Below are 72089 nucleotides of genomic sequence, written 5' to 3'. Positions count from 1 at the left end.
TTCTGCCTGGATGCCCAGGTCTCCCTTTCTTTCCATTGTCTCTGGTTGGTGTCCAGGAATAAAGGATACTTAACATTTAAAAAGGCAGAATTGTTTGCAACGCAAATACTTCCCCTGACTGGCACTCCCAGACAACTTGAAAGACACAAATGAGGACCGTCACTTCCTTTGGAAGCAGATTTATTTTCATGCATCTTTTTGAGGCAAAAAGTTATCCTTTTTTTGCTCCTTCTGCTCTTCATAACTTTGGCTTGCAATTCATGAGAACTTGAAGAAAAAGGATTTCTTAATTCAAAAGGCCTTTTATTGAACGGGACCTTTTAATGCTGATTTACCTGGCAAGCTCTCTTTTGTGTATAAAAAAATCGAAGGTTTTTTTCTCTAGCTTCTTATAACCTACTGAGCCCTCACATTAGAACATGCATTCAACGGTACTGAAATGTGAATATTTTCAAATATGGCTTGTTGTTTTGTTGATAGAGGGAACTGACCAGGAATTAATTCATTTCAGCCTGCGTAAGGGTTTGTAGCCATCAGCAGCGTTGGAAGGCTTAAGGAACCTTGGCTGCCTTGGTTTTAAGGGTGGCATATCTAGAATCTTCTTTGTAGCAGTGTGCAAGTTACACACCCGTGTAGATTGGCCTCAGAAGATGAAATGCCATTGCACTGCCTAATTTATTTTAGGCTGAGCATCCGCAGTGAGTTTCAGGGAAGGAGGCTTGTGCTGCTGAGTGGGGGTGTGCGTGTGCGTGAGTGTGCCTGTGTGTGCCTGTGTGCGTGCATTGTTGTCCACGGGGAGAAACTAATCTCTTGGCTTAGATCCACTTTGGTATTCGCCTCGGTTCTCTCTCCTTTACTCCAAGTCATTATTAAGTTTACGACTTCTTTCTTTGGCTGGAGAAGTTGAATGGCTTTTCCTAGGCAGAGCGCAGCGGCCCTAGGAATAGCACCTGCGGCTAATTCCCTGTGCCCGATTATCTCCCAATACATCTTGGTCTTTAAACAATTTGTTCAGAAGGGGAAAGCTAAGGGTCACTGTGCACTTTGGTGTGGCTCAAACTGTGTTTTATGGACAGTGGGTTTTTCTCCAGGAAGTTTGGCCTGGCAGTCCCGGCACTTCCCCGGGGGGAGGCATGCCTCACTAAGCAGCCTCGGAAGACTGTCACAGAACCTGCCGGACCTGCGGGGGCGGTGCCACGTGAATAGCTTTGGCCATTAACTCCCCTCCTCCATCCCCCATAATTTCTAATTTCTTCTCTCCCTGTGGATCTCGGGCTAAGACAAGTTGTTCCAATAGCCCAGGGGAAGCTGTGACCTCACGGAGTCATAAAACCCAAAAAGGGCAAAGGCTGGGAGAGTAGCAATGCTATGGTTCCGAAAACAGTTGGCTCCTGGAGAGCACAGGGGGTGCAAAGGCCCCCTGCTCTGTGTGCTAATGCCATCTTGTCTCTTGACTGGGGGGAGCAGGAACAGGAGAGCACCCACCCACCTGGCACTGGGCAAACGCTCCACAGCTCTTTGCTGAATGAATGAATGAATGAATGAATGATTTTTCCTGTTTAACAGCTTTTCCTGAGTAGGACAGATCACTCATCAAAAAGGGCCAGTTAGGGGCCAGCTCTGTGGCACAGCAGGTAAAGCCTCCTGCCGCCTGTGAGGTCAGCATCCCATATGGGCGCCAGTTTGTGTCCCGACTGCTCCACTTCCGATCCAGCTCCCTGCTAACATACCTGGGAAAGCAGCGGATGGTGGTCCAAGTCCCTAGGCCCCTGCACCCGCATGGGAGACCTGGAAGAAGCTCCTGGCTGCTGGTTTTGGCATGGCTCATCCCTGACCATTATGGCCACTTGGGGAGTGAACCAGTGGATGGAAGATCTCTCCCTGTCTCTCTATAACTCTGCCTTTCAAATAAATAAATGAAATCTTTAAAAGGGGGTGGAGCTGGCAGTTAGGTCATGCCACTGGTATTTTGCTGGGCACCCTGACCACAGCACCCAGCGTGCCCTCTCTGTCTTATGAATGCACAGTCCTCCTTCATTACCTCCCCTCACTCTTCTGTGGTTCTGTGTAACCTTGAGAGTAATGACCTCTTCTCTCATTTGCATGTTCAGTGAAAGATCTGAGGATGCTCCTCCGGCCTTGACCCTGGCACCTGGGAAGACTTAAGCCCTTGTGTTCCAGCTAACGGCACGGATGGACATTCGAAGCTATCATTCTCAGAATAGGATTCCCATCCCGGTCCCAGCCAACCCTCTGATGGAGGATTTTTGTTTACTCTTGCCATAAGCAACACAGGCACTTTCTCCGTCTGTCCACTCGGTCCGTCCATTTCATTAGTGTTATCGTATCATTTCACAAAAGCCCCGCACAGCCGAGAGCGTCTGGGGAGACGACGTGGAATGGTCGTTGCTTTCTGCAGGTGAAGAAATGGAGTCCTGGGGGGATGAAGCTCCTTGCCCAGGGCCACTCTGCTGGGAACGAGCAAAACCGGATGAGGGTTCAGGCTCCCCGTCTGCTTGGGTAAAGTTCTCCTCACTCTGCCGCACCTGCTGGTCACACCCACAGAAGTGCTGCTTCCTGGTCTCCATGGTGCCACTGTGAATTCCTTACACCAGGGCTTTTTAAGCTTTTAAGAAAGGGCTTCTCGAATGGATACATTGACAGGCAAGACACTGAGTGCTGTCCCGGAATGGAAGAGGGCAGAGGTGAGCTTGGAGACTGGAAACCCAGCTTGGTAGCAACCCTGAGTCTCCCCAGGCAGGCCCTGAGGCCGCCCAGGGCACCCAGGAGATCAGGAAATGGTCTCCAATCGCACTACATTTTTTTTTTTCAAATTTGAATTTCAGGTAATAATGGATCTTTTTTATTATAAAAATATTCCAAACATTGCATGGGACATGCTTATACTGAAACAATATTCATTGTTTATTTGAAATTTTTTTACATGTTTCTTTTTTGCCTTTTTTATATTTTATTTATTTATTTTTATTTAATGAGCATAAATTTCCAAAGTACAGCTTATGGATTACAATAGCTTCCTCCCCCCCGTAACTTCCCTCCCACCCACAACGTTCCCCTCTCCCACACCCTCTCCCCTTCCCCTTCACATCAAGATTAATTTTCAATTATCTTTATATACAGAAGATCAATTTAACATATATTAAGTAAAGATTTCCACATTTTGCTCCCACACAGAAACATAAAGTGTAAAATACTATTTGAGTACTAGTTATAGCATTAATTAAACACCTAAGAGTAATTGTGTATTAATTACAGAGTTCAACCAATAGTTTTAAGTAGAATATAAAATGCTTTTGTATTGTTGTGGCTTCCCCCGACAACCTCCCTCCCTCCCATGGCCCTCCCCTCACCCACTCCCTCTCACATCCTGCCCTTTATCACATTTCATTTTCAATTACCTTCATATACTGAAGATCAACTTAGTATATACTAAGCAGGGATTTCAACAGGTTGCACTCACACAACCGAACCAGGTATAGGGTATTGTTCGACTAGTAGTGTTGTTTTTGAGTTTCATAATTAAACACATTAAGGACAGAGATCCTATGTGGGGAGCATGAAGCCAGTGACTCCCGTTGTTGATTTAACAATTGGCACTCTTATTTATGACATCAGCAATCACCCGAGACTCTTGCTATGAGCTGTCTAGGCTATAGAAGCCCCTTGAGTTCACCAGCTCTGAATTTGTTTAGTCAAGGCCGTGTCACAGTGGAGGTTCCTTCCTCCCTTCAGAGAAATGCGCCTCTCTCCTTGATGGCCTGATCCTTCTGCTGGGGTCTTGTTCACCAGGATCTTTCATTTAGATTGTTTTTTGCAACGGCACTACTTTTGCACAAGGAAAGCCACTTTCCCTGCACAGAGGAAGGTTTTCAACCGCGAGTGTTCAGAGGCCTGACTGTACCCCACTGAGATTGGAAGGCCGGGGCTCGGAGAACGTCATCTCCCCGCAGCACGGAGCTGGCCACAGCGAGGCCATTTGTTAGTTCTTGTTGAATAGACAGTGAACGCCAGTCATTCAGTCCTTGGGAACACGTAACTACCTCTCACGGCCAATTACTCTCTCCTCCTTCTGTGGTGCCAAAGTGCATCGTACATGTACGTGAGCATACTTCAAAAAGTTCATGGAAAACAGAGTTGCCAGATAAGTTCTTTTGGTGCAAAAAAAGGTGAGAAATCTGTTCGTGCGAGGGGGCTTGCAAACGTTCATGTTCATGGAACCTGCAGGCTATGACAAAGCCAGGCATGGATTTCAAATCATGTTTGCATGAAACCAAACTTAGGTTTTAATTCCATTTTCCATGACCACCAGGTTTTCTGGGGCAGGACTGTGAGCTCAGAGAACTTGGGGGACCCTGGGCACACAGGAAGCACCAGCGAGCTGACGGTGAAGAGGGTTCAGAAGTAGCACAGGCCTTTAAGGCGAAGGCAGGGCTTCTGAGCCTGGGCACGGCTGCGTTTGGGGCTGGACAGTTCCCTGTTGTGGGGGCCGGCTGTGCATCCCAGTGCGCTTGGCAGCTTCCATGTCAAGTGTGATAACCACAGATGCCTCCAGACACTACCCAGTGCACCTGGAGGGTGAGATCACCCTCGTCCAGGACCACAGGGCCAACGAAGTGGTTTTGTTCCTCTGATGGACTCGCTGCAAGTGCAAAGTGGCTTGGTAAATAAAAATAGTTGTGTTGCCTGCACCTAGGAACTTAATAATTAATACTGTCAGTGTCATTTCACTCTCCATGTGCTTTGCTTTGAGGGAATTTCAGTGGAGGACACCATGTTGACTAGTTTGAGAAGGCCAAGTTCATTGGCTCAAGGAACATACAGCCATTACGTTCTTGAATTGTTGGCCTGAGGTTGGCCTCAGTCTGAGGACAGAGAACAGATCTGCAGCGTCATACATTCTGCCATCAGCAGGAAGCTGGAGTGGTGAGTCAGCTGTTTCTCCCACGTACTCCCCCCTTCCGGCAGTTCCATGAAAGGCCCTTGTGAGGGGTCAGATGCCCAGCCCGGTTCTCATGCCTGTCTACCCCACCCTGGGTGCCCTGTGGTTCCTTTTTTAGGTCAAGTTTTTTTTTTTTTAAGATTTTAAAGATTTATTTATTTATTTGAAAGTCAGAGTTACACAGAAAGAGAAGGAAAGACAGAGAGAGAGAGAGAGAGGTCTTCCATCTGATGATGGTTCACTCCCCTATTGGCTGCAACAGCTAGAGCTGTGCCGATCTGAAGCCAGGAGCCAGCAGCTTCTTCCAGGTCTCCCATGTGAGTGCAGAGGCCCAAGGACTTGGGTCATCTTCCGCTGCTTTCCCAGGCCACAGCAGAGAGCTGGATTGGAAGTGGGGCAGCCAGGTCTCGAATTGGCAGCCATATGAAATGCAGGCACTTCAGGCCAGGGCATTAAACAGCTACACCACAGCAGTGGCCCCGGTCAAGTTGACTTCTATTTGAGACAGATGAGACATCACTGGGTATCTGTTCTCACCAGTGGAAGCGGACCTCTCTGTTGCAGATAGAACTGAGAGTTTAAAGAAACACCTAAGAACATTCTCCCGCAACACTTTCGCAGCAAGCCGGAAGCAAGACGCAAGAATACAAAGCACAGCTCTCAAGAAGCATCTTCGGGCTGGCGCAGTGGCACAGCAGGTAAAGCCGCCACCTGCAGGGCCAGCATCCCATATGGGCACCAGTTTGAGTTCTGGCTGCTTTCAATCCAGCTCTCTGCTATGGCCTGGGAAAGCAGTAGAAGATGACCCAAGTCCTTGGGCCCCTGCACCCACATGGGAGACCCGGAAGAAACTCCTGGCTCCTGGCTTCAGATCGGCCCAGCTCTGGCCATTGCAGCCATCTGAAGAGTGAACCAGCAGATGGGAAATCTCTCTCTCTGCCTCTGCCTCTGCTTCTCTGTAACTCTGCCTTTCAAATAAATAATTAAAAGAAAAGAAAGTGGCCAGATGCAAGCAGCAAAAACACATAAAGCAGGCAGAGTGTTCAGCCTAGCGGCTCTACTTAAGATGCCCACATCCCATAACAGAGGACAGTGCTCCTGACACCAGTTTCCTGCTAATGGACACCTTGGAAGACAGCGGTGATGGCTTAAGTAACAGAGCTCATACAACCCACGTGGGACTCCTGGTTTAAGTTTCCAGCTCCTGGCTCCTGCCCCTGGCCCTGGGGCTGTAGTGGACTTTTGGGGATTGAACCAGGAGCTAGAAATCTCCATCTCAAATAATTAGTTTTTAAAAAGATTAATGCATAAAGCACAAATCACCATGGCTAGAACATGGGGCCTCTGGACCAGTGTTAATGTTATTAGCATTCTCAGGGTGATGATCGTAAATAAGTCATGTGCGTTTGTCTGAAAAAGTCAGGCGACGAGGCCAGATTTGGGAAAACACTTGGAAACTCATTTCAACATGCTATTTTTTTTTACCAAATCATAAAAATTTGGCTGACCATTTTTGGAACTGAAATTACTTTCAAACTTCCCAGGTCTTAAGAACTCTTGAGCCATATTTATTCTTTCAAAAATATTGTGATGCATCTATTTGTTTCAACCAAACTTTGTTGAACATTTTCATGTGCAAACAATTATACTGGGACTTGCAACTGCCAACCTTCACATTCTATCGAGGGCAAAGAACTAGCTGAGCAAATAAGTGAGGTTCAGAGTGTACCCACACGTCTCATTTCAGGACAGAACAACGCTAATGCAATCACAGAGCACGTGACAGCCATGGAAGCCATCTTTTCTGCTTTTGCCTGTAACGGGATAGGGCGGGACCCGCTGCGCTTAATAGAAACAGCCACAGGATCAGATCAGAATCTTAGGTTCAGGAACACTAGATGTCTCACCCCAGGAAAGCAATAAAGATGATCTGGTTTTCAAAATAAAGTTAGAAAGTCAAGACAGTAAAACTGGAAGCGAATTCATGTCAAGGGAGCGGACGTAGCACAGCAAGAAGCCACCTTGGAAGTCGGGTGTGGCTGGGAGGTGAATCTGTCTGGCATCACAGGGGAGGCTGCGGGCCAGGTTCTTCTCCCGGAGCCTCAGTGTGCTCATCAATAAATGGGGATAAGAATGAGTGAGCGCCTCTGGGACCAGCACTGTGGTGTAGCCGGTAAAGCCGCTGCCTGCAGTGCCGGCATCCCTTATGGGCGCCAATTCTAGTCCCAGATGCTCCACTGCCAATCCAGCTCTCTGCTGTGGCCTCGGAAAGCAGTAGAGGATGGCCCAAGTCCTTGGGCCCCTGCACCTGCCTGGGAGACCCGGAAGAGTCTCCTGGCTCCTGGCTTCAGATTGGCTCACTCAGCTCCAGCTGTTGCGGCCAACTGGGGAGTGAACCAGTGGATGGAAGACTTCTCTCTCTCTCTCTGCCTCTCCTCTCTCTGTTTGTAACTCTGACTTTCAAATAAATAAATAAATCTTAAAAAAAAAAAAAAGAATGCTTCATAGGATTGTTGTGAAGACAAAAGCTGTGCTGTGGATTAGGCCTACTGAGTATTGGGTCTATAGCACATTTTCAATAAATACTATCTGTTTCTAAAAATTGGCACTAAGAGCAGAATTGGTTCATTAAAAGAAACTCAGCACCAATACATAATATGGTGTTTAAGTAAAGAACAATATTCACTTGTTTAAAGAAAGGTTTATTTATTTATTTATTTGAAAAATAGAGTAACAGAGAAAGGGTGAGACTCACACACACACAGAGAAATCTTGTAGCTGCTGATTCACTCCTCAAATGGGTGCAATAGCCAAGACTGGATTGGGTGGAGTCCAAGAGCCAGCAGCTCCAGCCTGGCCTCCCACACGGGTGGTAGGGACCAAGGCACTTGGGCCACCGTCTGCCGCCTTCCCAGGCACATTAGCAGGGAGCTGGATCGGAAGTGGAGCAGCCGGGAGTTGATCTGGAACTCTCATACGGGATGCAAGCAGCGGCTCGACCCACTGCAGCACCAGGGCGTCCACTTTGATCACGCACACGCACGTTGTGACTTATTTACATCCCTGCTTTGTGCACATGCCTCGGTGCCTGCTGGAGACAGCAAGGAGTTAATGCACTCCTCGCTGGACTCATTCATATATTTATTTTCTACCTACACAGAAGTAGATAGACAGACAGACAGATAGATAAATGGTTAGATAGATAGATAGATAGATATTCACACTCTCATCTTTGACCCATTCATTGTAACTCCCCCTTCCAGGAAAATCCATATTAAAAGGAAAAACTCAGTTGACCTGAGGTGCAGCTCCATGTATTTCCTTTGTATAATTGGTACAAATAATTTATTTGTGTTTGGGGACAAAAATAAAGGGAGAAATGATTACACTCAGTTAATAATGCAATGGGAATCTTTTTAAAGTTACCCCTGGGCCTTTGCACAGGACCAGGGAAGAATAAAATATTTGATGACTGCCTTTCTTCTATGTTTGGAGATTGATGGATTGGGCAAGAACTCTGCTTAACAATATGAACTGGACAGTAAAATTAGCAAATTTCGGTTAATATTTGCGCTTGTGAAGGATGTAGGATGGTTTGCGTAGGAAAAAACTTTTATCGGCTTTCTTTCGTAGCTCAGCGTTTGGGAGATGGTTGGTGCAGAAGGCCCAAGAAGCTGACAACGTTTACAAAAACAACGAGGAGACGTCCTCGGCAGCCAGAAAGCCAGGGCGCTCTGGAGTGACTTCTCTAATCGGGACGAGGGGAGAAGAGGGACCAGCGTCCGGCCAGGCAGACAGCGGGTTCTGGGGAGGAAGATGGACAGGGAGATGGTTCCAGGCACAGGGACTTTTTTTTTTTTAACTTTTATTTAATGAATATAAATTTCCAAAGTACGATTTATGGATTACAATGGCTTCCCCCACATACCGTCCCTCCCACCCACTACCCTCCCCTTTCCCACTCCCTCTCCCCTTCCATTCACATCAAGATTCATTTTCGATTATCTTAATATACAGAAGATCAGCTTAGTATACATTAAGTAAGGATTTCAACAGTTTGCTCTCACACAAAAACATAAAGTGAAAAATAATAGATGATTTTTTTTTAAATGATGATGAAATCAGATCAGACCTATTGTCATGTTTAATCCCAGTGAGAGTCAAGTTGGGAGTTGACAATTTTTTTTTTTTTTTTTTTTTTTTACAGAGGATCAGTTTAGTATACATTAGGTAAAGATTTCAACAGTTTGCACCCCCATAGAAACACAAAGTGAAACATATTGTTTGAGTACTCGTTATAGCATTAAATCTCAATACACAGCACATTAAGGACAGAGATCCTACATGAGGAGTAAGTGCACAGTGACTCCTGTTGTTGACTTTACCAATTGACACTCCTGTCTATGGCATCAGTAGTCTCCCTATGCTCCGGTCATGAGTTTCCAAGGCTATGGAAGCCCTCTGAGTTCTCCGATTCTTATCTTGTTTAGACAAGCTCATAGTCAAAGTGGAGGTTCTCTCCTCCCTTCAGAGAAAGGTACCTCCTTCTTTGAAGACCTGTTCTTTCCACTGGGATCTCACTCGCAGAGATCTTTTGCCAGAGTGTCTTGGCTTTCCATGCCTGAAATACTCTCATGGGCTTTTCAGCCAGATCCGAATGCCTTTAGGGCTGATTCTGAGGCCAGAGTGCTATTTAGGACATCTGCCATTCTATGAGTCTGCTGAGTATCTCACTTCCCATGTTGGATCACTCTCCCCTTTATTTATTCCATCGGTTAGTGTTAGCAGGTACTAGACTTGTTTATGTGCTCCCTTTGACTCTTAGTCCTTTCATTATGATCAATTGTGAACTGAAATTGATCACTTGGAATAGTGAGATGGCATTGGTACATGCCACCTTGATGGGATTGAATTGGAATCCCCTGGTATGTTTTTAACTCTACCATTTGGGGCAAGTCAGCTTGAGCATGTCCCAAATTATACATCTCTTCCCTCTCTTATTCCCACTCTTATGTTTAACAGGGATCACATTTCAGTTAATTTTTAACACTTAAGAATAACTGTGTATTAATTACAGAATTAAACCAGTCATATTAAGTAGAACAGACAAAAAAACTACTAAGAGGGATAATGTATTAAGTTGTTCATTAACAGTCAGGGCTATGCTGATCAAGTCACCGTTTCCCATAGTGTCCGTTTCACTTCAGGAGGTTTCCTTTTTGGTGTTCAGTCAGTTGTCACCGATCAGGGAGAACATATGGTATTTGTCCCTTTGGGACTGGCTTATTTCACTCAGCATGATGTGTTCCAGATTCCTCCATTTTGTTGCAAATGACTGGATTTCGTTGTTTCTTACTGCGGTATAGTATTCTAAAGAGTACATATCCCATAATTTCTTTATCCAGTCTACCGTTGATGGGCATTTAGGTCGGTTCCAGGTCTTAGCTATTGTGAATTGAGCTGCAATAAACATTAGGCTGCAGACCGCTTTTTTGTTTGCCAATTTAAATTCCTTTGGGTAAATTCCAAGGAGTGGGATGGCTGGGTCGAACGGTAGGGTTATCTTCAGGTTTCTGAGGAATCTCCAGACTGACTTCCATAGTGGCTTGACCAGTTTGCATTCCCACCAACAGTGGGTTAGTGTCCCTTTTTCCCCACATCCTCGCCAGCATCTGTTGTTGGTAGATTTCTGAATGTGAGCCATTCTAACCGGGGTGAGGTGAAACCTCATTGTGGTTTTGATTTGCATTTCCCTGATTACTAATGACCTTGAACATTTTTTCATGTGCCTGTTGGCCATTTGGATTTCCTCTTTTGAAAAATGTCTATTGAGGTCCTTGGCCCATCTCTTAATTGGGTTGTTGGTTTTGTTTTTGTGGAGTTTCTTGATCTCTTTGTAGATTCTGGTTATTAACCCTTTATCTGTTGCATAGTTTGCAAATATTTTTTCTCATTCTGTCGGTTGTCTCTTCACTCTCCTGACTGTTTCTTTTGCAGTACAGAAACTTCTCAATTTGATGCAATCCCAAGCACAGGGACTTTTAAGGAGCCGTGACTGCCTTTCATCAGAAGCTGTGTCTCATGCAGGGGACTGCGTCTACTCTGAAACCATCAGTCTCCTGTAAATGTCTACATATTGAGCGGCTGTGTGTTTATGGTGCATAGGAGAAAGGAGAAGGGACAGCGACCCTGCAAGAGGTCAGACAGACAGACAGAAGACAGCAGCCAGCAGAAGTAAGGTGGGGATTCAGTGGGAGCGGGAATCTGGAGTGAAAGCCTAGTACAGCGTCGTTATACAGCGTCAATACGAGGAGACTTCAAAAAGTTTGTGGAGGGGCCGGTGTCGTGGCTCACTTGGCTAATCCTCTACCTGCAGTGCCGGCATCCCATATGGGTGCCAGGTTCTAGTCCCGGTCACACCTCTTCCAGTCCAGCTCTCTGCTGTGGCCCTGGAGTGCAGTAGAGGATGGCCCGAGTGCTTGGGCCCTGCACCCGCATGGGAGACCAGGAGAAGCACCTGGCTCCTGGCTTTGGATCGGCATAGCTCTGTCCGTAGCAAACATTTGGGGGGTGAACCAATGGAAGGAAGACCTTTCCTTCTGTCTCTCTCTTTCACTGTCTATAACTCTACCTGTCAAATTAAAAAAAAAAAAGTTAGTGGAAAATGGTCTGAAATGATAGTTCATTTTGGTGCCAAAACTTTTTTTTAAGATTTATTTATTTATTTATTTATTTTAAAGTCAGAGTTATACAGAGAGAGAAGCAGAGAGAGAGAGAAAGAGAGAGAGAGAGAGGTCTTCCATCCGCTGATTCACTCCCCAGTTGGCTGCAGTGGCTGGAGCTGCGCCCATCCAAAACCAGGAGCTTCTTCCAGGTCTCCCATGTTGGTTCAGGGGCCCAAGGACTTGGGTCACCTTCTACTGCTTTCCCAGGCCACAGCAGAGAGCTAGATCAGAAGTGGAGCAGCCAGTTCTTGAACCAGCGCCTGTATGGGATGCCAGCACTGCTTCACCCACTATGCCAAAGCACTGGCCCCCAAAACTTTTCGAAATCCATGCATAGTTTTTTCTTTCAAAATATGCATTTTCTGTGAACTTTTTGAAGATGCCTTGCACATGTTTGTTGAACGCATGAAAATATTGAAATATAAACACTTGATTCCCAAGAGCCTGGCATTTGTGTGGGGGTGGGGGTGGAGTCACTGTATTTGAATACCAATAAAAAGAATGTTCTAGGAGCTGGTAGGATTTTTGAGGACATCCAGGCTACAAATTGTAATGACCTAAACATTGGAAAATCATCAGTGAAGCTGAAGACAGTTAAAGGTTGAGGATTGGAAGTTTGAAAAGTTGAGGATGCTTATTCTTTATTTTTTTAAAAAAGAGATTTATTTATTTATTTATTTATTTATTTGCAAGGCAGAGTAAAAGAGAGGCAGAGAGAGAGGTCTCCCATCTGCTGGTTCACTCCCCAGAGGTGGGATGCCTGCACTGCAGGTAGCGGCTTTGCCCACTGCGCCACAGCAAAGGAAGTATTGAGACAGAAGACAAGGAGGTAATGTGATCACAGAGGTAGAGGTGGGGGTGAAGTGGCCACAAGCCCAGGCAGCCCTGTAGCTGGCAGAAGCTGGACAAGGCAAGGGAGCCTGCAGAGCGACCGTGGCCGGCCAACAGCCAAGTGCAGACTTTCGGCCTCCGGGACGGCGGCGGAATGCAGTTCTGTTCCTACAAGGCACCTCGTCTGTGATCTTGTTCACAGCCGCCACAGGAAGCTAATAGAGCCGGTTACACCTGAAACCTGTCTTCTGCTGAGTGCTGCTGTGACGCTGGTAGGAGGACGTTCAGGGAGGACCCCTGTGACTTGACCTAGAGCCTTGACTCGCGTCAGCACGCACACAGCTCACAGACTGGGGCGCCAAACACACTGATGCTCTGTTTTTGGAAGAGGGCTGGGGCCCTGGCCTCACACCCTGCTTTCTCCACTGTGACTTGGCTTAGGGCTGGGTGTGAGGGGCAGCTGGTCCTTGATGGGAAAGCCCAGAGCGAGAAGGAGTGAAACAGCGCCCAGGGCCCCCCTTGCAAGACAACCACCAGCTGCTCCCATTGCCAAATCAAGATTGGAGCGGAAAACTGGTGAGGAAGTGGGCGCCCTGCCAGTGGGGCAGCAGAGGCTCAGGGTCTGCAGTGTGGAAAGAGATCCCGGAGGCCCAGGCCCAGGGTGGAGAGCACTGAGGGCTTCTGGGTAGGCGAGGGTTTGCTCATGGCTGAGCAGGGCCCCAGCTTCTACAGACAGGATCCTCGGTCTCATGCAACTGCTTAGCGATCGCTAGAATTTCCTCCACAGCCCAGTCCTGTCGCTGCTCGACCTCTAAATCTCACCATTCCTTCTCTCCTTTGGGCATTCAGGTGTTCCATATTTGAGCGCCTTCCATGGGCCTGGCCACAAGAACAGATCTGACCAGGCATGGGGCTTTTGTAGTCAGATGGACTAGGAGGAGGTGGCTGACCGTGGCCCAGTACTGGGGCAGCGAGGATGGAGTGGACTCTGGGCTGCCATTGTAAGGGTGACGTTGGAGCTGTGTCCTTGGCATTCAGCAGTGGTTGGCCCCAGGATAGCTCATTTCCTCCTTAAAAAGTCCTTCCTTACACTGAACCAGAACCTGTGCTCCGTTAATGTTTGCCCAGGCTCTGAATGGTCGTTATCATCCAAGCCCTTGACCCTTGGGGACTTTGATCTCAATGGTGGATGGACACCAGGAATGTATGGAGCTTATTTTTAGTCCCTACTGATGTAGGGTCTTTTGGAAGGAAAGAATCTTCTCATTTCTTGGATAATAAATTCCTGAGTGAAACTTTTTAGGGATTGCCTGAGGAACCTATTTAGGGAGTTAATGTTACAGCAAATATGAATTCTTTGGCCAATGACCCATCTCCCTGCTCCGTATTTCCGGGTAGCTCACAGAGAGAAGATGGAGAGATAACACGAGCCATGAGATCCACGCAGTGCTGGGGCCAGAGCCCTGGCACAAGGCAGGGACCCGCGCAGGGGTGATCGTCCTCCTCACTTCCTCTTGCCTCTCCTCTGCCTCTGCCCCACACCCTCCTGCCCCCAGTCTCTCTCCCAGGAATGGCTGCCACAGCTTCCCATCCAATGTCTGTGCTTCCATTCACGCCCACCTTCCTGCGGCCCAGGCTCTCTCCCACGGTCAGGGCTGCTCATCCTACCAGCCGAAAGCCCCCAGCACTTCCCACCCCCGAGAATCAAATCCACACTCTTCCGTGTGCTGTGTAAGGCCTGCGGCCACAGCTCCTCTTCCTGTTCTGTGGCTTCTAAGCTCTTCCCAGCTACAGGGCTGGGCTCATCTCAGTTCTTCGAGAGCACTGGGCTTTACCTCTTGCCTTGGCCTTTGTATAAATTTTCTCCTGGCCAGAACACCACCTCCCCTGTCCCTCCCTTCATTTGCCAGTGCTCTCGTCTCCACATAGCCTCTCTCATACCTCCACATTCTCTCTCTCTCTCTCTCTCTCTCTCTCTCTCTCACACACACACACACACACACACACTCACTCACCTCCTTAGCCTGCCTAATTCTTGGTTCTCCTCCATGTTTTGTCTTAAATGGGATCACCTGCAGGAAGTCAGTTCTCCCCTAACTTCTTTGGCCTCCCGCCTACCATAAGCTACCCCAGTGCCCTTGCATATCTTCTTCCAAGCATCCCCCACTCTTGATTTTAATTCCTTGGTGAACGCTTGTTCTCCCAGTAAGATCAAGAATACCACAAGAGCAGGGGCTATGTCTCTCTTGTTTAGTGAGAGAAGTACTAATACCTAGTAGATCTTCAGTAAATATTTGTTGAATAAATAAATGACTCCAATGATTGACATATACTTATGAATTATTTGGGCAAAACACAACTTAGACAAACCAGGTAAACTCAGAGGGTGATTATATTATTGCAAAAGAGAAACAGAGTGTCATCTTTCAAGAAATTGGCTCTGGGGAACAAACACAGTGTTAGAAACTGGAAATGGGGCTGCTCAAAGCAGGGCGGTGCCAGGCTTTGACACCTGGGGGGCCCATACAAAGCAGCTGTTAGGATTCTTGGTTGCACTCTCCTCCTTCCTACGGCGGCCGAGAGTGGTCAGTAGCTTGGACAACTCACGCCGAAGTCAGGTCCTTCCTGGCAGATGGTCTTTTGTGCAAACTTGGTTCCAGAATCTCTCAGGACGGCCCATTTCCTAACCCCTGCACTTTATTTCAGGGGCCCCCTAGAATCCACTCTTATCTGACTCCTCCTCTCCCCTGTATCGCTCTCTGTTAAACACCCTTAGTGTCAGCGATCAGTACCTCTACAGTTGGAAATGCACCAGGCAGCTCGTTTGTAAAGACCCCATATTAACAACTTGAGAAGTGCGAAGAAGACCCACTCAGCCAACGAGAGCAGTGAACAGCGTGGGCTGCCCAGCCTCTGGGTATCTTCTGTATGCTTCCTCCTGGAGTTGTACGAAGAGCAGATGAGATAATGCATGTAAGTGCTTGCCTGGCTTCCCAGGTCATAGGAAGAGGTCAGCAGGTGTTACCTGGGCGATGAACACTGCCATCACCACCGTCATCCTCATCAGCCGCAATTCTTCCTCCGCATTAGAGTCAAGTCGTGGCCACGTACAAGCTAACAATAGAAGTGAGCATTTGCCCCAGGGAGTAAGACACTAGCATCCCAAATTGGAACATGTAGGTCCAACACCCCGCTCTGGCTCCCTACCCAACCCGGAGGCCATAATGATTGGGTTCCTGACACCTATGTGGGAGACCTGGGTGGAGTTCCTGGCTCCTGGCTGCAGACCAGCTCCACTGTTGTGAGAATTTAGAGAATGAACCAGAGGACGGAGCTCTGTCTGTCTGTGTGTGTCTCTCTCTCAAAACACAAACAAGCAAACAAAAACCTAACACCCACAGAAGCAACAGGATGTGTACTAAGCATCAAATGTCACATGACTTCTTCTCTCCATTTTTTTTCACTTTCTTCTCCGCACATTCCTTTCTCATTTCTCCTTCCTTCAAAGCCAAGAGTATTCAGCCTGATCAATTTGCTTCTTTTCCAAGAAGTTTCCCGACTTTTGCATCAATAGTGACCTCATTCTCTCCTCTGCACTCATGGCTTAAGTCATTCATTTGATTTTTAATCAAATATATTACCTTTCACTTCTCCACTGAGTCTTGTCATATTGTCAATATTCCCAAGTATTAACTTCTCAAGGACAAGATCAGGTCTTGGTTTTGCTTGGATTCCCCAGAAACCAAAAGCAAGCATTTCTTGGGTGCCTGTTACCACGAGCACCGAGGGTGTGTGCTGTGGGCACAGCAGGTGTGAAGGCAAAGCCTCACTGGGAGATGCTGAGTGAGTATCCGGTAATAGACGGATCTAGCAGTGTTTGAGAAGAGCGTATGAAATTCACACACGTTTTTGCAAGGAATTAAATGATTTAAGCACCAAGACAGTATGTAGCTTACAGCAAGTAGTCAATTAGGTTACTTAAATTAATTTTTGGCCGCCGCTAATTGGAGCCTGGAGTCTTTTGTCTTTAAATAGCTAATCCAAAACAACAAAATAAAATGATTAAGTGTTTCTTGAACAATATTATTCACAGACTTAAAATATAACATTTAATTAAATTTGAGTTGTTAATCTTTTTATAGAAATTAATTTGAAATTCATTCATGAAAAAAAGGGGCCATGCCTAGCTCAGGATTCTGAAGACAAGCATTTATTACTTGGGCCATCAATCACTTGGGCCATCAATCCCTGTGAAATCTGGGGGCGGGGCCAGGGACTGTCTTTAGGTCCCTCTAATGGGAAAGATCTGGGATTCAGTCTTCTAACAATTTTGTAGGCATTTCAATTCTCCAGACAACAATATAACCCAGCCTCTTAACCCAGGGGTGCTGAATGCATCAAAAATTTGTAAATAATCAGTGCCTTAAAGGGATGGTATTGACTTAATCATTCATTTCTAAAATAATATGAAATTCACAAGTCTGCATTGTCCCTGAACATAAAGGCTGCATATTACCTGGAAGAGGAAAACCTCAGGTGTTTATAGCCACCCCTCCATGCACGCTAGCACGCATGCTCACCTGTACACGTACACCCGAGCTCTCCTGGAAAACTCTCGTCGTCCAGGATGGACGATTTCAGGCCTTGGAGTGAAACCTCCTCTGTAATTAACCAGCGGGGACTCAACTACTCCCCTCCCTAAGCCTGGGCTTCCTTGGCTGCTGAAAGGGTTAACAATGTCTCATGAGTGTGTTTGAGCATTAAAGGTGACAACAAATTTAAAGTCCATAAAATAGTGCCTGGCACATTACAAGGACTCAATAATGTCCAGTTCTTCTCAGATCCCCCTTAAAAAGTTCTTAACATTTCCTTGCTAGTCCAACAGCACGAACGTCTCCTTCCAGAGCAATCCGCGGCTCTTTCTACATCTCTCTTACAGAATGGAACAGGCGGCCTTTCAGTTACGTGCGCATTTGTGTCTCCCCTCAGCTAAGCTTTTGGCTTCATTCTTATCATCCCTCAGGGGTTTATTTATTTTATTTTATTTCTGAGAATGTGAATGCTGACTGGGTATTTCATGAAATCAAAACCTCCTTGTTTTCAGGTGCGGTCATGGTGTTTTTTAAAAGCAGGTATATATTTATTTTTTACAGGCAGCGTGGACAGTGAGAGAGAGAGAGACAGAGAGAAAGGTCTTCGTTTTGCCGTTGTTTCACCCTCCAATGGCCGCCTTGGCCGGCGCGCTGTGGCCGGCACACCACGCTGATCTGAAGGCAGGAGCCAGGTGCTTCTCCTGGTCTCCCATGGGGTGCAGGGCCCAAGGACCTGGGCCATCCTCCACTGCACTCCCTGGCCACAGCAGAGAGCTGGCCTGGAAGAGGAGCAACTGGGACAGAATCTGGCGCCCGACCAGGACTAGAACCCGGTGTGCCGGCGCCGCAAGGCAGAGGATTAGCCTAGTGAGCCACAGCGCCGGCTAAAAGCAGGTATATTAAAGTTGAACATGGAAGTCTTAAGTGCTAGAGGCTTGTAAAAAAAAAAAAAAAAAAAAAAAAGTTATCCCCAGTGTTTAAACACAGGCCCTGGGTCCCAGTTCAGTGGAAGGAAGAAAGGGAAGTTGGGTGGATGAGACGCAAGCTAATTCCAATTCATGATCTGCTTGGGTTTTGCTTTGGTATGGGACTAGAAATGCCCAAAAGATGGTGAATAAGTGGTCATGGAAGAAAACCTCAGGAACACCCGTGGACAGAGGAGCGAGCGTTGCTGGAGTGACTCTGCATGGTGGGCGTGTGGAGTAAACAGGGGTGAACATGGAAACACGAAGGGGAGGGCAGAGGGAGGGATCCGCCCGGAGGGCACAGGCGCCGGGACGTGTGGCCGGCTTCCCGGGCTGCTGCTGGGCACAGAGGGCCACACTGCTGCCCGGGAGTCCCCGCCACCTCTCTGATTTGAAGGAGGCCGGGCTGGACTTAGTCTGGGGGTGGGGGAGACAGAGAGCCCCTGCAACCCGGAGCTCTGTTCCCCGCTTTCTGAGGGTCAGTGAGAATTCTTGCAGGCCCCCAGGGGACGGGGGAGCTGGTTGATTTCTGAGATAAAGAAAGGGCATTGTCCCAGGGTCGAAGGTGGAGGGTCGAGGGTGGTCCAAGGACCTCCAAGCCGGCTCAGACGCGGCCAGGGCGCCATCCCTGCCAGGTGCAGATGGGGGTGCTTAGCCCTTTCTCACACGACAGGGGTCCGAAAGACTGGCTCTTGGGCCAGCGTCAACAGGAAACTTAGTGAAACTATACCTCCCCAGGACATACTGCCAAGCCACTCAAACACTCTGCTGGGAGATCGCAGCCTGCAGGGTCCTGGTGCAGGGCCAGAGTGAGAGCCGCCCCTGTATCAGGAGCCTGGAGGTGGGGCGGAGGCACACGTGGGCAGAATCGGTTGTTTCTGACCCTTTTCTTTTTTTCTTTTCTTTTCTTTCTTTCTTTCTTTCTTTTCTTTTTTTTTTTTTTTTGACAGGTAGAGTTAGATAGTGAGAGAGAGAGAGTTGGTTCACCCCCCAGATGGCTGCTACAGCCGGTGCGCTGTGCCAATCCGAAGCCAGGAGCCAGGTGCTTCCTCCTGGTCTCCCATGCAGGTGCAGGGCCCAAGGACTTGGGCCATCCCCCACTGCCTTCCCGGGCCACAGCAGAGAGCTGGACTGGAAGAGGGGCAACCGGGACAGAACCTGGCGCCCCAACCGGGACTAGAACCCAGGGTGCCGGCGCCGCAAGTGAAGGATTAGCCTAGTGAGCTGCGGCGCCGGCCGGTTGTTTCTGACCCTTTTCAAGTCCCACACAGGCGACTCAACAGCGTCACTCCGAATGTCCAGGCATCAAAACTCAGAGGGATCTGGAAGTCACATAACACAAAATTCAATATGGAACAGAACATTAAATGTGAAGATACTTTTTTAATGAAGAGGGTAATATAGGGAATATTCGGATAAATATGTTAGTAGAGGGAGTTTTTATACATATCTCCTCAGTGCTTTCTTTGGGTCTAAATAAGCAAAAGCAGTCATTTGGGGGCCTAAGCATTGTTGCCAATTGCTCAAAAGATATGAATATCCACACACCCCATTTGGTAGAAATGTAAATTGCTGTACAATTAGACAATTCATATCAGAAGCCTTAGAAACGTGGTTGTATCCTGGTAATTTTGGCTAACTATTTACATAAATAATAACGATATGAACAAAGATGTAGCTTCCATTATTGTAGTATTAGTGGAGGGTGGAAAATTGCACTAACAGGACACATTTGCAAGTGAGCCAAGTGTAGGGTTCTGGACAACAACAGTATTTAGGATACACTGTTCTCCCAACTAAAACACACTTGCCCGTTTCCTGTTTATTAAAATCCTCATTGGGGGTCATTTCAAATTTATTGATTTGCCTATTAATGCAGAGAAGCCGTGGTACTTCCATATCGCAGGCTTTAGGCCCTATCAACACATAGTTACCAGCAAGTTAAAAACACATTTATAAAAAGAATCAATATGTGCACCAAGTGTTTATCTCAATCCTTAGTGGTGTCACCAGCATCATAGAAAAGCAGGCTCAGGGAGGACACGCACAAAGAATGCTGACCCAAGATGGCTGACTTGCACGGAGAATCGCCTGCTGACCCTCAGGCCACTGTCACCACTGCCCTTGGGTTTCTCGCTTCTCCTGGACATCGTTTCTATCTCTGTCACCCAAACTCATCTACAACTTCTAGAGGTCTCCAAGTTCACAACACTTGACTGAGTCCGGACCTTGGCAACAGCAGATATTCCCCGGGGAGTCCGACATGGGCAGCTAACGCTCCGGTAAGACGTTGAAAGGCCTACGGTATTTCTTAAAGCTTACTTTCAAGTCTTCCAAGCTTCCCCTTAGAAGCCTGAGTTATTTCAGGAGTCACAGCTGGCGGTAAAAGCACCCTCTGGGCCCTGAAGTAGGAGCACTGGCCTTAGCCTTGGCAATGGCCTTGCCTTGGTCTCTCCCTCTCCAGCGTGGATGAGATCTTGATTCAACCGTCTTGCCCAGAAGCTGAACCCTCTCTCCTTTCTTGCCCTGTGTCCTCTGTAGTTGTCTTAAATCAGGCATTTTTAGTTTTACCAGATTCTTGCCGTGTCCTCATCATTGGTCCCAAATGTATTCTTCTCATTTATTCCCCATGCTGCTATGGTTTGCCCATTGGTCCATGTGTGAACCCTAGGGTGCTGCTGTTGGGAGGTGGAACTTTGGAAGATGGGGCCCGGTAGGAAGTTTTTAGGTCACTGGGGACATGCCCTCAGAAGAGATTATGGGGTCTTGCCTCCCCCCCTTCTCTGTTTGTGATATAAACTCTTACACACACACACACACACACACACACAAGCACTGTCTCCATGATGTCCCACCGCCCCCTGCCCTCACCAGAGGCCAACCCAGTGTGGCCACCTGCTCTTGACCTGCAAACTTCCCACACGGAGCTCAAGAAACCTCCTCTCTTTACACGCCAGCTCCCTCGAGTATTTCACCCTAGTTACTAAAAGCCGACTCATAAGCCCACCGATGGCCAGCGTTATGATCCTAAATTGCGTATGTCATCATGTAATTGTTGTGTTCCAAAATTTGCCCATGCTGCCCCATTTTCCAAAATGAACATCAGATCTCTTAGCCTGCTCTTCATAGGCCAACCTTTATCTTTCTCTGCAACTCTCCCAAGCCACTTCCAAACCACAACAGCCTTCCCGACATCCCAGGGCCGTGCCGCCAATCTCCCCGTCTGTCTCGGTCCAGTCCTTTCTGCTCGTGCTGGTCTTTCATGCTGGAAGGGACATCACCCTTCAAACGCTGGCTCCAACGACTCTCCCTCCTAAACTCCTCTTCCCTTCCTTAGAATTAATGTCTTCTTGAGCGGCACTCCCGTTTCCTTTGTAGCCTTATCAAGGCACTTAGGACGCACTGCCTTTATTGGGAGAGTTGTTTGCCTCTCCGTCTCCCTTGGTGAGTTATCAGCCGCTTGATGACTTCACTGCGTCTTGTTGGCACTCCCCCACAGCGTCCAGTGTGGTGCCTTCCAGGCTGCGAGGGCTCGCCCGGCTTGGTTCGATGGTGCTGCCTTTAACAGAATCCACAGACATAAAGCAAACACTCGGGGCAGAAAGGGAGGGCAGGTAACTTTGTGAACTCCAAGCTGGTCTCCTTCTCTCCTTCTGTTGTCAAGGAAGAGAACAGTTTTATGGACGTGAGGGACGACCTTGCCTGAAATGAGTCCCTGCAGCTCGGGAAATGATGTGTGATAGGACAGAATTGTCAATTTGTGTGGGTTTTTTAAATGATTTATATAGTCAATGTATTGGGACTTTTAAAATTTCTCAGACTCAAAGGATGATCAACCGAAAGCGATGCGGAGTGAAAAAAAAAAATCTAAACATTGTACAGAAGGCATTTTAACTAGTCAAATGAGAAGCAGATGTCTTAAATTAAAACACATAAATTATGCGAGCTTAAAAATTTCATATATCTTTGTGATGAAAATCTATCACTTAGGACTTAATAAGATAACTTTTGAAAGCTTACATATTTGTATGCTTAGTTAATTGATGATATTCAATAAAATGTCTCTTTAAAAGCCTGCTTAAAATTATATACAACAGTAATTATGTTGTTATTACATTATCTCCACTTCAATATTTTTCTTAATACTTGTTTAACTTTGGGGAATTTAGAAGACACATACACGAGCACTCCAAAGAAAATGACAGAGATCAGCATTTCCAGTACCCAGAACTAATCGCTATTAACAAATATTGGGCTATTAAGAGCAATTTCTATTTTTTTCTAAAAGTAATACATGTTTGTTATGAAGATTTGCATCACTTAGAAAAGTACAAGGACCCGACAAAATATTTTGCCTTCAAAATGTCTGTTACTTCAGAAATTCCTATATTGTCCTTTTGTGTAATTTTCATGTCAATTTGTCTGCTGCCCAACAAAATGTTAGTATCATTCTTGTGGGAAAAGCTTGTTTCGGCCTTACAAGTAGTAGTTAATGGGAAGTAGGTTTTCAAAACTTCGTGTGACTGGTTTCCCTTTGAAGGAATTAATCTGTTTTCATGGCTGGAAAAATGAGGAAAGCTATCACGTCCTATGAATTGGGAGAGGCCAGCAGCTGAACCTCCAACTACGAATATTTTAACTCAGGGAGATCAGTATCTGGGCAGTTGCATCTGATTCAGAAACTTTACCTTGCTTGTTGGCTGCACCTAAACCTATTTCCCTAAGAGCATGAATTTGCCCGAAGATTTGTAACAAGCAGATCCTTTCTTTCCTCAGCGTCCACACTCGATCTGCAGTAGAGCAGCCAGCAGGTGGGTCGCCTCGTGTTCGTGTCTCCACCAGGGGGACAGGTTCTTAAGTCGGTGTCTGATGACTTTCTACTTCGGATCAAAATCCCTGGTAAACAAGACGCTGTTTGGAGCCACCTAAGGAAGCAAAGCTCAGTGTTGGTATAAGGCGACTGCCCCCCACTCCACTGTGTGGGGACACGGATGAGGGCGCCCGGCTCGCCCACGCCCTGCTCTGACTGCAGACCGGCACTCTCATCCACTGTCGTCTTCCTAACGTGCACCTCCTACCCCGGCACTGGTCCCACTCCAGGACAGCAGTGCTGCAGTGACAGCGTGCACCCAGCTTGACGAACGAGGAGGGGGCAATCATGAGGGGACAACGCATCAGGCTGAAATGACGCATGCAGCATCTACGCACCTGTCCAGGTGGAATGAGGGCTGGGTGCCACGTGCTGATGGAACTCAGAGAAACTGGCATGAGATTGGTGTTCTCTACAAACCCGCAGTGAAAACAGAAAACCACGTCCAACTCGCCCACAGCACAAAAACACCGGGATATTCTACTTTCCTCTTCTATCTCATATTATAACCCTGATCTTTAGAAGTCTCAGAAACCAGTGAATTAAACTTCTAAGCCCATCCTGCCTTGATGGCCAGGAACCCCAGTACTGCCACTGGTGAAAACGAATGAAGAGTCACAGTTGCTTCTCGAATTTTCTAGCAACCAATTCCCTGTGTGAAAAGCCATCCGCTAGATGGAGTTAAGAGGCTCCTCCCAGGTCACGTGACTAGGAAGCGGCAGGAGGATGACTTCAACCCCTTCTCCTCTTTAACATTCTTCCTCTGACACCACGGGGCCTGGCCAATGTCAAGAGTACTTTGTTATTCATGTGACAGAAAGAGACATGGCACTGGGCGATGTTATATAAATCAATTCCTTGAGAAAGTTGCCTCAGGAACCTGTGGGAGGAATTAATGTTATCAACCTTATTGTGGGGTTCCATTTCTGACAACCTAGTGATCTGAACTAGCATAGAGCTGTCCTCATGTTAGCATCCTCGGAAATTGAGGATAAAATGCAAACAAGGGGCTCAGCAGGCTAAGCCTCTGCCTGCGGCGCTGGCATCCCACATGGGGGCCGGTTCATGCATTAGCTGCTCTACTTCCAGCTCTCTGCTATGGCCTGGGAAAGCAGTGGAAGACAGCTCAAGTGCTTGGGCCCCTGCACCCGTATGGGAGACTTGGAAGAAGCTCCTGGCTTCTGGCTTCTGGCTTCAGATTGGCTCAGCTCAAGCTCTTGTGACCATTTAGGGAGTGAACCAGCAAAATGGAAGACCTCGCTCTCTGTCTCTTCCACTCTCTGTAACTCTACCTCTCAAATAAATAAATAAAATCTTTTTTAAAAAATGCAAACAAATTGAAACAAGCTAACAAACCAAAAAACACAGGGCTCAACTTGAAAGAAAGAAGGGAGAATCCTTGCATGCAGGAAATCAAGTGTGAATGCCAAGCAAGGGCCAAAGGCCTGCCCTGGTTGTAGGGCTACTGCGGGGGTGTGGACTTCTTGGGTTTTAAGACATGAGCAGGATCAGGAGCTAGAAATTCAGACTTTGGGAGGGCAATTAGACAGAAAAGATCTGGGTCTTAGAAGGGACAAGACACGATGGCTCTCTGCCTAGGGCTCTGGATGGCATTGAGGGAGCCTTCCATGAGAAATCAAAGGGAAGTCACATGTGGATGGGAGCGGAATTGAAGTGGCTCTTTGGTGTGGACTTTCCACACCAGAAAATGACTGTAAACGCTGGTCCTTAGCTGCAAAGCCCAGACGGCTCTGTAGAAGAAAGGCAGCCTAGCCTCTTCTCTATGGTGTTAGGGCTGGTGCCTGCTGCAAGAGACTCATCAAATAGTTAAGCTCTGCTTAACTAATTAAATTATTTAAAAATAAAGAATAAAACTAGGGGCCAGGGCCTAGTGGCGTAGCGGGTAAGACCGCCGCCTATGGTGCCAGCATCCCATATGGGTACTAGTTCAAGTCCCGGCTGCTCCACTTCCGATCTAGCTCCCTGCTCTAGCCTGGAAGATGGCCCAAGTCCTTGGGCCCCTGCACCCATGTGGGAGACCTGGAAGAAGCTCCTGGCTTCTGGCTTCTGATAGGCACAGCTCTGGCTGCTGCAGCCATCTGGGGAGTGAACCAGAGAGTGGAAGACCTCTCTCTTTCTCTCTCTGCCTTTCAAACAAATAAATCAATCTTGAGGGAAAAAAAAAAAAGAATTAAAAGCAAAGAATCCTTACTCAACTCTCCCAAATCCTCTACCAGTATCGTTTTTTGAAAAGGAATCTAGGAACACAGTCAAAGTTACTGCCCAGAAAGTACGTGGCCTTGGCTGTTGATGGACTTTGGAGGCCTGATCACCCACAGGGCTCCATTTTCCCTTCGCCCCTTTGCAGTGACTTCAGGGCAATGTTATTCTGAGGTGGTGGCTTTTTAGGTTGCCGTTGTCATCCTATACAGCTCTCAGTATTGATTGATGATGACAGAGATGGGTCAGTTTTAGGTTTCCAAGAACGGAGGTGTCGTTCAATGGTCTTGAGACTAGATTGACGCACACCTCTTTTCTTCTCCCTGCTAGGGGATCCCAAAGCCACGAGGGCAGCCTGTTGACTTTCACTGCAGCCGCCACCCTTAGCAATGCCCCTGAACCTGCCATGACCTCCGCTGACCAAGCCCCTGCATCCAAAAGGCGGCCGGGGCGCATGTTGTGGCCAGATGTGCGCCCCCACACCCAGCCTTCCTAGGCTCCAATTCACCCGTCCCCTGCTACCTGCACTGACTGCTTCTTCATCGCTAACAAATGCCTCTTTGGATCACTGCTCCCTGACCCAGTCCCAAGGCAGGGAGGCGATTGGCCTTTTCTACAATGACACAAGATCGATGAGGTGTCGTCATCCCTACACCCGAGAGGATGACAGTTAGGCCCCATGCCCAAACCCTCCTCCTTTGCTAGCAAGCACCAGGCTGATCAAGTTATCCTATATCACCTCTGGGTCCAGGAGGTTTCTCCACCCCAGCAACACGAGCTGTGTTTCCATATCCTGTCCACAGGGGCCAGAGCACCATTTTGAACACCCAGTCTCTGTGCACGCACTTCAGCCAGGAGCTCCGGTTTTCTGTCTGGCTTCTCTTCTCTATTGATGCATCTAAAAATGCTTAGCAATGAAAAATCCTTGAACAGAAATGCATTAGCTCCGGGAGCCAGTGTTGGCCATTAATATTTCAGATCTGTCTTTGCTAGAGAGAAGCCATTTATAGCCTTCGGTTCCTGTTTTCCCCGTCTTCAGCCTTTCCCCTTTATTTCTGGGGCCACAAATGAGTTGACAGGGGCGTAACCCTTTGCTAAGGATTTCCATCTTGACTCTCAAGTCTAATCCACTCTGCAGCCTGGAGAGATGGGTTTGCCTGGTATAGGCTACAGATGAGAAAAGCAAGGCTCAGGGTGGTGCCATCCACTCGGCCTACAGGAAACCACACAACCCACACACGCTTGGGCGGTTCTTCCAGCCCAGACCTTTGCCTGCGAAGTCGTGGGAAATTTCGCGGCATCATCGCCAGCCCTTTGGCGAGCATCCGGTCAGTTTTGGTGAGTGGATGGAGCTCCTGGAATTTCCTGACCTTTACCTGCAAACAGGTAATGACGGAGCTGGCAGCGGCCCAGTCCTCTTTGCTTGGTCTCCATCTCCCTCTACTGCCCTGCGCTCCTCCCTGCTGCCTCCCCCTCACCCCCTCCTCCGCTCACCCATGCAGGGTGCATGAATGCCTTTGCCTCCGTCGCTCCTGGAGAAAGTTGCTATGTTGAAGCAGTCCCAAGCTCCCAAGTCTTCGTGACACCGCGTCACCAAATGAAACCCCTGCCACCGCTCACACCCTCTGGTGTCCCCAGCTTCCCTCTTTCTCACTCCAAGATGCTTCCTCAAGACACGTGAGCAAGTTCTAAGCAAGGAGTTACGGGGCATAATGGACGTGCCCCCGCGTCAGGTGAACGAGGCACTCCTCGGGACAACGATATTTCTCTTCCTGTATTTCCCGTCTTCTCATGAGCCGTGATTCCCACTCGTGTCCTGCACGGTCCTGGAAGGCTGGGGGCAGAGTGATGAGTTCTTTATTATCTCTGAGGCAGGATTGTCTTTGGTTTCAACACAATTCCTGGGACACCTTGAGAAAGAACAATCGTATCCGTCCCTCTTCCGTTCCCCCTTGTCCATAGTTCTTTATAGTATATAAAAGCATTGTAGGTCTGCTTGCACGTGGCTCACTAGGCTAATCCTCCGCCTGTAGCGCTGGCACACTGGGTTCTAGTCCCGGTCAGGGCGCCGGGTTCTGTCCCGGTTGCTCCTCTTCCAGTCCAGCTCTCTGCTGTGGCCAGGGAGTGCAGTGGAGGATGGCCCAGGTCCTTGGGCCCTGCATCTGCATGGGAGACAAGGAGAAGCACCTGGCTCCTGGCTTCGGATGGGCACAGCGCACCGGCTGTGGCAGCCATTTGGGGAGTGAACCAACGTAAGGAAGACCTTTCTCTCTGTCTTTCTCTCTCTCTCACTGTCTAACTCTGCCTGTCAAAACAAACAAACAAACAAACAAACAAAAAAAACATTGTAGGTCAATTTTTTTTCACTAATGCCCATTTATAAATAATAAAACCACATCACACAAACCTTAAGGAACTTGCCCAAGATCAAGCAACTGGCACACAGCAGTGCCCGCGGAGTCTCCCCGTCCCCACTGCTGTGTGAGACGCAAGCTACTGCTCACATGCTACAAACCACAACGCTACAAAGACAAACCCTACACATGCCCTGGACACATCTCCCGAGCTTGATAGAGATCACAAGTGTTTATTGGTCCCCTCGGTGCTGCAGGCGGCTCTGGAAGACGCTATCGGGCGTGGTCTTCAGAGGAAACGTAAATTTCATGCAGGGGTTTCCTGCTGTGAGCTACTTGGGATCCTGCTGGGGATCATTCCAAGGAGCACCTTCCAGATATTTCCGAGCAGATGAGAACTGTTTCCCCTAACGTGATATAACGATTTTTTTTTTACACAGATGGATGGAGTCGTAGAGGTTTCCGATGCAGGGGAGGGAGCCTGGGTCGGGGATTCTCTTAAATCTTCTGTGATGCTGCAGTTGGAATTAGCTTTAGGTGTCACCCACCCACACGCACCCATTTGGGCCCAATATCCCATGCTGGTGGCTCTCCACTTTCTGGAACAGAGCCCATGGGGGAGAAACCCACCCTCCCAAGGGGCAGCTCTTGCAATGTTGCCAAGAGCCTGTGCTGTTAGACAGTCCTCAGACCAACCCCGGTTTCTAGGCAGCTGTGGAAGTGAGGGCCAGCCTGGTGAAGTGTCCCGTGTGGACCAGGCCTGCTGAGGGGCTGCCAGCCGCAGCGAGGGCCTCTCCCATGCCAGCTCCCCGCAGCATGAGGGTACGGATGCTGATACACCGCCTGCTTTGTTCTCCCCGTCCGCCGGGGTTGGATCTGGGCAGGGCAAGGCCACGCGGGAGGTGCTGGGTGTTTCTGGGTGAGCCGCACTTCCTAAGCCTTGGTTCTGCTTCCTTGTCCGTGTTTGATTGCTCTTCAGGGCCAGGGGCCATGTCTGGCCGACTTGCTGGCGTATCCTGGGACCTGGCCCAGCTCCTGGGCACATGAACACCTATCATGTACACAAATAAAATTAAGCTGGAATTCCAGCCACCCTTTGGACCTCTGGCCCATTCCCCACTCCGTGAGATGTGCACTGTCCACCACTGACACTCAGAACTTGCCCCCGAGGGACTGGCTTCTCCTCTGAGAAACCGAAGCTTCCTGGACCCATCTGGCCAGCCCGGCGCAGGAGGGCCGTGCAGTGATACCATGCTTGAACTTTCCTTTTCTCGGGCCTCTGCGAGCACTGTCAAATTGTTCAACCAGAAAGAGCCAGGAGGGGAATATTAGACGCAAATGGGACTTGGCAGGCTGAGTGATTGTCAGGCAGCTACAAGAAGGAACTTCTGTGTCCACTCTGGAGGAGAGAGGGAGGCAGGGTTTCAGCTTGAAGTGGGAGATTTATTTTTTTAGGTCAGGTGTTTTTTTGAAGTTTGCAGATGGCAATTTCATTTGCATTTAATGTCCTTCACATTATTTCCTTTCTGTTGTGCTAAACACCTCTCTCAGTTGGGTCTAATTTGATGAGGTCATGCTGTGACCCTTGACCCTTTGGATCTTAAATGAAACCATCTGACCAGAAGGGAGGGAGAGAGCAGTTAGTCTCGCTCACAGACAGTCGGTATTTGCAGATGTGCAGCCAACATTGCTAACTACTCACTTGCCAGTTGAGCTGTTGATTAGAGGTGGAAACCAGTGAATTCCCTGAGAGTCCAGCATTTGAAGAATAAATGGGTCCAATTAATTCTTTGTCACATACTTGTCAAAATAAAAGCACTATGCCAAAGGGAAAGAAAAACAACCGCCTGTACCTACAGAGGGTAATTTGCGACATTAGCAAACAATTAATCTTGGAAAACACCTAAACACTGGGAAACACTAAATATTTGCAGAGTGGCCTGCCAGTGGGTTGATGTTTCCTCCAGAAGACTAGACAAAGACAGGCTCCTGTACTGTAGGAAAAGCTGCTGACTCCAGTAAGTCATCATTGTCACGTGTTGGAAAGGGAGCACTGCGAACTCCTTAATTAAAACTCAAAGCAAAAATTGAGGCAGCAGGTGCATAAGTAGAGGTTTTCCCAAAAGAACAACATTCTATGCTTGACTAGGCATTGCAAGGGCAGCTTCTGGACATTTTTGCAAGAATGTTTATTTTTCCCCTGAAATTCTATGATGCATCTGTCTTCATTGGTATAAAGAACGCCTGCTTACTGTGTCTTTGCTCAGAGGCGACATGATAAAACCTGTAAGGTGTCACATTGGGTACAGACACTGGGACCCAAGCTTCCCCCTCAGAGAGATGTTTGCTTCTGTAGTAGTGACCAAGGTGTTGCCTGGGTGGCGACTTCACTTCTTATTTCTGATGAACTTCAAACTTCTGCTTGCACTTTGCTCAGGGGAGACAGGCAATTGTTATCAGCAAAGTTGTTTTAAGTCAGGTGCATTTTCATGGGGTGCCAAAAATAAGGGAGTTGTTCAGAGTTCGTCCTGTCTTGCTGGAGATTTGAGCTAGGAGGTTGCTTGGCGTTGCTGAGGTCGAATGGCACGGGACTGGGATGGGTGCTTGGTTCCTCCAGGTGAGACACCTGGCTGTAGGCACGGAACAGGTCCTCAGCTTGCCCTGGCCTCTGGGGGGCTTTGGAAGGCTTTGAATTAGTTACCAACATTTAAACATAGATTTAGCATTCAAACCCTGGATTTCCGGCTTCACTAGAAATAGTCATAGATTTGGCAAAACCGAGTCTGACTTCTCCAAATGCAGAGATTGGCTGGAACAGGAGCGGCCGCCCCGACTGGGTGGGCAAGTGGGCTCCCAGCTCCCCGCCCCTTTTCTCCTGTGCTGACACCCTGTCCTCTTGGCTCCTTGACCTTACCTGAAGTCCCCGGAGCTTCTAATTTGTCACTCCTGCTGCAGCGGAATGAATGCAACATCCGTGTCTGATATCCTGGCTCTAACTCTAAATTATTACATGTTCATTTTAAAATGACTAACAGTAAAGAAACCTACAAAGCAGAGAAGGAGTCATCCAATTTAATTACTATAATATGTGATATATTACCCTTTTATTTTTCCCTATTTAAATATGTGATTTAGATAACATTGTATTTACAATTTTGTGTCTTGTTTTCTACTCAGTGTCATTATAACAGCATTTCCCCATGCCTTGATAAACATATTTGACAGTTGTATGGTAGTTCTTTGTGTGCGATGTATTAACCACTCGTCTGTTGCTGGTCACTTACACTGTTTCTGTTTTGTGTGATTATAAACAACACTGTGATGAACATCTTTTTTGCATTGATCTCTTTTTACATTTTGGATTATTTCCGTCAAATAGATTTCCACACATTCAAATACTATGCCAAGGAGCTGAACAAAAACCTCCAGCTCAGGAACTGCCTTGCCAAACTGCTCTTCCGAGGCTGCTACCAGGTTTCTGCCCACCAGCAGTTTGTGACATTTTCAAACCACTTCAGCTGCACAACCGAGGTGAACTTATTGTTAAAAAGTAGGGGACATTTTTGATGCATAAAAACATTATCTCATTGGCATTTTGTATATACCTGTTTGATTAATAATGGGTTTAATTATATATTTGTTTATTAACTATTTTTACTTCTCATATAACTTGTTTATTGTGTCTATGTTGCTTTATTTTTCTATTTGTTTTAAAGATTTATTTTTTATTTATATGAAAGGCCGAGGAGAGAAAGCAGAGGGAGAGAGAGAAAGAAAGAGAGAGAATCTTCCAATCACTTGTTCACTCCCCAGATGGCTGCAATGGTGCAATGGCTGAGGCTGCACCAGACAGAAGCCAAGGGCCCAAGGACTGGGGCCATCTTCTGCTGCTTTTCCAGGGGTATTAGCAGCGAGCTGGATCGGATGTGGAGCAGCCGGGTCTTGAACCAGCGTCTATATGGGATGCCAGCACTGCAGGCGGAGGCTTCCTCTGCCAGGCCACACTTCTGGCCCCTACTTACTTTTCCTCATCTGTGAGATGGAAGTCATGATACTTCACCTGCCCACGAAAGCAGTTTTAGGAGTTGACTGGTATTGCTTGTGTAAAGTTCTGAAAGCAAAAGAGGCATTTAAGTGTTAACTGTTCCTCATCTCCTTGGGACCAAGCCTAGGAATGAGCTACACTTTCCGGCTTTCTCTAGTTGACATAACACTGGGGGGTCTGAGCCCCTTAGAAAGGCCGTCTGGTCACACCAGACACACGCTGGTGTCCACTGCGCCGGGCACCGGGTATCGTCTCGTTAATGCTCAAGGCGTGATGTGGTGTTGTCAGCCTCAGCCTTCAAGGGAGGAGACGGGGAGGTGTCGAGGTTTAGCCTTCCACCTGTGTATCAGTCAACTTCTCGTGACTTCAGAATACCTGGGAGGAGCTTCCTGGGAAAGCAAAGGTGCATTTTAGCTCGCAGGTCAGGGGTTACAGCTCAGGATCCGGCAGCTGCATGGTCAGGTGTGTGCTGGAGGCCGCTGATGCTCCATCATGCGGTGAGCCCGGAAGCAGAGCGAGCCTCCGGCTAGAACTTGAACTCCAGCAATCAACCCTCTTGGCAGTGGCACCCTCTCAGGGCACACCCCCAATGGCCCAAAGACCCCCACCAGACTCACCTCTCAGGAGCCATCACTGGATCAAGTGTCCACCCGTATCCAGCAACCATAAGGACAGCAGAGTTTAAACATCAGCCCAAGTCTGGGGGAGAAGTCGCTCGACCGCACCACCTGGAGTGCAAGAGCCAAGAGCAAAGGCTGGGCCATCTCAACCCAGAGCCCTTCCTCTTGATCACTGGGCTCTGCTGGCCCGTGAGGGACCCTGCCTCACACCCAGGGCAACGAGTGGGGCTGCCAGATCCCCACCTGCTCAGTTCTTGTGCTTTGATCTGATACACGTCACAGTGTTGTTCCTGGCCCCAACATCCTCCTGGGAAAATGCAAGGATTAAGTAGATGGACCTGAAGTACCTCCCACGGTGCCAGGATAACCCATGTGTCCACGCGTGTATGTGCACGGGCCCATAGGACACACCAAGAACTCCAGTGCACATACATGCACATGTGTGCACCAATGAGAACGTGTACTGTGTATGCTTGTATCTATCATGGCACATGCACCTTGTGTGCGCACATGTGTTACATACGGTGTAACGTAGCACCACCTGTGAGGTGGCTCTCACTGTCCTCGTGTCCGAGCAGAGGAAGCTGAGGGGTGGAGCTGTCAGCTGCAGGCACACGCTCTCATCTGCTCCCCTCTGAATGGAAATGTTGCTTTAAGCATCTTCAGATAAATTGAAAACAATTCTAAGGCTCAAAAGAACACATGTTTGATCCACTTCTCTGCTACGGCCTGGGAAAGCAGTGGAAGATGGCCCGAGTCCTTGGGCTCCTGCACCTGCCTGGGAGACCTGGAAGAAGCTCCTGGCTCCTGGCTTTAGCCCTGCCCAGCACTGGCCATTTCATTTGGGGAGTGAACCAGCAGACAAATTCTCTCTCTCTCTCTCTCTCTCCCTCTCTCTCTCTCTCCCTCCCTCGTTTTCTCTCTCTGTATTTCTGCCTTTCAAATAAAGAAAATAAATCTTTTTTTAAAATAAAATAATATAATACAAAGGCTAAGGTCACCAGCACTTACGTCACTCCCTAGGTCATGGTTTAAAATATCTGTTTCCTTTCAGTGTCTGCCCATACAAAACTATAACTTGAACACACATTGTAATCACAGAATGGACTGATATTTTTATTTTGCTTTATTCAATTAGTAGTATGCATAAACACTTCTATGGTTGCTATGTAGCCATCACAACCTTATTTTAAAGCTGTGGAATAGGGGCCAGCACTGCAGCGTAGCAGGTAAAGCCACTGCCTACAGTGCTGGCATCCCATATGGGTGCCGGTTTGAGTCCCAGCTGCTCCACTTCTGATCCAGCTCTCTGCTATGGGAAAGCAGTAGAAGATGGCCCAAGTCCTTGGGTCCCTGCACACACCTAGGAAACCCAGAGGAATTTCCTGGCTCCTGGTTTCGGATCAGCACAGCTCTGGCTGTTACGGTCTCTGAGGAGTGAACCAGCAGGTGGAAAGCCTCTCTCTCTCTCTCTCCGTCTCCCTCTCCCTCTCCCTCTCCTTCTCCCTCTCTATATCTCTGCCTTTTAAATAAATAAATAAATCTTAAAAAAAGGCTAAAGAGCAGGGACAATTTAAAAAACTGTGTAATAACATTCTATCAAATGATTAACCCATAATTTACATACACTTTGATTCATGCCATTTCTATTTCTTTTCACAGTCATAAGTAACACTGCGATCAACACATAGAGTCATGGAGCAGTTTATGTTTTTAGGATTATTTTTAAAGATTCATTTAAGGCAAAAAAATTACCTTTACCTCTTCTGCAGTTGATTATTTTTCAATTTTGTTTGATTACTTATTTGAGAGGCAGAGAGACAGAGAGAGGAAGAGAGATCTTCTATCCATTCGTTAACTTCCCAAATGCCTGTAACAGAGGGGGCTGGGCCGGACTGAGGCCAGAAGTTGGAAACTCAGCCCAGGTCTCCCAGGGACCCAATTACGGAGCCATCACTGCTGCCTGCCGGAAGCCATGTCAGGAGCAGGGGCTGGATGTCACACCATCCCACAAGCTGCGATGTGGGATGCAGGCATTCTCAGAGGATGCTCAAAGCAGGCCACGTGCTTGCCCCTGGGGAGGTCTGGCATTTCCTGCAAAGCCTCCAAGGCCAGAAATGAGGCCAAGAAGGTAATTTCTAGAGGCGGTTTCTCCAATTTAGCATCAAGTCATGCTTTGTAACTATGACGGAGTGAGCCAATGAGCTGATCCCGAACCTACTGAGGAAAAGGGGTCTCAACTTTTGCGGCATGTGAGAATCACCTGGGGAGCATTTAGAACTCCGGGTACGTAGGGTGCATCCTAGGGCTCAGCAGTCTCGAAGGCGGGCGCAGACTTCCACGGCTGTTGGGGCTCCTCGAGAGATCACACAAATGTGCGGCTAAAGGTGAATTCTGGTGCTGCGGATGGATGCTGTTGTAACTCCCATGCACGGATGAATGAGCTGGGGATCTCACTGGACGCAGGTTCTCCACCAGGGAGTCTGGGGTGGGGACCTGGATGCCACATTTCTGGGGCCAACAATGTGGCACAGAGGTCAAGCCACCACTTGCGACACTGGCACGCCATATGGGAGCATTGGTTCTAGTCCCAGCTGCTCTGCTTCAGATCTGTCTCCCGGCTAGTGTGCCAGGGAAGGCAGCAGATGGTGGCACAAGTTCTTGGGCCCCTGTCACTGACATGGGAGTCCCAGATGGAGCTCTAGGCTCCTGGCTTCAGTCTGGCCCCTCCCGGCCATTGTGACCCCTCTTGGCCTTTTCCTCTGTCCCTCTGCCTTTCAAATAAATAAAGTACGTCTTTTTTTTAAAAAAAAAAAACTCACATTTCTAAAACATTCTCAAGTGGCCATGAAGTCATTGTGTTTTTGTTTGTTTGTTTGTTTGTTTTGTTTTGTTTTGTTTCCACCCTGAGTGGCGAGCAAACATGCAGGAGGCTCTCAATCATCACAAGAAGTTGGGAGACAAGTGGGTGAGGAGGGACAGTGAACTTGGTAAACACTAGGGCACTTCTCAACCCTAAAGATTCTCAGATTTTTGTTTTAACCACAATATAAAGCTTCTTCAAAGATGTTTTGAAATGTCATATTTCCTTTGAAGAAAAGCAAAATCTAAAACTGTTTCAGATTTTATATATGGCAGTACAAATGGTATGATCCATCAGAAAGTTTTATGTAGTATATAAATATACGTATTATATGTGTGTACACACACACATATATACACCTAAGATCACTGCTAAAAATTGTTACATGAGCTATTTAAATAACTCAGTTAATATAAATTATGTTGCCTTTTTTTTTTTTAGAACAAATCAGTGAGGAGGGGCAGGGCCTCGGCCCAGTGTGGGACACGCACGTCCCTATCAGAATGTCTGGATGTGAGTCCAGGCTCCAGTTCTGATCCAGCTTCTGGCCAAGGTGCATCCTGGGAGGGAGCAGTGATGATTCAAGTACTTGGGTCCCTGCCCACCCATCCATGTGGGAGACCCGGATGGGTTCTGGGCTCCTGGCCTCAACCTGGCCCAGTCCTGATGGTTGCTTGGGGCACTTGGGGAGTGAACCAGCAGATGGGAATCTCGCCCTCCTTGTCTACCTCTGTCTTACTCTTCTCTTCGTATTTTTCAAATAAAACATTTGGTGTGGCCCTGCCAAGGCAACCATAGACCCGACTGGAAGTTCAACCAATCTATAGCAGGCGAATTATTAAGCTGACGCTTTTGCATGGCCCACGAACATGTGGCTACCTCAATGGCCCTGGCAGAAAAAAAGTCCCCCACCGCTGCTCTAATCGGTAAGCGTCCTTGGACTCTCTCCACGTGGCGATCTTCCGGGGAAAGACGAAGGCGCTGGTTCTGGGTTCTTTAGTTGTAGTAAGTGCCTTTTCTCCAGCACCAGGGACCAGCAAGAAGAAGCCAATGGACAGGACTGGATCTCCCTGTAGGTGCCTTCCTGGGCATCCCCAAGCCAGTGTGGATCTGTGAGCTGGACTCCCAGTGCCATCACACATATGCAAAGTAACTATGAAAAAATTAGCCCAGGGGCCGGTGCTGTGGTGCAGTGGGTTAATGCGCCGGCATCCCATATGAGCACCAGTTCAAGTCTCGGCTGTTCCACTTCCAATCCAGCTCTCTGCTATGGCCTGGGAAAGCAGTAGAAGATGGCCCAAGTCTTTGGGCCCTGCACCCACGTGGGAGACCCGGAAGAAGCTCCTGGCTTTCAATTGGTGCAGCTCTGGCCATTGTGGCCATCTGGGAAGTGAACCATCAGATGGAAGACCTCTCTCTCTCTCTCTCTCTCTCTCTCTCTCTGCCTCTCCTCTCTCTGTGTAACTCTGACTTTCAAATAAATAAATAAATCTTTTTAAAAAATAACCCAATTCTAGAAGGCCGTGGAGGGCCTCCTTGCGGGCTCGAGGAAGCTATAGCCAGTGCTGTTTCCCATCGTGTCGGCTCAGTGAGCTGTTCTCCAGGCTGAGGTGCACCTGCTGCACCCGCTGACACAGGCGCAGTGCACCTGGCCTCTGCTGCCATGGATCTGGTACTCTTTCTCGTTTCTCAAAGGGATTGAGCGTGTCGTGATTTGGGCTGGCGAGAACATGGATCGCTCCTCTTCCTCTTCACAAGTCCCTGGCTGGTTCTGGAACCCACCGACCACTCGGCACAAGGAGAGAAAGTTGGGGGTGAGGTGGGAGGCACAGGGGGCACGGTGGAGGGGCAGTTGGGTGTGTGTTTTCGATCCGCCCGCCCCTCCCTTGCTGGCGCGCGGCAGGAGCCCCAGGGACGTCCCTGGGGGAATGGAGGTCCCTTCCTCCGCTGCTCCGGGAAGCGCAGAGATGCGTCCCAGGGTCCAATCGTCCAGCACTGAAACCCGAGGGAGAAGGAGGTCCTGCGGTGTCTACAGCTGCAGCTCACCGCACGGGCGAGCTCGTCTGTGTGCCCGTGCACTGTCGAGAGCAGCGAGAAGGGAAACGCTGTTTGAGGAGCTCAAGTTCTTTGCCAAACGCTGCCTCCACCTCCTCCTGTCCTCTCCTCGGAAGTGGGCGTTACACTCGCTGTATCCCCGGAGAAGGCCAAGTTCAGACACGGCAGCCAACTCCCCGAGCAGCACAGCAAGCGGCGGACGCTGAACCGGAACTTTGGCTTCCAGGGTGGATTTTTCTTCTGCTGATTCTACATGTTCATATTTGACGAATGTATGTGTGTACGGACATGCTCGCCTTTCTAAAAAAAAAATCAATAAATAAATTCAAAGACAGAAGGGAACATGCTGTTCTGGCCCATGGGAAATGCCTCCTGGGAGATTCTTACGTTTTCAAGGTGATCACAGCCAGCAGGTGGTCCTGGACGCCTGCACCAAGCAGGAATAGGTGCTGCCTGTGGCGGGGTTCTCCCAAGGCCTTTGATTCCTGGGAAAATGGTGTCAACAATGGCCCCAGACAACTGCACACACACGGACACACATCTGGGAAGTTGCCCAGGCTGGGGTGCCACACAGCCAGTGGTTTAGAAGTTTAGAAGACAAGCGTTGCTCTCCTGGCCCCACCTCCTGTGTAACTTGCCCAGCGGCCAGCTTCAAAGGAGGCAAACTGATTGGCCATCAGATATCTATGGCCCTCGCATCTGCTGTCCTCACGGGGCTTACAGGTCGAGGAGGGTGGAACCGGGGAGCAGAGCACCCACTGTGGGTGATGGACAGGCATCTGGAGGGAGGGCTTGCGCAGGCCCACCAGCCCTGCAGGCCAGCCCAGGCCCTGTCAAACCTGGAATGCAGTGGCCTTGGGCCGTTATTTCATCTGTGCAGAACTGAGCTGCTTCCTGTCCCTGCACTTCACTGCTGCACAGCCTTCTTCCTCCAAGGGACCCCGCGCCCAGTAGGCTTGCCCACTTCCCTTGCACTGAAGGCAGAGTCCTGGCTTAGTCTCCACTGATCAGATAAGGAAGAGCCCTCAGGCTCTAAGCTGGTGCAGCAGGGAGGCAGGCTCCATGCAGGCGCCAGGACGGGGCAGCAGAGCAACAGAGGGGGCCGGGGCAGTGACCCCCAGCAGCGTGGGACAGCCGGCACTGGCTCCACAGCACCACCAGGGCCTTGGTCTTGGCTGCCTGACCTCCGGCCACATTTCAGGGACCTCCTGGAGATACGGGGATTCGCCCAGTCCTCTCCGCAGCTTGTGTGATGCCGGTGCCAGTGTTAGGTAGGAAGCACAAAATCAGCCTTTGTGTGTGTGAGAAGGGCCTGAAGAAACCAGCATCTGCTTTGGAAGCCCCAGAAGCCCAGCACTGTGCACTTCAAAGTCCTGCTCAGACCCCGATGACCTCCCAAGTGGTCCCGGCTCCCAGGAGAATTCTCTCTCCTCAGGACCAAATGGGTGACCTGACCTGATAGCATGGGGCAATAAAACCTTCACAGGCCCCTAAGGGAAGCCCCTCTGCGCTGCCCGATGCCAGCGAATCTGGGGAGGAATTTGCTAATGTTCACCCAACAAACCCTTTCGCCAGGGCTCCTCATCCTTTGTCCTGGAGGAGAAGGGGGACGGGGTAAGAGACTCCTTTAAAAGCCGGGAGTCCAAAGACTGCGCACTCAGCCCTCAGCTCTCTGCTGAGCCGCCAGCCTGGCCTGCCCAGGTGTGTTCTCTCCATTCAACAACGTAACAGGGCACTCTCTATTTGTCTCTTCTCTTCTGATGGATGCCCTATCCCTAATAAAGCCTTATCACTCTGCTCTCTGTCTCACGCCTGAATTCTTTCTTACGTGAAGACAAGCACCCCCACAGCTGTTTTGTCTGGTGACGCCAGCCTCGGTGCCAGGCACCCAGGGATGTGACTGGAGCGATGAGGTCTGTGGCTGGCACAGAGCAGAGGTGTGATGCTGGCATGTGCCTCAGCACTCCCCCCCCCCCAGGGGCCACCCAGTTATTCCAGGTAAGTGACGGCTCTTCCAGCCACTGCCACCCATAGAGCCAACAGGAAGAGGCCCGGAGCCAGAGCTGGTTCAGAGCTATTGCACTCGGCACCCACATTCCTAAGCACCAATCGGTCTCTCAGTTTTTATAGTTGTTACCTGCTTCTGTGTGACCTTCCTACTCCCCCTGTAAACTTGGCTGGGGACTTCAGTTGTCACCCAAGCCACTGTATTTCACAAACCATCAGTCACACAGGATGAGTTTTGTCTCACCCTTTGCTCCTGGGTACTGCTCAGTAAACACTCCCACAGGTGTCAGTCCAGGCAGGCAGGCTGGAGGAAGAACCATCCTGGGTGCTTTAACACACACCTTTGTATGATGCTATCTGACCCAGGAAAACAGGAAGAGGAAGAGGGTGAGAACCCACAGGCTGCATTAGAAACAGCATCCTTAAAGAGAAGCCCGTGCAAGTTTGTCCCTGGATGATGACATTAGCACACACTTTTTTTTTTTTTTTTTGTCTTAGCACCAAATTTAAAATAAAAGTTTACGAAAAACACCAGTGGAAATAGATTCCATGAGCTTTGCATTTAGACGTGCCATCTGCTCATTTGTCACCCTCCCAAATCACTTGTGCAAAGATACCCATGCGTCAGCATTTCCTGCCGCGTGGAGTTCCCCAGCACTTCGTTTGTCATCCTTTGGCCTAAGTCAGCTGCGAAGTCCCCTCCTCCTCAGAGGACGGCCTTTCCCTGCAAAAGTCTGCTCCGAGCAGGGACAGGATTTGGAAGTAACCCTGCTGATGGTTACTCCAGGAATGTGGGAGGAAAGAGAGAAAGTGCAGAGAATTCGGTTCCCCTGTAGGATGGTTGGCATCTATCTTCGTGATTAACTTCAGCAAGACTTAAATGAGTCTTAAAGGCCTTCATAAAAGAGCGAGGAATGTCATTGGGGGGAGCAAGAATACAATATTTCCATTTCAACTGTCAGCGATCTTTACAAACCCTAATTAAGCCCTGATGGGGAATAAAATATCCCAACTTTTATAAATGACCCTGTCAACTAGACAGTACGCGATGCTTAAATTCCCACAAGATTCATCTTCGTTTTCAATAGCATTTTGGTGGAGGGAAGAATATAAAGACTCAGCCTGAAGAGCGTTTTACTGAAAGAAGAACATAATCTATGACCTGTATGTGTACCCAGACAAATAGCCCTGGTTTCTTGGAATCTGGTCTTCCTCTGGAACTTGCCAAGAAAAATCACATGGTGGTGCTGTTGATGTCACTGCTGCTGTCGCTATTTTTAAACCAGCTGCTCTCTCCTCTGCTTTCTCCCATCAGCAAGTAGGTGTCTAGGTATTAAAATTAATATACTTATTAATCCCCTGCCCCCCGTCAATGCACTAGCTATTTAAAAGCTTTTGAAATATGAGTTTACAAACACTATCGATTTGAGATTTTTTTTTGAAGATTTATTTGCTTATTTGAAAGGCAGAGTTTCAGACAGAGAGGGAGAGGCAGAGAGAGAGAGAGAGAGAGAGAGGGAGGTCTTCCATCTACTGGTTCACTCCCCTACTGGCTGCAACTGCCAGGGCTAGGTCAAGGTAAAGCCAGGAGCCAGAAGCTTCTTCCAGGTCTCCCACGTAGGTGCAGAGGCCCAAGTACTTGGGCCATCTTCCACTGCTTTTCCAGGTGCATTAGCAGGGAGCTGGATCGGAAGTGGAACAGCCGGGACTCCAACCAGAATCCATATGGAATGCCAGCCCCACAGGCTGTGGCTTTAACAGACTATGCAATAGCACCAGCCCAACTGGGATTTTAAAAACAGCAACACCCTATTTCTGAAGGCAAAAGGGAAGACAGCAAAGAAACCTACAGTAAAACACACACACACACACGCACACATACACCTCGCTGGACAGTGTGTTGGTCAGCTTTCCACTACTGTAACAAAATGCCTGAGGTGGCCTAACTTTATAAAGCAAGAGGTTTATTTCAGTTTATGGTTCCCAGGCCAATATTGAACAGACCCATCACTTTGTCCTCTTGGGAAGGCACTCTTGCCCAAGGGTCCTGGGTGACACACAACACCCCAGGGTGAGAGACAGGACGCATGCTGTCCATTTATATCTACGTGGCCTCATCCAAAGCCACTCAGGGCTCACTCATGAGGGCTCTCCCCTAATGACCCCGTAAACACGAACAACTCCCAGAGGCCACGCCTCCAAAGCCATCACTAGGTTAGGTTCCCACCCTTCATATCACTAATGTGAGACTTCGGGAACCAATCATCTGAGGCTGAGGAGCCGGATGTTCAGACCACAGCTGACAGCACGCAGGGAGAAAGCGGCACAGAAACTCGGGAGTGGAAGGTTTCTGTGTTACCACGAAACGGATGCAATCAAATAGTTCTTAAAATGACGCTGCGATTGAACAGAGCCAACAGCAAGCAGCCTTGTCTGTGAATGCGATCAGGGGAGAATTATGGAGCCAGCATGGCTGAGTTCTTTCCCAAGCAGGAGGAAGGCTGTGTAGCGAAAGAACGCTGGGTCCTGCAGGGGCGGGGGACCCGATCCGCTGGGGGCTGGGCGTCTACGCTGTGCTTACCCTGTCGACGAGGAAGGAAGAGGAGCAGGTGGAATCCAGAGGCTGCAGCCGCGGACCCAGGCCCTGGCCGGGGGAGCAGATTCAAGTGATTGTGCTATAAAAACATCAAGTGATCTGCTTAGTGACGATATCTCACCTCCCTGGTTTCTGAGTCCGTCTTCACTCATGGATTCCCTTTTGGGTCACAGCTTGGCACTGGATTTCCCATGGGGGTTTTTCTTAGCACGCTCACTTCAGCCCCACTTCCGTTTGTTTAGCATTCCCTCTGCACCGAGCTCTAGGCTGCATAGCTACATGCCTCACCCCCCGCCCCCCACAATCCTTAGAAGCAGGTGCACCAATTGTCTACATTTCACGAGTGAGGAAGCGGGTGCAAACATGAAATAACAAACCCGAAGTTGCACTGCTAAGTTGCAAGACTGGGCTTTGAACCCGGCCCGAGTCTGAATGTCGTGATCGCAATCGCTGTTCTGTAGGGGCTGCCTTGGCTGCTGCAGTAATCTCTTCCAAAGTGGGCAGCTGTTGTCACGCTTTTGATCAGTCAGTGTTAGTCTCCTGTGAATTTGCTTAACTTGAGACACTCTTTTAGAAAACGTCCAGTTGGCTAATTGCTAGGATGTTCCACAAAATTAATGTTCAATAAGTACTAGTTGTTATTATCATAAGTATTTGCATTAATTACATTGGTCTCTTCTGAGTTTGATAAGCTTGCAAGTCCCCAAGAGACTGATCATCGTTGGGTTTTTGTGCTGTAAAAACATCTATTTCCTGGAATAACTTCATTAAATTCTCTGCCTGCCTGAGCATATATGTGAACATTTCTTTATCTCGATGTTACTGCGTTACCACAATCTATAATCATGACAGCTAAAAGTCAAGCAGGGTCAGAAATTATATCAAAGATAAAAATTTATACCAGAAGCAATAAAGAAAGACGTCATTTAATTGCACACCAAATTTAGATCTGAGCTTCCTGATAGCCATGGTGAAAAGGAAAATCTGGCAAGATGCATGCTTCTCACTGCTTAGGAAGAAATAACTCACCAGTTCATCAAGAGAGGCAAACTTCTGATACTGAATCTTAAACGTAGTTTTAAAGCCATATCTGCATTAAATACCAATTGGGAGTGTAATGAATTTCATCAAAGAGCCGTTCTAAAGATGGAGGCATGCTGTTTTTCATTGATGCTTTTAACTCCAACCTGTGATTGGAAAAGTAGATACATTATTGATTGGGAGGACTTTAGTGAGGGCGTGTTCCCATGACAGCCTGGCCCTTGACTGGCCATCAAGTTGGTCGAGCATAAAGGGTGTACTGGATGTTTCCGTAGGCGTTGCTGGTGAGCACCTGTAGGGCCGGGCGTGCCTGTGACAGGCAGCGAAGAGAAGCCCATTCGCAGCCGAGCTGTCTGCCGAGTGCTCACTGCAGAGCGCTCTATCTGATTCAAAAGACGTCGATGTCTCATGGCTGCCAATTTGGAATTAGATAGCAAGATTGATTTCTGTTATGTTTATTAAGAAGCCCGACATCTTTATCTCAGCAGAGAACAATGCTAATTGCGTTTTAATGAATCTCTCTAAGGGAAAGACACAGTAAGGGACCCTTTCAATATCTCATGGGACTATCGACACATCGGGACACATTCATCTCACTTTGTCTCTGGAGCTTTAAAGAAGTGATCCTACTTAGCAAAGAACAGATGTACAGGTGGACAGGTGGAGGGTTGGATGGATCGATAGAGAAGCAGACAGGTGAGAGCTGACAGACAACTGCCGTCTCGTGTGTGGACATGCATGGGTCTGTGTGTGTACATTTCAATTCCAAGGAAGATTCTTTGAGTTGCTCTGTTCAAGAGGTTCGAAAACTATTGTTTAATAATTGATTTTCTTATCTGTGTGGATCTGCACTGTCCAGGTTTGAGAAATGTAACTGTTAACAACTTTAAAAGTATTTATTTATTATACTGATGTGAATATATTTATCCTTTTTCCTCTGTGTACATCTTAATGGTGGCCCCCAGATAAAGATCAGAAAGTAGAGTGGCTGATTCCAAGGACAGAAACAGCTTCAGCGTTGGGGCTGTGATCCCTCCTTCGGGCTGTGGGCTTGCACGATGCTGATTTCCCTGTCCTGGGCCCCTGCCTGTGCCCCTCTGTGTATGGACCTGTCCTCTCAGCAACCTTGACAGGTTGATCATCTCCCACACAAATGAGAGACCTGAAGTTCAAAGGCGCCCAGCTGTCCAGTGGAACGAGCTGTGCTGCAGTGTGAAGTCATCGCTCAGTCTCGAAGCCCACGCCCTGACCTTTCTGCCCAGCTGCTCCCCACGCTTGGGCTGCAGCCAGTGCCACTCGGGGGCAGAAGCCACCACCCTTTCTGCTGACTCGTGACACCTCGCTTGGGTTCCAGTGAGCCCAAGGCAAGCACTCCCTGCTGTTTAGGATGGCGATTTGAACCCGCCAGTTTCAAGAACCTCCTGGCTCTGGTTGACAGGTGACATCGTTTTAAAATGCCAAGTATTGTCTTTGGCTCTTTTAAGCTGTGACTACAGGATCAGGGCCGCTTCTCCGTCCTGGCTGGGCCACAGGCAGCTTTTATCCTATGAGCTAGCTCTGTGTCTTGGCCGGCCCAAGGACGCGTGGCGGGGAAGCAGTCACAGGACCCACAAGTCAGTGCTAACTTTCCTTTGGTCTCACATTCAGCAAGAACTCGCTCCGAGGCATTCATCCCTCAGGACTCAGAGCTGCACCCCGCTCGGAGATGTTTCTTGGAGCCACGTCTCAGTGGGCCTGAATCTAAGCCCTCCTAAGCCGTGTTTCATTCTGCAGGGTGCATATCCGAGCGCTCAGGGGCTTGGCATGCAACCCCTTCAGATGGCTGATTGTTCCCTTCCCCCTTCTACAGTTGGAGAACAGGGATCACTTTAAATACGGGGGCTAAATCCAGTCTCTGGATGCAGAGCACAGAACCTGACACAACGAACTCGGCAGGGTGCAGCGGGGCCCTGGCTCTCCCTTCCACCTGGCTGGCTTCCTAACCCCAGGTGGCCTTCCTTGTCTCTTGCCTGCCTCTTTTCCCCAGGAAGTTGGCCTTTGGGGGGACCTGGCCCCGCTGTTGTGGCTGCACCTCCCTTCCAGCCCTCACAGCTCGGCCTGGGGAGGCACCTCTCAAAGCTTTACCTGTCCACTGGCGATTCAATTGTCACAGACCCTTGTCTCGCTTGCCAGTATGGAGAAAACTGAACCAGGAGCTCTGGACCGGTCAGCCCCTTGTAACGCACTAGACTGTCCCTAAAGGCCCACGACATCCAGCACTGGGCCAGGCTGCAGCCAGGAGCCGAGCACTCCCTCCAGCTCTCCCACGTGGGTGGCAGAGACCCACGTACTTGAGACCTGACTTGTGCCTCCCAGGGTGTGTATCAGCAGGGAGCTGGAATCAGAAGGGGAAACCTGGGCTCCAGCTCGGGCACCTGATGTGGGACGCAGGGATCCCAAGGGCAGTCTTACCCGCTCTGCCAAATGCCCACCCCAGCACTTGCATTTATGTTGGATGTTCTAGAAAGTTCCTAAGACATCACACGCTCATCAACCTGAAAACCAATTCCAACTCTCCCTCTTCCTCCCACCGTACACACGAAACGAAGTCCAAATTAGTGAGGGATTTAAATCTAAAAGATGAAACCATGCTTGGACTAGAATAAAACAATCAATTTCATTACATAATGTAGTTATTGGCAAGCTCTTCCAGCTATGATTCAAAACCCAGATCCAACAAAGAAAATATTGAATTATAACAATTTTGCAAAAAAAATCATACGTAAAAGCATAATTGATAAAATGGAATAGCTATTATTGCAACATATATCATAGACAAAGGATTAATGCTCCCTGTATACACACACATATATGTAAACTCTTAAAAATTATGGGGGAAAAATTGGCAGAAAAATGGGCAAAAGAGATAATCAGAGCATTCATTCCAAAATAGGTGTACTCACATATATCCACAATACATATAAATGTTTACACAAGTGACCCGTATACATGAAAAGGTGTTTTAACTTCACTTATGATAAGAGTAAAGCAGGTTACAGTTGCACAGAGAGATACTTTGTCGTGAATCTAATAGGCAACAATGTTACAAATTTGACACCACACTCTTAATGAAGCATAGAGGAAGCAGAGACACGCCAGGTAAACATTGCTAGGAGGTCACGTCTGACTGCCCATGAGTGTGTCGACTGACAAATCCAACATGGAGCAATCTTCTCTGGAGATTCACTTGCAGCTATATGGAAGAAATACACAGAAATCTGTTCCTTGAAGTTGCAATTTATAATAGCAAATGACTGGAAGTAATAAAAAGGCCAGACAAAGGAGAATATTTAAATGATGACGTTCAATCACACAGAGCAGCAGTATGCAGATGTTTGAAAGAAATCTAGGGGCCAGCGCTATGGCATAGCAGGTGAAGCCTCTGCCTGCAGTGCTGGCATCCCACGTGGGCCGGTTCGAGTCCCAGCTTCTCCACTTCCGATCCAGCTCTCTGCTGTGGCCTGGGAAAGTAGTACAAGATGGCCTAAGTCCGTGGGCCCCTGCACCAGCACCTGCGTGGGAGACCTGGAGGAAGTTCCTGGCTCCTGGCTTCTGATCGGCGCGGCTCTAGCCATTGCAGCCATCTGGAGAGTGAACCAGAGGATGGAAGACCTCTCTCTCTTTCTTTCTGCCTCTTCTTCTCTCTGTGTGTAACTCTAACTTTCAAATAAATAAATAAACCTTATTTTAAAAAAATCTAAAAACAGGGGTGGGACAGCACTACAGCATAGTGGGTTAAGCTTCCACGTGAGGCGCTGGCAGCCCATGTGGGCACCAGTTCATGCCCCAGCTGCTCCTCTTCCAATCCAGCTCCATGCTAATGGCCTGGGAGGGCAATAGAGGATGACCCACGTTCTTGGGACCCCTACACCCACGTGGGAGACCCAGAGGAAGCTCCTGGCATTTCAGTCATTTGGGGAGTGAGCTGGCAAATGGAGGACCTTGCTGTCTCTCTGTCTCTCTATCTCTTTGACTTCCTTTCAAAGAAATAAAAATTCGGGGCTGGTGCTGTGGTGTAGTAGGTTAAGCCTCTGCCTGTGGTGCTGGCAGCCCTTTGGGCACCATTTCATGTCCTGGCTGCTCCTCTTCCCATCCAGGTCTTGGCTAATGGCCTAGGAAAGCAGCAGAGGATGGCCCAAGCGCTTGGGCCGCTGCACCCATGTGGGAGACCCAGAGGAAGCTCCTGGCTCCTGGCTTTAGATCAGCCCAGCTCCACCTTTCTGTCTCTCTCTCTCTCTCACTGTCCACTCTGCCTGTCAAAAAAAAAATAAGAATAAAAAATAAAAAAGAATAAAAAAAAAAAAAGGCCGGCGCCGCAGCTCACTAGGCTAATCCTCCGCCTAGCGGCGCCGGCACACCGGGTTCTAGTCCCGGTTGGGGCACCGGATTCTGTCCCGGTTGCCCCTCTTCCAGGCCAGCCCTCTGCTGTGGCCAGGGAGTGCAGTGGAGGATGGCCCAGGTGCTTGGGCCCTGCACCCCAAGGGAGACCAGGAAAAGCACCTGGCTCCTGGCTCCTGCCATCGGATCAGCGCGGTGCGCCGGCCGCAGCGCGCCAGCCGCGGCGGCCATTGGAGGGTGAATCGACGGCAAAAGGAAGACCTTTCTGTCTCTCTCTCTCTCTCACTGTCCACTCTGCCTGTCAAAAAAAAAATAATAAAAAAAAATAAAAATAAAAAAGAATAGATCAGCCCAGCTCCAGCCATTGCAGCCATTTGGGGAGTGAACCAGTGGATGGAAGACCTCTCTCTTGGTCTCTCCCTCTCTCTGTAACTCTGCCTCTCAAACAAAAAAAATTCTTTAAAAAAACTCTAAAAAGTAAGGTTTCAGTGAACTGATTGATAATAATTCTCAGGATACACGTTATGCAAAAGCAAAAAAAAAGACAAGATTAAAAAAGTATATATATACCAACAGTTCCCAAATTAGCAATGATTCAGCTCAGGAATTTTCCTAAAGATTTCATTTATGTATTTGAAAGGCAGAGTGACAGAGACAGAGGGAGCGAAAGGGGGGTGGGGAAGGAAGAGAGGGAGAGAGACAGACAGATTTTCCATCTGCTGGTTCACTCCCTAAATGGCCCCTTCAGCTAGGGCTGGGCAGGCCAAAGCCAGGAGCCCAGAACCCCTCCTGGTCCTTACCTGAGTGCAGTGGTCCAAGAGCTTGGGTCATCTTCTGCTGCCTCCCCAGGTACCTTAGCAGGGAACTTGATCAGAAGTGGAAGAGCCAGGACTGGATGTGGGTGTGACCGCTCGCTGCACCACCACATGGGGCCCCTTACTTGGGATCTTCCAACGTCATGATAGTGTGAAAGTGGTATGCATTTAGTAGTGTTCTGAGTTTTGAATTTTGGTCTTTTCCTGGCTGGCAACGTGCAGTGCAAGACTCTCCGCTGATGGGGCACCGCAGTGAGCAGCAGCTCCTGGTCGGCCTGGTGACCACACTGAAGCTCTGATCCTCCATAGCCTGCTGCATTGCTAAGCCAGGGTGTCCAGCAGGTCAGATGCAGTCAATATATTTTCTTTTTTGAAGATTTATTTATTTATTTAAAGTCAGAGTTACACAGAGAGAGAAGGAGAGGGAGAGAGAGAGAGAGAGAGAGAGAGAGAGAGGTCTTCCATCCACTGGTTCACTCCCCAATTGGCTGCAACGGCCGGAACTGCATTGATCTGAAGCCAGGAGCCAGGAGCTTCTTCTGGGTTTCCCATGTGGATGCAGGGGTCCAAGGACTTGGGCCACCTTCTACTGCTTTCCCAGGCCATAGCAGAGAGCTGGATCAGAAGTAGAATAGCTGGGATTCGAACCGACACCCACATGGAATGCCAGCACTGCAGGTGGCAGCTTCACCCGCTACGCCACAGCGCCGGCCCCTCAATATATTTTCAACTTGCGATACATTCAACTTATAATGGGCTTAAAGGGACATAACCCTGTCATAACTTGACATACTGTACAGCACATGTAATGTGCAACTTGAGTGTAAGACAGAAAGAGAAATGAGACTTATTTTCCCTTAGAAGAAAGCCGGGAAGCATAAACCAGAAAGGAGTCCAGTTGTCTGTCTGTCTGTAAGAGGCAGGTGAGATGTGGCGGTCGAGAGGAAATAAGGTTTCCATGAGTATGTAGCTTTGACATTTTATCATGCTTATGTTTTATACATTCAAACATAAAGTTAAATAAGAAAGAAGACACTGAATTTGAATAGAAATAGAAAATAATAAATGTGTGTATGAAACCGATAACATAACCATAGAGAAGGAAAGAAAGAATTAATCTCAGTAAACTTTGAGCATGCTCCTTTGACTATGGGATGTAGGCTCTGGACATAGAATGGCCAGGAGCTCACCGTGGCTCAGGTTGTTGTTTCTGATTGTGGTATTGGTACAGAGATTCTGCAACACTAGACTGTAGGATGGAGAAAATCAGTAAACACACCGGTGTTTTGGGGAACCAGGGTTTCTATCATAGATAAAGGGAGAGAAAGAGTATGTGATGGGGAGAAAGCCTCACGTGATTTTGAACTTGGCTTGGAGCTATCAGAGGTGTGTGTGTGTCTCTGTGTGTGTATGTGTGTGTGTTTGTATGTATGTGTATGTGTGTGTGTGCGCGCGCATCCCTAGCAGACCTGGCTCAGCCAGTTTCCTGAGAAATGGATCCAAACAAGGAATTGAAGAAGAAAACAGGATGGGCGAGCAGGTTATTCCCTCTGCAGACTGTAGTTTGTGCAAACGAAAGATGGAAAGACACAAGTCTCGGGACCTGAAACCCCACCGCCTGCATGTGGGGGGAGGAAGCCTGGCCAAGTGGAAAGTGCACGGGCTTCAGGGATTCCGCGAGCACTTGGAATTCCGGTTCCTCTTACTCCTCACTCTGTACTCTGCACAACTACGAGTCTTTGAGCTTCAGTCCCTGTTGGATGGGAAAATATTGCCAGCACTGGAAGCTTGCTGGGAGGATTAAGTGAGAGATGATGTCTGTGAACAGCCAGGCAGAGTGTAGGTGCTCAGAAAATGGAAATCAGCGTGACGGTCGCCATGAAGAGATCACAAGTCACATCAGCTCACTGCTGAAAGGCTGGAAGGAGGCATCGGAACATCATTTCTCCAGAAAATTCATCTGAAAACTGCTTCTGCCCCTGGAATCAGCCATCCCACTTCTCAGCCCTTATCTGCAGGAAATAGGAACAGAAACAGAGAGTTACGGACGAGAACATTCATTTCAACATAATAAGTACTTTTAAAATTGGCAACCAGGCATGGGGCCTTGTGGTGCAGGGGGCTGAGCCACTGCCTGGGGCATCCACATCCAACACCAGCATTCCTAGTTTCAGTCCAAGCTACTGCGTCCTTTTTTTTATTTTTTAAGATTTATTTTATTTATTTGAAAGACAGAGTTAGAGAGAGAGAACTAGAAAGAGAGATCCTCTATCTGCTGGTGCAACCTCCAAATGGCTGCAATGTCTAGGGCTGGGCCAGACTGGAGCCCGGAGACAGGAGCTTCATCCAGGTCTCCCATGTGGGTGCAGGGGCCCAAGGACCCGGGCCATCTTCCGCTGCTTTCCCAGGCCATTAGCAGGGAGCTGGATCAGAATCGGAACAGCTGGGACTCAAACCGGCACCCATGTGGGATGCCAGTGTTGCATGTGGCGACTTAACCCATCACTCCACAGCATCAGCCACTACTCCATTCTTCTGATGGACCCAGCTTCCTGCAAGTGTGCCTGGTAAGCAGTGCTTGATGGCCCAAGTGTGTGAGTTCCTGCCACCCTTATGGGAAACCCAGAGAAAGCCCTGGCTCCTGGCTTCAGTTGGCCTAGCCTAGCCCCAGCTATTGCAAGTATTTGGGGAATGAACCAACAGACGGAAGACATTATTGTATCCCCCACCCTGACATTCTACATTTCAAATAAATAAATTATAAAATAAATAAATGTGCTGGTGCTGTGGCATAGCGGGTAAAGCCACCGCCTGCAGTGCCAGCATCCCATATAGGTACCGGTTTGAGTCCTGGCTGCTCCTTTTCTGATCCAGCTCTCTGCTATGGCCTGGGAAAGCAGTAGAAGATGGCCCAAGTCCTTGGGCCCCTGCACCCACATGGGAGACCTGGAGGAAGCTCCTGGCTCCTGACTTCAGATCTGTGTGGCTCCAGCAGTTGCAGCCATCTGGGGAGTGAACCAGCAAATGGAAGACCTCTCTCTCTCTGCCTCTCCTTCTCTCTCTGGTAACTCTTTCAAGTAAATAAATAAATCTTAAGAAAAAAATAAATCCTCTGCCTGCGGCGCCGGCACACCAGGTTCTAGTCCCAGTTGGGGCACCAGGTTCTGTCCCGGTTGCTCCTCTTCCAGTCCAGCTCTCTCCTGTGGCCAGGGAGTGAAGTGGAGGATGGCCCAAGTGCTTGGGCCCTACACCCACATGGGAGACCAGGAGGAAGCACCTGGCTCCTGGCTTCGGATTGGGGCAGCATGCTGGCCATGGTGGCCATTTGGGGGGTGAACCAATGGAAGGAAGACCTTTCTCTCTCTCTCTCTCTCTCTCACTGTCTAACTCTGCCTGTCAAAAAAAAAATTAAAATAAATAAACAAATTTGCAACTGTTATAGTTAAATTGAATTTCCTAAACCTAGATAAAAAATAAATCTAAACAGACCAATAAGTAATATACATAAATAAAGTTGTATAATAAGTATTTTCTCACTTCTTTTGGCAGGGAACGCAAAGATTCTTACACGAAATCCGAATACATGTAGACAGATATAGTTCTGTAACTGTATAGATGTTATACACATACTTTCTCTGGTACTAGAGGAATTAACTAAATTAAAATCATACAAATGATAGATGCGTTTTTGTCCTTCTATCATCCCTTCTACCCTCTGTCGTTGACATTCTTTACTAAGAACACCCTCTTCTTCTCTCTCTTTCCTAGCACTCTAAGGCTGTCGCATTTCTCTTTGTTTTGAATGTCACAGTGGATTCGTGACTTTCTCGCGCCCTGAGCCAAAGCTGCCATTTTCTTTCTGCCACTCCATGTGTCCCAGATTCGGCTCCGGGTGCTCCCTCAGCTGATTCGTGCGTTCTGTTGACTTGTTCCCACTGTCTCTGAGCCCCGCTGGGCTCACTCTCTTCCTTCCCTAACCCCTGGCTAGAAGCCAGGATCTGGGAGCCAGGAGTGCTGGTTTTTCCTGGAGAGTCACAGCTTCTAGATTCTTCCCATAGGCAGACCCTCAGATGTGTTGTTACCGGACTTCTCATTTGAAAAGAATTTTTCTTTCTTCACATTATCTAAAATATATAAAAGCTAAAATATCTAAATCTAACGACTGAGAGTTTTGGCTTTTCTCTGCCCTGTGAAACTCTGCTGAGCTGACTGGAGTACCTGGGTAGAGGTGAATCGAAAAATCAAGGTAGAGAGATCCAACTGGTCTACACCAAGGCACAGGCCTTGCCTCTGGAATGTGAGACTGGGGTGTGTGTGAGAAGCAAACTGGGCTGCTTTCAGAAGGCGCATTTGGGAGGTTTTGCTGTTTCCTGTGGGACGAAGCTCACACCTCGCACTGACACTCCAGTGTAGACGTAACTTCTCTAGAACTTTGGAGTCAGACTCTTCCCTCTTAATGGTGACATCAGGCAGAAATGGGTCTTAAGACAAGTGGGAGAAGTCCAGGATCATTTGGGTTGTTTCCAAGAGACCATTTCATATCGGAAGCTAATTCCTCTTCTCAGAGGGATGAAATGAAAAGAAATGTGCTCTGGAGGCCGGCACCGCGGCTCTCTAGGCTAATCCTCTGCTTGTGGCGCTGGCACACCGGGTTCTAGTCCCGGTTGGGGCACCAGGTTCTGTCCCGGTTGCCCCTCTTCCAGGCCAGCTCTCTGTTGTGGCCTGGGAAGGCAGTGGAGGATGGCCTGAGTGCTTGGGCCCTGCACCCCATGGGAGACCAGGAGAAGCATCTGGCCCCTGGCTTCGGGTCAGTGCAGCATGCCGGCCGTAGCGGCCATTTGGAGGGTGAACCAAGGGAAGGAAGACCTTTCTCTCTATCTCTCTCTCTCTCTCACTGTCTAACTCTGCCTGTCAAAGAAAGAAAGAAAGAAAGAAAGAAAGAAAGAAAGAAAGAAAGAAAGAAAGAAAGAAAGAAAAGAAAGAAATGTGCTCTGGAGCCAGAAGTCATTTGAAACCCATGCTACTGCCTGGCAGCTGTGGCATCCTGGCCAGGGCACTTGACTCTTCTCAATGTCCTTCAGTCTGGACAAATCGTAGACACAACGGACAAGAAATGGGCACCACTGACAGGTGTCTTTCCAACGGAATGCAGGGCTTTGTCTAAACTGGGATCCCAGCCCTGAGACTTTGCCCCCAGCAAACATTTGGCACCGTCTGGAGACATTTGTTGTCACACCTTGGGGGTTGGTTGCTCTCAGAATCTAGTGGCTAGGGCAGGGAAGCTGTGACATGCCCACAATGCCTAAGACTACGCTCCATTATGGGAGGTTATCAGTCTAAACAGATCTTCCAAGAGGTTATTTGATTCTTTAGGGCTCTGCACCTCTCATCGTTGTTGAGATACTTTAACCTGACAGTGATGAACTCTAGCCTTGTTCATGATTTTAATTTATTTTATCCTAGTGGAGATGCAATTGGTTGGCCACATGGATCTCTCTCTCTCTCCCTCTCTCTCTCTTTTCTCTCTCTCTCTCAAGATTTTTGTTATTTTGAAAATCAGAGTTATAAAGAGAGAGGGAAAGACAGAGAGAGAAATTCTACGTGCTGGTTCACTCCCCAGATGGCCCTGACAGCCAGTGCTTGGCCAGGCTGAAGCCAGGAGCCAGGAGCTTCATCTGGGTCTAAGGGCTTGTGCTATCTTTGGCTGTGTTTCCCAAGGCATTAGCAGGGAGCTGGATCAGAAGTGGAGCAGCCAGTACACAAACTGGTGCCTGTATGGGATGCCAACATTGCAGGTGGCAGCTTTACCCTCTACACCACAACCCTGGCCCTTGGCCATGTGGGTCTTGACCAGTTTTGCACCTACTAGCAAATTCATTTCCATGTTTTTGATTGTTTCTATATGGTCTATTCAAAGATTGTCCTTGTATCTACTACATCTTTCTGGTTCTCTTAGCAACCAACGAGTAAATAAAAACTTTTGACAAGTGTATATTTGTATGAGTCATGATTTTAATCTACTTTTCAAATTATACTTTAGGGACCAGTGCTGTGGCATAGCGGGTTAAGCTGCTGTCTGTAGTGCAGGCATCCCATATGGGGGCCAGTTCGAGACCCAGCTGCTCCACTTCCAATCCAGCTTTCTGCTGTGGCCTGGGAAAGCAGCGGAAGATGGTCCAAGTCCTTGGGCCCCTGCACCCATGTGGGAGACCCGGAAGATGCTCCTGGCTCCTGGCTTCGTATTGGCGCAGCTCTGGCCATTGCAGTCAATTGGGGGGTGAACCAGTGAATAAAAGAGCTCTCTCTCTCTCTCTCTCTGCCTCTCCTTCTCTCTCTGTGTAACTCTGACTTTCAAATAAATAAGTAAATCTTTTTAAAAAGTTACTTTTAAAAATTATACTTTAGTTCCCATATCAAAAAAAGAGTTATATATGTGCTACCGTGCTTTCATTACTGCGGTTGGGTTGGACAGGGCCCCACGTGTGTGAGCCTTGCCCCGTGTGCGGTAGTGCGGACTGTGCCACTTTCTTTACCTTCCTTTATCTTCTTAAGTCTTCCCAGGAAAACTGTGCCAGGCTCTCTGTACCCTCAGCCTCTCCTTGCTGGATCCCACCCTTTCCCTACAAATTTCCTTTCCCTCTCTTCTTCTCAAGACTCTTGGAACTACAGGTCTCTGCCAACGCCCCCAGTAAAAGCTACTCTCCAAAAAAGATCTAATACATCATTGCAACCAGAGTGGATTTAAGTCAGTATGTCAGCTCTTCCAGGGACACTCCAGGAAAGAGGGGCGGCCTTCACACACCCCGTGGGGCAGCGATTTTATAGGAAGAAGAGGTTTTCTGGTAACCCAGATGATGCACCACAAAGAACTCGCCTACCCTATCTTGAGCCAACATGGGGTCTTGGTTTTCTCGGGAACTGTTGAGATGAGCAGGGGACGATGACAAGTAACGGAGCTGAACAGAAAGGATCCGTGAAACCTAAATTAAAAGGGCTTAATCGAGCACAATGTGCACACTCGATTTTTAAAGATCACACGCAATGACAGGAGAGTCGAAGATGAATGGCATGGGAAGAGATTTCGCTTTTAGGAATTCCGAGGCCTTTTGAAACATTTGAAAATGTAATATTTTCTAAAGGGTTTCTTAATCATTCCTGTCTTGTCCACCATGAAAAAAATGTGATGTTTGCATTTTTCTGGATTTCTGAAACTCTGCCATTTGGACTTATTTAACAAACTCTCTCCTGAGATGTAATACAATGTGAATAAAACACAGCCCGGCCCATAGCAAACACAAATTGTATTCATTTCTCCTTTGGAGCACAAACTTCAACCGTAACTAAATACAATATGCTGGCTCTTTTTGTGTTTTTATGAACTTTTGAAGCAGGTTTGTGATGAATAGATTTTATAGGATTATGCAGTTATAGTTTGCTTTTAAATATTTCAGAAAGAAATCATAAACATGACCTCATATGTTAATAAATCAATTATGGAATGCTGTTCTGTACATATGTTCAAAATATGACCCCATCCCAAACTCTCAAACGAGGATGAAAAATAACTCTGCACTCTTCTTTAGGAGGCTCTGATTTCCAACACTGGGTGGGATTCTGCTGGTCTCTTTATAAAGGGGAAAAAAAAAACAGTTTTTCAACCTAAATTTGTGTGGTTTCTAATGCAGTAAAAAGTAAAGCCCATGGTGAGCTTGTGACATTTGCTCCCCACGAGGCCCCTTCTTTCCTTATTTTCTCTTCCCAAGGACAGAGGGACAAGGAACCTGCCTTTCAGGTCGCTCAGATCCCTGACACGGGCCTCTGAGGATTCACGGTCTCTGCCACTGGCTATTTTTTTCACATTATTCTTGGATGAACAAGATCAGGAACCACCATCGGAAGTTCAACAACTACGATTTGCCTACATGATGAGATTTAGTTCTAGAACATCCTTTTCTGCCTTGGGAACTACTGAAGGTTTAGAACTAGTACCTGGTGGTGTCTCAGCGGGATGGTCAACATGGCTCCAGTCCGTCTCCCTGCGTGGGAAACCAAAATTACTTATTATCTAGAAATGTATTTGTACAACGTTGTCATTTTGTTCATTTTTGTAATTGCTATCTCTTGGTTTTAGAAATATATTTTTTAAATATATAAATTGATGTGTCTTCATTCCTCGTTGCTGTTTGGGCCTCATCGCTCTATCTCTAATGGCATCATCAACCAAGGAAATGCTTAGCAAACTCCTCTGTAGGGTAGATGTCACTCCCTTCATCCAGGGCTAGAAAATTTCCTCCGCTTCCAAATGCAGCTTCTGAAACATCGCTGTGAGCGTGAACTTGTGCTACCAAGCAGATGTAAAAAAAGTTAGAAGTCCGCGACGCGATGATAATCATTTTCAACTTAAAACCCTGGGTTTAGATTTTTGCAATTCTAAGGCCGGAGTTGAACTTTACCACCTCAAATTCAGAGCGCTGGATGCTTAAAGGCGAGGTTTCAAATGCATCTGTCTCCCGGGAGCCGGGAGCCGGCCAGGTGACAGAAGCCACCGAGGCCGAGCTGCAGCAGAGAGCAGACGCTCCGCTCCGTGGCGAGTCTGAGAACGCGTCGCCAGCTAAGCCTACGGGGGGGACTTTGTCTTGGATGCTGCCCAATGGTAGCCTGACCGTGGCCCGACTGAGACCAACGGCTCTGAGTTTGTGGCCCCTGAGCTGAGTTTCCAGGGCAGCTGCTCACTACTCTGCAAAGCCAGAGAGCACCCGGCCACCCCGCCAATGCCTCTCCAGGCTCCCCGGTGGGTTTGCTGTTGTCTATTTTCTTTCGCTTAATAGAGCTGGAATTTTCTCTGCACTGAGCTGAAACTTCTGCTTTGAGGTAAGTCTGCTTCTCCTTGCTTGTTCACCATAATCAAAGAGGATGGGAATCTGAGCCTATCAGAGTTCAAAGAACACCAGGGGTCCCTTCATCCAGCTCCGACTACTGCGCGCACTTCCTCTTCACGCTTCCTAGCAGGTACTCATCCTCGGGTGAACTCCTCAGCGTGTTTTTCAGAATGAGCTTGGTGTTCTTTACCAGACCACACACCAGCCTTGTCTTCCCCAGGGTGAAGCTTCCAGACTGTTGACTTGTGTGTGAGGCTCGATCTCCACCTCTTAGTTCCCACTTTTGACAATGAGCATCCCAGACATCGTCCAAGATGGCCTCTTTGGTGCGAGATGAACCAGGTGTGGCCAGCACCTGGTGCGTAGAGAAGTCAAGTGAAGATCATCCACCTGTGTTTCCTTTAAGGCTCTCTCTTTTTGACAACCATCTTGTGACTTTATCACAGTTTCAGCCCAGAATACCATTACTAGTGCGGCCCATAAGGTTTATGTGGCCCATTACACAGAAAATGATTAGCCATTGTTGAAGAAATCTGCTTGAAAAAATTAAACAGAATAATGGATTTTTTAATCAGAATGGGAAGGTTGAATCTCATAAGTTGGGAGATGTGAATTCTTCCCAGATTAGACTCAGCTCGAATACAATACCACTAAAAATCATAAATACAAATACTCTAATGTGTATGAGGCATGACATGTTTGAGTGGTGAAGAATAAGATGAGAAAGGACGTATGATTTACTAGCCCCAATGGCGTGCTGATAAACCGACTTTCAAGAAAATGAAACCAAACAAAAAAGTAACAAAAGCCCTGATGTGCAGCGCTGCCAATTTCTGTGGCATAAACGCTCCCATCAGTGGTCAGCTTCAAGCTACAGTGTGACGTCACTGAACCTGACCTTGTAGAGAGAGAGACAGAATTAGCTCTTGTGAACTAGTAAGAGCCAGCTCCAGGACACCTTGCCTGAAGCAGATAATAGTAGCACTATAAAACTGTGTTTAAAATATGCTGTTACCAGAAAACATTTAGAGAGACAAGAAAGAGAGAGAGAGACAGAGAGAGAGAGAGAGAGAGAGTCAGAAAGAAAGAGGAGAGAGGGGGGTGGGAGGGAGGGAGGAAGGAAGGAAGGAAGATCAGTATAAAAGAGTGAGTATTGGGGCTGGCGCTGTGGTTTAGTGGATAAAGCCCCTACCTGCAGTGCCAGCATCCCATATGGGCACCAGTTCAAGACCCGGCTGCTCCACTTCCAATCCAGCTCTCTGCTATGGCTTGGGAAAGCAGTAGAAGATGGCCCAAGTCCTTGGGCCCCTGCACCCAGAAGACGTTCAGTCCATGCACTGTATGATTTACATACAATTATTTAAAATGCAAATAGATCTAGTACAAAGCAGATAAGTCTGGGCAGGGGAGTTTGGGGCAGGGAGGGGAGTTCTAAGGGGCCTGAAGAAACTTCTATGGTTCTGTCTTCACCTTAACTGTGATCATTTCGCAGGTGTGTATCAATGTCAAACTAATATCTTGTACACTTTAAATAGGGACGGTGTATTGTGTGTCAATTCTATCCCCCAGTAAAGCTGACAATAAAAAAGAAAATTTTCAATTTGAAAACAAGAATGATTTGAGAGAGTGTGTCGGTCACGAGGATGCACCATTACCAGGAACAGCACCTAAGCCACAGAACTGCTTCTCTGCAGAGACTTGCTGCTGTCATTTGCAAATCCCGACACTGACTACTGCTGTTAGCATCACTGTCACCCCACCGTGAGCACCTGCTTCGTGCCGCCACTTCCTCCTCTCCTGGCAAGAAGCATCTGTGGGCCCTGCTTAGCCGAACCCTGGTTGGATCTGAGTGATGGAGCCTAGGTCAGGGTGCTACGTGCTAGTTTCCGGGGAGGCTGGGATAATGAGTAGCTGCCATTTTCCCATCTGCTCTGGGAACCACACTACTTCTGACCCAGACTCATGCTGTTATCTGCATCGTATGCTCTACTTGATGGCACAGCTGGATCTTAACTGTGCTCCAGCCTCTTCCCTGGCATGGACTGAGTGGTCGCCCCTTAGGGAACGGGATGGGATGAGCCAAGACGGAGTGGGATGGGATGAGTCAAGATGGAATGGGATCTTCCCCTTCTCCATCTCCTTTAGGTGAGTGGAGAGCCTGTTAAATCCCTCTCTGTTCTCGAGTTCATGCTTGTGTTGGACGAAGACCAAATCTTACTCGTCTGTGCTGGGATACAGAAAAAGAGATTCAAGCAATGTTGAAAAGTCTTCTTACTAACATAATTCTCAAGTTTGCAAAGTTTCCAAAGCACAAGAAACTCAATACACACTGCTTCTGGCTCATCGTGGACAAATGGAGCCAATTGAGATGAAAAACTGAATTCGTCAGGGCGGTATCCACAGAGAAAAGGGGAAATGTGGAGATTCAGACCTTGTATCACATCCGACCCTGTCCCTGTCATCCGCGTGACCTCAGACAAGCTGACTTCCGCCAAGTGGAGCTCAATCTTTCCTGCTTCTCAGTCTCCATTCCTCATTCTCCTGGTGCCCACGCCCTTCTGGGTAACCAGCCCGTCCTTCTTCTCGGCTCATGCGTGTCCAGGACAAGTGCAATAAAGCCACTGACTCCATTGCTGGTGGCCGGCTGCCGAGAGCGTCCCCTCCCTGCTTACGCCCGTCCTGTCCCATCACCAGCACAATCCAGCAAGCGAGACCAAGCCTGTGTGCCCATGCCTCTGTGTCCCCAGGATGGTGCGGAAACCGCCCTCCACCACCTCACTGTCCCCTCTCCTCCCCACCCGGCTTTGCTCTTGCGTTACTCCAGACTGAGCCTGAGCCCTCCTCCGCCGGGGAATTTCCCTGTCTGCGTGAGTAATAACTCGGTTTCATGTTCATCAGCGCCGCGGGTCACTCGCCCTGATCCTCATATAAGTGGTTGGGTATGCGGCTGTGTTCTGTCCCCAAGTCCTACCATGGAGCTGGGCACGGGCAGGCCTTCCCCGATGGGCTGAGTGGGCGACTCCATTGATGTCTTCACAGCCTGGCAGGGGTCCTCACTGCTCGCTGTCAGGGGGAGGCAGCCCCCGGCCCGAGCCCTGCAGCTGAGATGCCTGCGGGCACAACTACCTGGGCTCTCATGAGCCCACTCAAGGCCACTCTTCTCCCACTCCTAAAACACATTGAGAACGTGAGTATCTTCCAGTGTCACTCTGGCTCATTCTAGAAAGAATGAAACATCGCATTCCAACATAAAGAATCCAACCCCTTAGCTGAGAACAACCTGGATGAAATATGTTTTTATCTGATCATTTGTTGGCCAAAATCACAGCCCTGTATACCTGGTCTGACAGGGTCCACATAACAGGGATGGGACCAAGACCACTGTTTGCTTTCAACTGCACACGGCAACATTGGATTTGCCGTGATAGGAATGTCAGTCGAGAAGGCAACCGCAATTTCTCTGGTTATTTACCTTTAAACCTCAGCACCACACTTGCTACAGAGGATATAGGAAAGTACAATATTTGCACAGTTGTGTGATTCCGTGTGGAGCAGAGGGACTGCACCCGGAGGGAGGAGGGGGCACGGGCTGACCTCGCCAAACCAACATTGTTGTAGGAGATGAGCAAACGTCAGGTCGCTCGTACTTAGTGGACAGGATGTGGGGGAGGTCGCTGTGCCGGGAGCTGGATATTGACAAACACCGCTGGCTGGGACGAACTCTCAGCTCTGGTTCGCTGGGTGGCGGGGAGGCAGCTACCGGGCTTTTCGTTCCTCAAACACCCTCTGCGCGTTTGGTACCGCAGGTACCAGCGGAGCGAGTGGTTTGCCTAAACAGAGCATCCCTCGCCTTCGCTTGCTCCCCTCTCTCCCAGGTCAGGGCTCCTGGCTCCCAGGGAAGCATTTGCAAAACCCTGTGTATCGGAAGAGGACCCTGTCCATTAGACTGTGACATTTGAAAACAGCTAGGAAAAGAAAGCCAACTTCAATTTACCCCCCAAGAAAAGCTCATTTTGGTGCTAATTTAATTTTAGTGAAAGGCCTGATGTAGAATGTGCCCCAGGAATTTCTATAAGATCTATTTATCCAACCCAGGAAGATTATCTGACTCTTATAAGCTAATCCTCTTGAAAAGTATGCCTCAGTTCCTGGAGGAGGCAGGTGATAGTCTTTACGTTACAAGTGTTTGAGTTTGATGTGGAATAAATGAGGCGGGCTGTGCTCGGTCACCTGGGCCTCTGTCATGGGAGACACGTGAGCTGTTCCAGGGAGCTTTGTAGCTACTGAGATTTCTTTTTATTGCTCGAAAATCAAACAATGAATTTAATGCAACTGCCAAGTTGACATATAGAAATTGGTTGCAAGGAATTCAATCCATAAATATTTATGGCGTTCCCACCATGTACAGGCACTGTTGTAGATACTGAGGGGGGGATAAGGGATTCCAGTGACAGCAAAGTGTCCTCAGGAGCTCAGACACAAGTGGAGAAAGACAGACACAGAACAAGTGAACAGGAACTGGGTAATAAGTTCAGGCAGTGAGTGATGCTATGGGAAGCATCAAGCAGGGCGAGACACAGAGAGGGAGGAGCCAGGTCCATACTTGCAGTCTGGCAGTCCAGCACGGCCTCTCTGGGGTCTGACAATTGACCAGAGAACAGAGCGATGAGATAGGAAGTCACGCAGGAGGAGAATTTTTCAGGCAGCGAGAACAGTCAGTGCAAGAGTCCTGAGGCAGAGACAACAAGGAAGCAGAGTGGCAGGCGGCATCTTTTTCTCTAGTCTTATCATCTATTCTCAGTTTTGCATGCTTGCTGCTTGAGTCAGCTGCATGCCTGCTGTCTTCATGTCCCGCAGGCATCAGCCAATGCTTGTTCGTGTCCCTGGGTCATAACGACAAAACAAATGAATTCCGTTCTCTTCGTACCCAGAATAAGGATTGGAAACCTGGTGCCGCAGACGCCGTGTGCTCATTCTCGGGTGTGCTGAGACGCGGCTGGCTGGCTCCCTTTTTTGCTTATTCCTCAGATAGTACATCTTGGAGGAAGAATCTTTTGGGGGGTGATGTCAAGCCCATTAATTAAATTTATTTGAACCACAAGGCAGGAGAGCCTCTTCTTTTATAGCCTCTATTTTTAGGTGAATGAATGTTTAGTTTTAGAGCAGTTTCAGGGTCACAGGGAAATTGGGCGGCACTTGCAGAGTTCCCATACATCCGCTACCTCCACACAGGCGGAACCTCCCCGTCCTGATATCCTGCGTGCAAGTGGTGCATTTGTTGCAACTGACGACCTGCACTGACACGTTCGCATCACCTGAGGTCCAGAATTCTCACTGGAGATCCCTCTGGGTGCTGTGCCTGCTGCAGGTTCCCACAAATATACCCACCCTTGTGGGACCACACAGACCAGTTCCACTGGCCTAAAAAACCTGTACTTGACCTTCTCACGACCCTGGCAACCCGGGTCATCTTCCTGTCTCCAGATCGTGGCCTTTTCCAGGATGCCGCGGAGTTGGGGTCATGCAGTAGGTAGCCTTTTCCAATGGCCCTCTTCCACTTAGCAAGATGTACAGAAGTTTCCCGTGGCTTGGTAGCTCATTCGTACGCAGAGCTGAATCCTCTCCCAGGTCTGGGAGTGCCCCAGGGTATTCGTGCACCTGCTGGAGAGCACGTGATTGTTTTCCAAGTTCATGTGCAGGTTTTTGTGTGGAATGCATGCTGCAGTCACTGGACCAGTGTGCCTGCATTTGGGGATGCTCAGTTATGCAAAAAATTGCCAAGCTGCTCTCAAACGAGTTGCACCATCCACAGGTGTCATCATTTGGTGTTGTCAACGCTGTATTAAAATGATAGCTCCACTTCGATGGTTTACCAGCTGACAACTGCCAAAGTGTTCCATAACCAGCGTCTCGGAAGGATGGAGGTGTGTGGTGAAGGTATATGACTACACATGGTGTTTCATAAAATCATATGAACTTGTTAGTGAGAAAATCTCTCATTCATGTAACAAGTATGAGTGGCATCTGTGTGAAATATTTAGGCATTTTAATGTATGTTTCAAATGCTTACAATAGCCCTTCAAATTGTGCTTTATGATCCAAGCTGTGCACATGAGAAAATACCAGGCCTTATATGCTTTCTGCATTGTATGTTGCAGAAAAATTTAATTTAAATGTGTTTAATAAAAATAAGAATACATTGACTCGAAGCCGGCACCATGGCACAGTAGGTTAGTCCTCCACCTGCAGCACCAGCATCCCATATGGGGGCCTCTAGTTCTAGTCCCGGCTGCTCCTGTTCCAATCCAGCTCTCTGTTATGGCCTGGGAAAGCAGTGGAGGGTGGCCCAGGTCTTTGGGCCCCTGCACCCACGTGGAAGACCAGGAGGAGGTGCCTGGCTCCTGGCTTCAGATCGGCATAGCTCTGGCCATTGCAGCCATTTGGGGAGTGGACCAACAGACAGAAGACCTTTCTCTGTCTCTCCCTCTCACTATCTGTAACTCTACCTCTCAAATAAATAAATAAAAAATCTTTTTAAAAAAAAAAAAAGAATACATTGGCTCACGAAACCTTGCAGTCAAGAGCTAGATAGAATTGCTCAAGTTAGACTTTGTCTAGGATGAATGGCATAGCCATGGCCAAGGTTTCTCTCCTAATTCTCAGACCTACTTCCCAGTGCTGGCTGTGTTCTCAGGCTCTGCGTGTGCCAGGAGGGTTAGAGCAGCGCCAGCTTGCCCACGTGCCACCTCCTGTCTTCTACAGGAGCAAGTCAAGAACCCTTCCCACTGCTCAAGTTAGAGACCTCATATGCAGTCCCACTGAGTTGGCAGCTCGGCTTGGTTACCTACTGTTATAAATAATGTGAAGCAAGAAGGTAGGATGCTCTAAGGCACGACCTGACAGATGATGGTTTGCAGACTCAATCTCGCCCATCACCTGTTTCTGTAAATAACGAGGTTTTTTTTTTTTTAATAAAATATTTATTTGTTGATTTGAAAGTCAGAGTTACAGAGAGAGAGAGAGAGAGAGAGAGAGAGACAAAGAGAAAGAGATCTTCCATCCACTGGTTCACTCCCCAAATGGCCACAATGGCCGGGGCTGGACCAAATTGAAGTCAGGAGCCAGGAGCTTCATCAGGGTCTCCTGTGGGGATAGCTGGGGCCCAAACACTTTAGCCATCTTTTCTGCTTTTCCCAGGCCATTTGCAGGGAGCTGGATAGGAAGTGGAGCAGCCGGGATGCAAATAGGTGCTCATATGAGATGCTGGTGCTGCGGGCTGTGGCTTTACCCACCAGGCCAGAACACTGACCCCTGTAAGTGCAATTTTACTGGAACACTGGCAGGCTCCCTCGTTTATATATCGTCTGTGGCTACTTTGTGCTGCAACCACAGAGCCGGGTGGATTCTGCCGAGACCATGTGGTCAGCAAAGCCAAAGCTATCTAGTCTCTGACTCTTTCTAGAAAAAGTTGCTGCCCACAAACTAAGCACATCTGACAGAAGGAATTGAAGCTGGCATTTAAGGTAAGACCAAAGGTAGAGAAGAAGCTGGCCAGGCAAGGCTGGGGTGGACTGAAAGCCGAGGTCCAGCTGGGACCAAGCTGGGGATCTGGGTCCTCCGAGGCGGAAGGGACGGCATGAATGAAGACCTTGGATCCGCAGCGTCCTGGTCCGTGGGAACTACACGGGGAAGGTCGGCATGGCCAAGCAGGGTTAGGTGGGCTGCAGGAGGAGTGACAGAGTTACGGGGCAGTGGCAGGGTGGTGCTGGGCCTTGGGGAGTGACAGGGTGGTCCTGGGCCTTGGGGGCTATGCTGCACAATCACGGAGGAACCCACTGAAGATCGTGGAACAGGGTGAGCTGCACTGAGGCTGGTGTTCTGAAAACAGCACCTTAGCTGCTATGTGGAGAATGGATGGGCAAAGGAGGGAGAGAGACGGGAAGAATAGGGAGAACGGGAGGCAATGGCCACATCCGGGGCAGGGATGGTGGTGCTTGGACAACGATAATGAGGGTGAAGGAGAGAAATGGACACGAAGTGACCGTAAATGTGGTGTTTGGTGAAGTGAACGTTGAAGGAGGGATGACGACAATGGGACAAGACAAGTCACGGGAGGATGAGCAGAGTGACAGAGAAGACGGGAAGAAAGGCAGGCAGGAAGTCCCTCCTGATTTTACCTCCCGTCATCCCAATCTGGGTTTCTAATCGGGCCCATCAATGAGAAGAGCTCTCATTAAAAGTCAGGTTAGCACCACAAACAGGTGGCATGGGGCGGAAAACCCTGAAGACAATCTGTTCTCGAGGCTTTTGTCAGACTCTGGCGTTGTCTTCCCAGCAATCACCTAGGAAGTGAAGTAGAGCTCACTTAAAGGTCTTTGGGCTGGGTCAGTGTTTTCCAATATCTCATGGAAAGTGGGGCAAGTGGACATCCTGTCTATAGTCTACCGCATCCAGGGGGTTCTGGTCACACTGTGCATGTGAAGGAGCAAAGTGAACTCCAAGCTAAAATGTCCTCGAAAGACAATAAGGTTGCATTTTTTAAAAAGCCTACTTGCCCACTAAAATAGTCTGACATGTAGGAGAATTCTTAGGTTTCCTCCCAAATCCAACAGGCTGTGACACACGAGGAACTATGCAGGAAGCGAGGAGACCAGGAGATGTGTTCTAAAGCCAGGGTGGTTTTCTCGCCAGCCGTACCTGAATAACCCAAGCATTCCATTTCGCTTTAACAGAGCCAGATCCCCACACCAGCTAACCTCACGGGCTAGTGGGAATAAGATGATCTATACCTTTGCCATGACTCCCTTTATTGAGGCATCTCGTGCCTGGCATTTTCTACATCACCTAGAATGCTCCTATCAGAACTTAAGGAGTCTGAAGGAAGATCCACCCTGCTGGCCGCTCAGCTTGTATCAACATATCATCTCGCCCGGAAACACGCAGGGCTTTGTTCACCTGTCTTCTCCGCAATCTATCCATTCTTTGCCCAGATCCACAGAGCCAAGCGGCATCCCGGTGTTTATGTGGCTGCATCCTGCTCAGCGCTACAGAGGCCCAAGCAATGAGAGCCTTCAATGATATGGGGAGTTAATTACAAGACCACTACTGGATTGGCACTGAACACGAGAACTCCAGTGTCTGTCCCCTTAAGGTTACAAATGAGCCACGTGACATCTCTATGTCATCGGTCTACCTTTATCCCTGAACAACCTTATGTGTCTAGCTGGGTTTTTTTTAAAGGGATTTATTTATTTGAAAGTCAGAGTTACACAGAGAGAGAAGGAGAGGCAGAGAGAGAGAGAGGCCTTCCACCCACTGGTTCACTCTCCAACTGGCTGCAACGGCCAGAGCTACACCAATCCGAAACCAGGAGCCAGGAGCTTCTTCCAGGTCTCCCACATGGGTACAGGGGCCTAAGGACTTGGGCCATCTTCTACTGCTTTCCCAAGCCATAGCAGAGAGCTGGATCAGAAGTGGAGCTTCCGGGACTCGAACCAGAGCCCATGTGAGATGCTAGCACTGCAGGTGGTGGCTTTACCTGCTATACAACAGCACTGGCCCCAATGTCTAGCTGTTTAAAAGATCAAAGCATGCTGGATAATAATCTGGGTATAACCCACAGGTGCTGACAATAAGGGCAACATACAAAAGCAATCACACATGCAGGGTTAGCCAAGGAGGCCCAGTCCCAAGTGGCCCAGCTCCGTCAGTCGGTATTCACAGCCAAGAGTGCCGTGTGGAAGGCACTGGGCAGGGCCCTTTGGGACCTGCAGACCCACCAAGACCTCTCCATGCCCCAGACCACCGGAGACTTAGTGCACATTCAGAACCAACCAAGGTGCCGACTGCTCCACCAGGTCAGGGCTTCGGGGAGATCAGAGGCAGTGAGGGTGACAGCGGCAGTGGGAGGAAGGCTTGGCAGACTAAGGAGTATTTGCACAGTGTCTTGAAATGTGGGCCGATTTGACCGTGAGAAGAAGTGGAACAGGGACATCAGAGAGCATCATTGGCGGTTACCGTGGACGGTGTCGATTACGTGTAATTCAGCAGGGAACATTCTGGAAGGATTTCAGGAGCTCATGACAATGGGAAGCAGCCAAGGCAGGTTGGAGGCTGGAGAGCAGGTTCCACCCGAGCAGCGTGGTCACCCTCGGCCATCACGGCCGGGACAGAACTGGTGCCAGCTCTGCTTGCTTGTCCAGCTCCTCACAGCCTCGTGGCTGCTCATAGCCTCATGGGGCAGCGTGGGGCACCACGGCTGACCATGCAGGGAGGAAGACAGCAAGGAAACCAGGGTGACGCTGGAACAGGAAAGGATCTGGACCGCCCAGAACCAAAAACACTCACAGCCACAGGACAGAGCTGTGAGCCCTGTGTGGCCCCTCCACCGGCACCGGAGTAAATCCCTTTTGCTTCCTCTGTGGCAGAAGGGCAGGAGGAAAGTCCCATTCTCATAGACCCTGGGTGGGCTGGGGCACACCACGTGCAAGACCCTGGGTGGGAGGCAGCAGAGCGTGGTGCATGCCGGGAAGAGAAGTGGCGAGGCCAGATGTCGGGCTGCCCCCGGTGGGGCCACATCAGTCAGGTGCTGCCAGACAAGCCAGACCGCCGGAACTGATGGAGAACCAGGACCGTGGGAGCGGATGAAAGCCGCGAGACCACGGCTCCCTCTTCAGTGGTGCCTGAAGTCACAGGGCAGGTGACCTGGAAGGAACAGTGGGACAGAGCCGGGACCAGCGCACAGGGATGGAGCTAGATCCTGCCTCTGTTTCTCACCAAAACCTGGGGTGGCTTCCCCCATCCCTACCACTTAGAACAGGCTCTGCCAGCTGATGCTGACAGTCAACACACGCTCCAGGGTTTGCCGTATGATCGGTACCCACGTACGCAGCTGCTTAGCAGTTCACAACCTGCACAACCACGCAGTGACTGCCTGCACACACACACACACACACATGCACACGCTGTGCGGCTGAGGCCCTTTAAAAGTCACACTGCAGCCGACGTTGTGGTTCACCTGGGTAGGCCACGGCTTGCAACGCAACAGCAGCATACCGAATCAGAGCACTGGCTGAGTCCCAGCTGATCCAGCTCCGATCCGCCTCCCTGCCAATGAGCCTGAGACAGCAGCAGAGGATGGCCCAAGCAGAGGCTCTGCCACTCACTTAGGGAGACATGATGGAGTCCTGGCTCCTGGCTCCTGGCTCCTGGCTTTGGCCTGGCCCAGCCCTGGCTACTGCAGCCATTTGGGGAGTGAAACAGCAGACGCAGATCTGTCTCTCTCTCCACTCTTTTTCTCTCTTCTTCCATCCCTGTCACTCTGTTTCTCAAATAAATAACATAAATCTTTAAAAAAAAAAAAGTTGCTCATCTTTCTCGCGTGACAGAATTCAAGCTGAGTTTACCAAACTCAGCGGTCTCCTCATTTCCTGCACAGCCACCGCGGACCGCTGAGCGTGATGTAAGGGACACTCAGTGGCAGCTCTTGGGCTCCTGCCTGCTTCCAAAATTCTGTCCCATTTGGTCTGCCGGGAGCCCAAAGAGCCAGCCTAGCTCCCAGCAGTGGGCTCAGAGCTCTGTGAGCGCCTGCTGAGAGGCTGCAGTGTCCAAAGAGAAGGTCTTGGTCATTTATAAACTGCTGGCCTTGAACCTTGACTCCCAAGAGGGCCCGGGAAGACTGCAACTCAGGGTATGTAAGTTTTGCCCAGGGGAGGAGGAGCAAAGAAAAGGCTCAGGGCACTTCGCTTCAGCCCAGGAGACCGAAGGCTCAGGACACGTGTCAGAGGGGAGGTAGAGTCACAGAGAGACACGGGGCCCACTCCGCCCACTCGGCTCCCAGCGGCCCCTGATACAACGTTCCCTTTGGAGGGATTTGTTCCTTTGGGGAGACTCCCATGCTCCTGGCTGCAATGGAATTGCACTCAGCCTAGAAAAGGAACGTCCATGGGGAATGTCAACCCCTGCACGGGTCTGTTCACCACAAGACACAGCGCTCTCGGGGCCAGCGCTGGGGCCGGCAGCAGGCATGACCAGGGAAAGCAGGGAGTCTGGAAACCAGATGTGGAGCCCCTCGAGCGCGGAGGATGGAAGGGGGTGCTGAGGCAGCCGGGCCTCTCGAGGGGAGGCGGCGCGGTACCAAATGCAGTGGTTCTGGCCCAGATCCGGAGTTATGCTGCTGGCCGAGAATGAGCCTCGTCCATGGATGGTCATCCGCGGCTGGAGTGGAAAATCCCCATGCATGATAACTGTCCTGGGCAGAGGAGAGGCCAGCACAGCCCACCGTGCCCCCTGAGCTGGGCAGTGGAAGTCCCCGGCAGAAACATGGGACACGGGTACAGCGCATGTTTCGATTTTCTTCCTCACTTTTCTCGGCAGAGCCTCTGCCAGCAGCTTCGGACAAGAATCAAAAAGAAAACATTTCGGAAGCACTTACACAATAACCCTGTCCTGGCGGGCTTAGGAAACAGATCAGCTTTTCCCAGGGAAGTGACAAGCCCGAGTGTGACCCATTAACTGCTATCAACCCTTCCCCAGGAGCCTGGCGGACCCTCCCATGTGAGCCAGGCCCTCGTCAAGCCACCCCTGAAGACCTGGGGACAGGAGCAGCAGCCCAACTACAGCAGGTGGAGCAGTGTCTCGATCGCAAGGTGCTACCGGAGCCAGCACCAACCGGCGCCCCACCATGGATCTCACTTGTGACTCAATGAACACAATTTCAATCAGTTTTTGCAGATGAAATGTTAATAACTTGGCACTTTCTCCCTATATGGAAACACATGCTCGCCTCCCCCAAACCGGGTGCACATTAGATAATGAAAACAAACAGAAAATTCCTAGCAATATATTTTTGAGACAGTCGACATCTTCGCAGAAGCTGCCGTCACAAGCCGGTACTTGCCTACGTCCGCCTAATAATTTGCTTTTGGAATTGCACAAGGAGCCATCAGCAAATGATCACTTTCTACTCCCAGAAGAAAGTCAAAATAGAGTCTCGTGTCTTGGGCAGATGCGGAATGTTCCCCGGGATGAAGGCGCCTGCGGCATTTAAGCAGCCAGACTGAGGGCCCCCCCGCCCCCGCCACCTCGGGACCAGGAACTCTCGGTTAGAAACACGTCCCAAGTTCCGGCAACTAGAATGCCCCATCTCACTCCCACCCCCACGCAGACACCCCCCTTCTCCCCTACTTTGGCCTTTTCCTCCTCCAATGCGTCCGTTTCTTTCTCCAGGGGAGTGCCCTGTGCTTTTTGCATCTGGTTCATCATCTAGGCTCAAAGAAATACGAGGCTTTATTTTGCCTGATTTTTTGTCCCTTATGCACGCCTGGGGTACCTGCAGGTTTGTCCCACAGTTATGTGGGCTCCTCGCATCCTTTCCATCAACAAAGACTCTGGCGGGGAGGCCCTGAGCCATGCAGCAAGCCCCCCGCTGAGATGCCTGCAAGCCAGTTCAGAGTGCCTGGGCTCAAGTCCCACACTGGCTCCCAGTTCCAGTTTCCCACTACCGCAGGCCCTGGAAGGCTGTGGCAATGACTGAAGTCACTGGGCTCCTGCCACCCACACCAGAAACCTGGCTTTAGCTCCTGGCTCCTGGCTCCTGGCTTTGGCCAGGTCAAGCCCTGGACATTGCAGACATTTGGAGAGTGCACCAGAAGTGGTCACTCTCCCTCTCTCAAGCTAAAGAGAGAGAGAGAGAGAGAGAGAGAGGAGGCCATTGCATGCTAGTTCCTGTCCTGGCGCCAGACCCCCGGGGTGCTGGTAGAAGCCCGGTTCTCAGAGCCTGCGTTCCACCGGAGCTCCCCGTGGACCCAGAGCCTCCTGGTTCTGGCAGGTCTCACCCAGAGCAGTGCTCCAGAAACACAAGAGGAAGGCCTCTAAAACCAGTCTCGGAAGAGTTTATGAAAAAAAAAATGTGTATTATGAAAAAACTGCATAGCTTTCAATGTTTTGACACTAAAATAAATGTATCTTTTAACCTCATGTCTCCACAAATTTTTTTTTAAGTACCATCATACAGAACTACTATAATCCAGTTTTCTCATTGAGAAGACAAACTGAGATTTAAACAATCAAAAACTTTGCTACGGAGAAAGGTGGTGGCAAAGATGAGAATGGGGCACTATTTTTTTTATTTGTCTTTTTATTTAAAAATATTTCAAGTAATCCAGAAATGTATAAAGAAGAGTTCAATGAGTACTAGAGATTTGACAGTTTTTCTGGGTAGAAACAGCCTATTTTTAGTGGCCTTCAAATAACTAAGGAAAAAAAATGGAACTCAAACCTTTATTCTCAAATGAAAATCTGTGAATAACAGGCCAGATTTCTGCCTCTATATTTTCAAAAAGGTGTTTTTTCTCTTAATGCAAAAGTACAAAAAGTCACTGGAAACAGTGGAAATACCAAAGATCAGAAAGAAGGAAACAAAATTAACATCGACATCTTGATGTATTCAAATCCAATCTCTAATATGTTTTTTCCTTGTAAAAATACTTTTTAAAAACACAGCTATAATCCTACCATGATTTTATGTACTTTGTTTTTTATTTTTAATATTATAGCATTATCTTCCCCCCCTCTGGTCATTATAAAATCTTTGTAAATAGAATTTATATGGCTATATAATTTTTCAGGAAATTGATGTAGCAACTGAAAAATTCCTGATGGTTCAATTTTAGATTGTTTCCAAGACTTCCTTGTTGCAAATGTTACTGCCATAAATATCTTTATCGGGAAAGGGAGGGTTTTCCATTTTTGGATTTTTTTCCCATAGGATAGAGTCCCAGTAGATGATGGGATCAGTATGAGTAATTCTCAAATAATTTCCAAGACTCAGATTGTACAATGTCTTTAATCCTCCTGATCAAACCACTTTCCAATGAATAACATGGATTTACATGGTCACCAGACAGACATGATACTATTTTATCAAACTTTAATGAACTTTTATCAATTTTTTGAAATGCCGTAATTTGTAAAGTAAAAACTGATATGTTTCGGTGGCTTTAATTTCTGTTGATTCCGTTCTCAATGAAGGAGAATATTTTCTTGTTTGGAACATTCATTGGTCATATTTTTATTGCTTCTTAAAATGTGTGTGTGACCTTGCCCACTTACCTACTGGACGATGAGTATTTTCACGACTGTTGACATGATCTTTTACCTCTTACAGATACAATGATCATACTTGCTGAAAGATTCTTGCCTAGTTTTTGCTTGATTTTTTTTTTTTTTTTTTTTTGACAAGCAGAGTTAGACAGTGAGAAAGAGAGAGACAGAG

Source organism: Oryctolagus cuniculus, chromosome 15, assembly GCF_964237555.1.
Source record: "Oryctolagus cuniculus chromosome 15, mOryCun1.1, whole genome shotgun sequence".
Classification (NCBI taxonomy): Eukaryota; Metazoa; Chordata; class Mammalia; order Lagomorpha; family Leporidae; genus Oryctolagus; species Oryctolagus cuniculus.
The sequence above is the reverse complement of the archived record's forward strand: the minus strand, read 5'-3'. Positions refer to the sequence as shown.